Source organism: Pan troglodytes, chromosome 2 (assembly GCF_028858775.2).
Source record: "Pan troglodytes isolate AG18354 chromosome 2, NHGRI_mPanTro3-v2.0_pri, whole genome shotgun sequence".
NCBI lineage: Eukaryota > Metazoa > Chordata > Mammalia > Primates > Hominidae > Pan > Pan troglodytes.
Window position 1 is genome coordinate 115010732 of NC_086015.1, and position 57265 is coordinate 115067996.

The following is a 57265-nucleotide window of genomic DNA, read 5'->3' on the forward strand; positions in this document are numbered from 1 at the left end:
ATACAAATATGTTTCATTATTGCCTCCTCTGTAAAATGGGAATAACTGCACAGAACTGCTGCGTAGTGATGTGTAGGTGAAGCTTAATTATGTAATGCCTGAAACACAAACCATCCTAGATGTTGTCATCCAAATATGAGATACAGCACCTTTCTGGGCCTCTTACCTATCATATTTCTGCTGCTTCTGTGGTTTACGGAAATTGTAACCCTTTCCGTGTGTGTATGGGTGTGTGTGTGCGCGCGTGTCTGAAAGAAGGAAGGAAGGAAACATTTGCGGCCGCGGTGAACATCTGAGTGCTGACTGTGTGAGGGGCTGGAGGAAAGAGGACCTATCTGAGGACCGACTGGCCGAAGCCTGCAAGTTTCCACAAATGCAGTCGCTGCCGCGGCGTCTGTCTACACATACACACAGGAAGGCAAGAGTAACGGAGGGAGGAGACTGGGGAGCAGGGAAGGCGTGGGAGCGGGACAGAGGGGCAGCCCGGAGGGCGCTGGCCAATCGGAGCGCGCTCCGCCAGCGGCCAATCACGGGCCGCCTAGCCCGGCAAATCTGCCCGGCAGTGCGGGGAGGGGCTGCTGGGAGTCCGGGTGCCGCCGGCTGCACTTCTGTGTGTCTTTCAGGAAGCCACAGGGCAGGGGGCGTCTGTGCAGAGAAGTGGGGGAGTGAGTAGCAGGCAGGCCCAGCTTGTGTACCAGCCCAGTGACATATATAGAAACATAAATCAGGCTAGAGCCGGCGCGCCCGGGCGCGCACCTGTGTATGGACCCGCAGGCATGTCTGTACACTGGGTGGGCACCTGTCTTGTGAGTGGCTCCGGGTGTGGCTGCTCCTCGGACTTTCAGTTTATGTAAGATTTATCTCTGGGGGCCTACCTTCCCCCATCTCCAGAGGGGAACGTAAGAAGTTTAACGGAGCTGGGACTGAGCAGATTAAGGGAGTGGAGCGGAGGCTGGGCCGGAGAGAGTGGGGACTGCGAGTGCTAGTGGGTAAGGATCCATCTGTTTGCCCCGTCCCCCAGCCAGAAAGGCATTTTGGAAAGACTGGCGTGGCAAGCGTCGCCCTGAAACGTCCACAGAGCCCAAGGAGTGATGATCACTGAGTGAGTGGCACTGGGCTGAGACTGGCCAGTTTGTTAACAACAGGGATGCTAGCAGTTAGGAAGGCCAGGAGGAAACTCAGGATGGGGACCATCTGCTCCCCCAACCCCAGCGGGACAAAGACATCATCGGAGGTCTGCAATGCCGACTGGATGGCCTCGCTCCCCCCTCACCTCCACAACCTCCCCCTTTCCAATCTGGCAATCCCAGGTATTCGTCTATTCCTACTTGTTCCCACTGTGTTTAATTCTGCCATTTTAGTGTTGTTAAGGGGTTGGGTTGCTTTTCTATTGTGCTGAGAAATTAATTGTCAGTGACCCCTTTTTATTTCCAAACCAAAAACTTAACACTGAAGCAGCTGCTTTAAAGAGATTGCAGTACACTGCATCATTGGTAAAAGGACTCATGAAAACAGAAGCATCATTGTTTTTGTTTGTGGTTTTTTTTGTTTGTTTGTTTGCTTATATTTGCTAGCCCCATTCTAAGAATATTAGCCTTCTTACTGTTGTTATGTGTATGTGAGGGGTGCATTGATTTAAATCACTTGAAGGGGAAATCAAAGGCAATGAATTAAAAGTCACAAACAATTTAGATCTGGATCAAAATTAAAACTGAAAAATATTTTATTTCTCATTTATCTGACCTTGTGTATTGGAAAAACAAAAAATGGATAAGCATTAGAGAATAGGTTCAGAATCAGAACTGAGTATAAAGACACATTTTTGTTGTTAGAAAGCCAGAATAGAGAATGCAGACTCTCATCACAGGCAGTCATTAGGTGTGATGAGGTGGTGGTGTTCGAAGCTTTGTCTCTGTATGTATGTATGTATACAGGTGTCTGCCTGCCTGATTTAGAACTGCAGCCTTGAAAAGCACTTCTGCTCCAGCCACTGTCTCTCTGCCGGGGGTTTTATGCCTTGACATCATTTGTTAAATGTGTCTGTCCTCTTCCTTCCACTCAGAAGGTGGTTATTGTATGGTTTCTAGGGAAGGATATTTGTACAGTGAGTTTGGCCTGGTGTGCTGAGCAAGTCCTACAAATGCCGATACTGGAAAGCACTCCTAGAAGCAGGGGATGGACTACTGCCAATCCTTTCTTTCACTCAGAGACATAACAATTGAAGTTCACCCACAGACTACCAGACAAACTCCCAAGTATTCCCTAGACCCGTCTGGGTTTTTTTTGAGGTTTGGTTGGTTTTTTTGTTTGTTTGTTTTTGGTGGCTGAAAATCTGACCTCATGCAACTCCCGATCTTTGCTTTCTGTGCATGAGGAAGAGCAGTGCTGGCTTCAAATGCAGGCTTTTCTTTACTCACCTCCTCTTTTGGGTGTCTTCCAGGTTCATTGTCCTCATAGGCCCCGGTTGCTTTTGAGCAAGGAGAGGGCTGCGAAATTTCTTTATAGTTATGATCATGTATGTTTTATCAGCCATTGACTACAGTTCCTTGGGAAATGCCAGATGGGCATGCTTCAAAACAGGTCTTTTCCATGTTTAATTGGCGCCCGTGGAGTTGTCACTGAAATGATGCACGGGCCACTTTTAACATTAGTCATTTGCCTTCAGGCCTTCTGATGGAATTATTTTGTTGAGTGATATGGCAGGTAATATGTGTTTGCAAACAGAATGGCATCTTAGGCAGGCCCTAAATGGCTGTGTCATTCAGGGCATGTCCGGGGTAGGTTGGGGCTTCCTCCTTCCTTGTACTTTGGCTCAAACCATAACTCCAGCTCTGCTAGTAGGTTGGCTGTGTACTCTGACCCCGTGACTGTAGAAAGGAGTTGGGCATTTGTTCTGTGAGCCATAGGATATCTCACAGTTACTAGAATTGCTTGGGTAGCGGGGGAGCAAATAGCTGGTGCCAGCTGCTGAAACTGGAAATTATATGATTAGCCACCATGGAGATCACGCGAATTCTTTCACCCTGCTTTGTGAAGTCCGGTCCTGCTAAGGAAAAAGAAAAAAAAAATGGCTTTGACTCCTCAAAAGATGCTGAATTCACTGCTGTGAAATGCCGTTTCCTCAGCAGTGGAAGGGACATTAAGTGTATGTATGTGTAGGCTCAAGACAGGAAAATTACATATTAAATGCTAGCCATTCATGGACTTCCCCTACTAGTTCTCTTTCCTCTACCTCGAGCTTCATACTCACCAGATAAAGGCTAGCAGTCAAGTCAAATTCTACCAATCCTTGCTGAGAAATCCTGAAATATAGTAGGCATTTGGGAACTGGGGGCCATCATCGTCCCCCTACTTCCTCTTTAACTCTTCCCTCTTATCATCATCTGCATCATAATAGCTATTATGTACTGAGCACTACCACGCAGGACCCACTGGCATACATTACCTCCAGTCCTCATAACTCCATGAAGCAGGTATTAACATCCTCACTTTAGAGTTAAGAAAATTATTGTTCAAAGAGGTTAAGTAATTTTCTCAAGATCACACAAATAGTAAGTGGTAGATGTTGTATTTAAGCCCCTGTGTAGCTGCAAAACCCAGGCACTGTCTCTGTGCCCCTGAGGGGTCCTTGGGAATGGCAGAGCAGTGGGTGTAATCCTTAACTGAAAGCCAGTTTCTTCAAACCATCCTCTGCAGTGAATGAAAGAATTTTTAAAAGCGAGTGGTATTTGTCTAAGTGATTATCACTTTGAATATATAGGTAGATACATACATATTATATGCACATACACTTGTGTACATATATACATATTATATATACATATGCCTGTTTAGAATTGAAACCCAGTAAGTTTTAAATTCAATTTTAGTGCTTCAACCTGTTGTGTGCGTGCGCGCCCACATGCCCAATCTGGGGCATCTATAGGACTGGGTCAGATCTATCAGGATGGCGATGAGGCGGGGGACATGGGAAAGGGCAGGGAAAAGTCAAGCCTTCTGGCAACAATAGCAGAAATGGGATGGAGTAAACTATGCCACGTTTGAGTGCACCTGCTGCCTTTGCCTAAGTCATGATGGGAGAGAACATGTGTGAATGTGCACCTCTCAACAGAGCCTTGATGTATTATTTTACTTCCGCAACTGTTAAGAACACCTGTTAATGGCCAATACCACCAAACGTATTAAAATATCTTGGAGAAGAACCTCAAAATAATTCTCATTGCTAACTGTATAGAATCATTTGATGTCTGAAGGATAAAGGATCCAGACATCATAAAAGACAGATTTTTAAATTAAAGCTTTAAACTCTACAAACATTTTCACTGATTTTTGTAAAAGCATGATATTCTCTGTGGACAAATGGACTAATGGGAAGACATTTCTCTATAATGTATACTGCTTTTCAATGAATTTTTTCTCTGTACATTTTAATGCTATTTCATTTTTTAAAAAACACTTTCTTTCTTATTAAAGGTAAACTACTTGGTTTACATTTTGGGAAGGTTCTATTGGGAAGAGCGTTGAACTTAAGGGTTGCAAAATTTATTGTTGATTCTTGCTGTGTAATATTGAAGAAGTATCTAAATTTCTCAGGACATAGTTTCTTTATTTGTAATTAAGATATTGGGTTAAATGAAATATAGAGTCCTTTCCAGATTAAAAATTATGTGATTAATTTGAGGGTTTTTTTTTGTTTGTTTTATTTTGTTGCCTGTTCTTTGTCCAATGTAGAAAGAGCTGGAAGGAATGATTGGGTCATTTTAGGTCTAAAGCCTATTTCTTTTATGCCTCTTCAAAACAAGAAAATGTATAAACAAGGTTTCACAATTGCCAGAATGAAGCAGGTCTATTCACTTTAGCCTCTTAAAAGGGGCTGTAGATTACTTGATGTAAATGAACTTTTACCTCACCAGACCCTAAGTGCACTTTAAGAAACCTCCATAGAGATATTTATATATATATGTATATATGTACCTTCATCGTACATAGTTTTTTAAAAAAGAACTAATTAGAATAAATTTTAAACCAGAGATATAAATACCATGTTACAGAAGCACACAGAATGGAAAGATTAATTCCACCTTCTGAGAATTAGTAACTACCTTGTTGAGAAAATAGCATTTGATCTAGAATTTGAGGAATGGTCAAGACTTCAAGGGATATGGGTTGAGGGTCAGGGTTGGGAAGGAGGCTTTCCAGGTGGAATGGGGGTATATGGGAGTAAATGGGGGTATATGAGGGAAATGGCTAGAGGACACCCTCTCTGGTCCCTCCATATCCCTGTTATAGTTTCTTTGTCGTAGTACTTCTCAACACATTGTTATTTTTAAGTGTATGTTTTTCCCATGTGAACAACTTGCTGACAGAAAATATCTTATTTTCCTTTATAATCCTGAATCGCAGTAGAAGGTAGCAGTGCAGTCATTGGTGACAGTTGAGTGAATAATTGAAAGTATGGAAAGTATGGAGTAAGAATGCTAGAAACATGGTTTGCAGCCACCGTCGTTTTTCATTGTGATCAGAGCTGAATAGATTGGTTAAGTTCAGCTTTCACAAATAGCCACATGAAACCATATGAAGATTTTCCAATCCATTTCTTGTTATTGCACATAATATTCCTGAAGATTAGGCTTGATAAGGCTCATCACTAAGCCCCATTAGAAATGAAAATTTTGAGGCTGAAAATGGTCACAAGAGTCAGAAGCAGAGCCCTGGTGTAACTTCTTTTCTAGGAGCGATTCTTTCACCCAACATCCCTCCTGCCTTCCTTCTTCCCTTGTCAAATTAGAGCTTTTCATCTTTGCTGCCTGGCTGCTGCCTCTCCAAGATCTCATTTCTTGTTCCCCTCTTTGCTTTCTTTCCACTGACCTGACCTGGTCCCCAGCCTTCCCTTGGCAGGGTCAACCCTTCCACAGGTGCTCCTCACTGCTCTCCGATTCCCAGACGATTCTCTGTTCTCATGTTGTTAGTGATCATTCCCTTCTTTTCTACCTTTCTGGAATCCTATCCTTTTCCTAGCAGTTTTGCCCTTGAGTACTTAGTGATTTCTATAGGTCTTCCTCCTGTGGCCCCACACCCTCTTCCCACATGTGTGACATGGAGACAAAATCCCTTAGTGGAGCAGGATGGAGTCATTACTCAGATCTTGCTTCTGAAAGTTGAACCAGATTTGGCATATCTAAAAGAGATTTGGAGACCACCCCAAAAGAGCACAAAATAAATTGTGTAACAAGAAGTTTTGGTTGGCTCTACTTTGAGGATAGTATGAACCGTGAGTTGGCCCTAAAACAAATCCATTTTCCTACAGGATTTGAGGTTGTGGGAAACCAAGGACCAAGCTGAATCTACCAAGGCTGACTCAATCATGAAAAAAAAAATCATACAAGACCAAAATTGTCTCTTAAATGAGGATCGTTTATTTTTGTTTTGTTTCACTTTTTCCCCCCTCTGGGTGGCCATGGTGAAAAATAAAAAGACGCTATGACTGTGGTGGTTCCATTAGTAGGTTTCACTCTTAAAAAGGCTCATCATTTCTCTAGCCATCTCTCCTCTTGCAAATCACAAAAGCCACAAAGAATTCCAGAATCACACATGTCTATAAAAAGAAAGATCATGGATTGGTTAAGAGTATGAATACAACAGCCAGACTATCTGGATTTAAATACTGACTCTGCCCTTTACAAGCAGTGTGACTTTGGAGAAATTACTTAACCTCTCTGTGCCTCAGTGTCCTTCTCTGTAACACAGGTAATCTATGCACCACCTCATTTTCTTAGTGTGAGAAATAAATTAATTCATATAGTATGCTTTCTATCACAAAATAAGCACTATATAATAATAACAATTGTTATTATGTATCATTTAAAAAAAATCAACCGGAACATTCATTTATTGAAAGCCTGTGCCTGGAATGGACAACAAAAAAGAGGTGTAAAATGCAGTTTATACCCTCAGGTAATTTACAATCTAGTTAAGGAGCTGACTGTCCAATTAAACTGTCTGACTCAGTGTTCTCTGTCTGATCAGATTAGGGTAACTTGAATGGTTACCCTGCAAAGGAGGCTTTAAAGTTAAGGGAAGGATACACGGAGGGTTGCCCAGGATGTGAGTGCCAAGGGTGTCTTAGATGCAATAGGGGGTGGCTGATCAAGACAGCCAGAAAACTTTCTTTAGTTATTTACTCTGTCCTGTCCCATCCCAAATTCAGCTGTCAGACTTTGTCATCCCCAGACATCCAGAGCCTTTGGGAAAAACTCAGCCCTCTGTGACAGAAACATGTTGTTAACTTTTTTCTGCTCTCCTCATTTCCTCATCACTTGCCCTCCTAATCCAGTCATTTTGTTCCTAGCTCGAGAGTGGGAATGTTACAAAATGCTTTCCTTTGAACAAATCCTTAAACATGTTTTATAATTCCTTCCCCCAGCTATTGGAATAATAGCTTCATCATCCCTCCAAACACATACATCACCCACACATGCAACACACATGCACCATCCATTACCCAACACACACACATGCACAGATACTTAGCTATGACGTTAGCCTCAGCCTCAACCTCCACTGGGCCCAAATCTCAATACCTGCTATCGTTCACCCATCATAAATGTCTTGCAAAACATGCCCACTGACACTTCAGACCCTTGGAGTGTGCTGCTTCCACCTGCAAGCTCCTCTCTCAGACATGTTTCTGAAGCTGAGGGGTTGGTTTCTAACACGTGATCTGACCTGACCTCCACTAGATTGACAGGTAGCTTCTACATCTCTCTCCTGCCTCTAGGAACTTAGGAGCACAGGCACACTAAAGGTAATGCTAGTGAAGTGCTTTAGCGTCCTGCAACTTTGCCTCTGGGAAAATCGCAAACCACTTTGCCAATGCTGACTAGCCCCAGTTAGAGTTTCAAACCAGGCCTGCAGAGGAGGGATTATTTGTAGACATTGTAATAGGTGGGTGTGTTTGTGTGTGTGAAAAGAATTTGAACACGCATCAAGAACCAAATTTAGGTGGAGGAGATCTGTGACTAAATTTATTTTAGTATTTACATTTGTGGTTAAGCAGGAGTCCTTCCACCTTCTCTCTTGTGTTGTTAAACATCGATAGGAATTTGGATTATATTACTGAACACTGTGAGGATCAAAGTACATGGGAGGATTATATTAGTAGGTCTCTAGGTAACTTCAAGATAAAACAGGTTGAGCTACAGAGGTCTGCATTGCTCTAAGGGGCATGCCTAGGTTATATAATCTATGAAACACAGGCAGTCTTTTGTGGATTCATTGTCTACTAAGCAGCTAAAATTTTCTAAGAAAATAACAGGTTGGGGTTTTTTTGTTAATGTCCAATTACTCTAGCACTGTCAGCTGTAAAGTATCATTTCTTCTTAGAGAATGTTCTATCAGTATTTTTATTTCTGTTCAGACCTGACAAGATGAAAATAAGGGAAAAAATAGTACACATTTTTGTGCTATAATGCAAATGTCTTGGAGTGTGGCAGCAGTCTGCAGTAGTGGTGGAACTGAAAAATGCCTAGGCCCTGTCAGACTGAGATGAATATTTTATGAACATGTATGATTTGGAGGCTTATATATGAAAAGCATTATTTTTAAAGTGTGATTGAAACCAGATACACCCCTCCCCAAATAAATGCCAAACAGAGAAAGGTGAAAACAGCATTCTCGTCCACCCTCCCCAGGTTCGAGTTTAGGTGATCATCTTGGCAGTAGGTGTCCATATGGATCCTCACAAGAATTATATGAGTGTGTTGTGTTAATTTGGCTAAAAATATATGTCAGTGCCTGCATACTCCTTTTGCTTCTTTTGGTTCTCATTGCCTATATTTAAAAAATTGTATTCATTTAAAGGAAAATCATTAACTCAAAAGGTAGTTACTGAATGCCCTTTTGTGCCAGGTACTGTGTTAAATCGGGTGATCACACAGATTTGTAAGGTTCTTCTCCCTGCTCTTCCTGAAAATATGACCTTAGAAGAAAGCCAAAATTCAAACATGATAGAGAAAATGTATGGGGTCTGTAACACTCAGAAAACCAATACCCAATTCTGTTACTGGCAGTAGGAGGAAAGCTTGGTAGGTTGGACTTCCAAGAGCACCCTTGGGTTGAAATATAAATAGCGAGGAGTAGAAAGCCAGGTGTCCCAGTGCAGAGGGACTGAGGAGTCAGACAGCATGGTGACCTTGGGCAAAGCCAAGCAGTCTGGTGTGGTTAGAGCATGGATTTTATTTAAAGAAAGGAATAGATATGAGGCTGGGAAAGTAGGCAAGAACTAGATCCTAATGAGCCTTATATGCCCATGCCAAGATTGAATGTCATCCTGATGGCAAAAAGCAGCCATTGAAAGAGTTGGTCAGAAATGGGTGGAAAGTCCCCCCTAAAATAACTGCATAAGAGTGAAGTGAAACAAAATGACCCAGCAGTTATTAGGGATACTGTGGGTTAAGATGAGAAACTCATTGTTTCTTTCACTCTATTCAACACTTGTATAATTTTCTTCCATATACTGGGCTCTCTCCTAGGCACTGGTGATTCAGTGATGATCAATACAGACATGGTCCTTGCCTTCAAAGAGCTGACAGTATAGTTGGAAAAATGGACATTTAATCAAGCAGTTATAACACAATATGCTATATAGGATGACTGGAGAGGTATACATTACTGCTGGAAGAAGCATATAGCAAGGGCATCTTAACAAGACTAGGGAGGCCTCCTGGAGGAAGTTATGAATAAACTAAACCCTGAAAAATACACAGAAATTAGCCCTCAGGATAAGATAAACACAGTAAGGATGCTCTAGAAGGGGAAATAAAATGAGTGAGGATCTTGAAGAGAGGGAATGGCCCATTTAACAAACCAAAATAGTTTATTATGGTTGTACTGTGGGTTGCAAGGAGGAGACTGTCAGGGAGTAAAGTGGCAACATACTTAGAGGTCTTAAAAGCCATGTTAGGCCGGGCGTGGTGGCTCATGCCTGTAATCCCAGCAATTTGGGAGGCCAAGGCAGGCAGATCACAAGGTCAAGAGATCGAGACCAGCCTGGCCAACATGGTGAAACTCCATCTCTACTAAAAATACAAAAATTAGCTGGGCATGGTGGCATGCACCTGTAGTCCCAGCTACTCGGGAGGCTGAGACAGGAGAATCGCTTGAACCTGGGAGGCAGAGGTTGCAATCAGCTGAGATTGCGCCATTGCACTCCAGACTGGTGACAGAGTGAGACTCCATCTAAAAAAAAAAAAAAAAGAAAAGGCATGTTAAAGTTATCTTACTTCGGGCTGGGCACAGTGGCTCATGCCTGTAATACCAGCACTTTGGAAAGCCGAGGCTGGTGGATCACTTGAGGTCAGGAGTTTGAGACTAGCCTGGCCAACATGGTGAAACCCCATCTCTACTAAAAATACAAAAATTAGCCAGGCATGGTGGCGGGCGTCTGTAATCCCAGCTACCTGGGAGACTGAGGCAGGAGAATCACTTGAACCCAGGAGGCGGAGGTTGCAGAGAGCCAAGACCATGCCACTGCACTCCAGCCTGGGCGACGGAACAAAACTCCGTCTTAAAAAAAAAAAAAAAAAGTTAACTAACTTTACCTGAACAGGAGTGGGAAGGGTTTTAAGCATGCAAATCACAAGGTCAACTTTGTGTTTTGGAAAGATCACTCTCGCTGCAGCACAAAGTATATGGGAACTAGGAAGTACTGTAACCAAGGGGACCAATTAGGTTGCTGATGAGGTCATCCAAGTGGGAGGCGACCCTGACCTGAGGAGGAGGGTGACAGCATGGACAAAGAAAAAGAGAAAGTGTCAGCAGGACTTGGCGATTAATTGGGGGGCAAAAGAGAAGGTGCAAGGGGCTTGGGTGAGAGAGAGGAAGTTAGTGGCATTCTCAGGAATATGGATAAAGGAGAAGGAGCAGGTTTAGAGGTGGTGGAAGGAAGCAGGTGCTTAGTCTGGGGCATGCTGAATTTGAGGCACCTGTGGGACATTTCAGAATTGGGAGAAGGGCACAGGTGGGACACAGTGGAGATGGTTTCAGAGCTAAATCTTCACATTTCACAATTTGCCCAACCTTCTACCCTCACTCACAGCTACTATTATATCCAATATCAGATGGTTTGAATTTAAAGCTGATATCCTCATTTTTTAGATTATATATTTTAGATTTGAACTAAGATTGTACTTCTTTTAGAAAATTTGTTGAGTTTCTATTCCCAGAGAGGTGCCCCCTCGTGTTTGTCTAGTGTCCAGTGTTCTGCCTGTTCTGTATGAATTCTCTCTTGGCAGCTTGGGCATGAGTGTAGGAGTTAGCTTGTGTATACTACACCATAAACCAGCTGTGAAATGGAAACTTTTAGTTGCTTTACCACAATCATCAAACACAATTTATTTCATACATGGACATCTCAGGTTGCACCAATAAGCTCAAAAAAAGCAGGAGAATTTTGCAGTAGAATAGTTCATTTAATGTAACTTTTTCTCCTACCCTAAACATTTTTCTGGTTTCTCCTAAAGCTTATTATTGTTCTTTCTTGTGTGTTTACAAAAAGGTTGTTAAAGCAAATATGGTTATCTCAGAGCTGAGAAGGCTTATTGGGGAATGACCAAGTGCCCCTTGCAAGGGGTTACTTCACAAAAAGATGATGCCATCTATTTGGAGACAGAGCAGGATGCATGGTAGCAGAATAGAAGAAGAATTTCTTGTGAATGAATTATCTACAGTATCTTATTTGGAGTAGGGATTGGGGTCTATTGGACAATTGAAGAAGAGAAAATCTTTCAAAAGAGAATAGGTACCCCTCCCCATGTAGAGGGCTTTAAAATGCTCCCCCCTGCAACATGGGATTGAAAACCCTTTGGCTCACATAAATCATAGGACGTTGGAGCTAACTTGGGGAATACCTTGGGCAATGGAATGCTCATTGTGCCTTGCAGAGCAGGGAAGGTTTAGTACCCTTTGGTGCCCCTCTGGCAATCTCAGGTTAAGGGGTGGAGACTGTTGGGGAGAAACTTCAACTAGAGAAGGTCTGGTTGCATTTGTTTCACACATAGATACTTCATTTGAAAGTATTGCAGGTCTAAAAAGTACCCTGTAAACCTCTGATTTACTTCAATTATCTCTGAGCTCATCCAGCCAGTTGCAGGGGTAGACCAAGACAGACTTTTTTAATTCCCAGGCTGTCTCTCCTCAGACAGTGAGATGCATCTTGGCTTCTCAGCACATAAAAAAGAATAAGTTGATCAACATCCTCTGCTTCCAAGTATTCTGCCTTAAACAGTTGCTTTATTGCATTGTGGATAATTATGAATTTAATAGGCGACTGATTAAAAATTAAATTGGCCACATGGCTCTCTCAGATTTTGCAGGCAGTTTGATGGTTATTATGAATACTCTCCCACATGCCTCATGGAAAATAAACAAGTATGATGTGTTGAGAAGAAGGTTTAAAGATGTTATCTTTGGTTCAAGGGACTACTAAGTGGCCCCCCTCATTTGGAATCTTGGACTCATAATGACTAATTTTGTATACCCTAAAGATGCCTCAGCCTTTCTCTACTTGTTAATATGGAGTCAAGCTCTCTACAGATGTCGCATTTTTCTCAAGGACCTAATTCAGAAGTGTGAGATTGGTGGCTCCAAAGAGATATTATTAGAATATAATTTATGCAGGCATAAGTTGCAGGAAATCTCTCTGGTACCTTTCTTTTAAAATTGTTCAATGTAATATTTTATTATAGTTGTTCCTTTAGTCATCCTTTCTGGTTAATTTTGTCCTCTATGTTTTCTGACACATTCCTCTTCATTGACCCAGATAACTCAAGCTAGAAGGAAAAAGGGAGATAAATGGAGCTAGGAAACAGGTGCAAGGGGTGAAAAGGAGCAGAGAGTGAACCCTACCTGTTTAATGTTGGATGGACCAAATAGAAGTTTGGGAAAGGATCAGGAGAGCTAGGCCTACCAGCCTTAGGCAACTCTCTAAGCATCTGTTCATTCAAGTATCCATGCTTGTATTTATTCTGTATAGATGCATTTAGTACCTACTAAATTCCAGAAACTAATTTTGGAGATATAAGCATGAAGTTGACATGATCCTGCCCTGAAAGACTTTCACTTAGGTGGCAGAGACAGATGTGGAGATAAATAGCACTCAATGTCCTAAGTTCATCAAATATCAACTCACTGCCATGGAATCACAGAGGAAAGAACAGGTCAGTCTCCTTGGTAGAGTCAGGTGAGCTCACAGACTAATGATGGTAATTAAAATGGAAAGGCAAGGGACAATAAGATTGTCCCCAAGGACTCTAAGGGTTTTTTGTTTTCTTAGACAAGTCTTTTGCTATATTCAATGACCATAAGGCGTACTTATATGTATTAATAACTTTGTAAATTAATATATTCTTAACTCAGGCCTCAAATATTTTAACATGCACAATTATTATCTGTTCATATTAAATTTATTGTAATATTTGTATAGATTAAATACCTGAATTGGAATACAAGATGTTTTTCTATGAAAGCCACCCTAAATATCTTCAGCATTTAAGAACACATGTTCATCCCTCTGTTCTTTATGGGTTTTTTTCTTTCTTTCTTTCTTTCTTTTTTTTTTTTTTTTGAGACAGGGTCTTGCTCTGTCACCCAAGCTGGAGTACAGTGACATGACCATGGCTCACTGAAGCCTCAACCTCCTGGCTCAAGCAGTTCTCCATCTCAGCCTCCTGAGTAGATGAGACTACAGGCACATGCCATCACACCTGGCTAATTTTTTTTTATTTCTAATAGAGACCAGGTCAGGCTGGTCTCAAACTCCTGAGCTCAAGCGATCCTCTCGCAATGACCTCCCAAAGTGCTGGGATTACAGGCATGAGCCACTGTGCCCAGCCTTTTCTTATATCTTTTATCCTCTCTCTTTGTTATTCACACAGGAGGCACTATGAAAAAGTAGTTCAGAGTGTAGGTTGTAGGCTCAAATCCTAGCTACTATTAATAGTTGCATGACCTTGAGTAAAAAGCTTTACCCCTCTGTCTCTTAGTTTTTTCATCTGTAAAATTGAGATAATTATAATATCCACTTCAAAAGTGCAAAGTTAGAGGAAGCACAAGCTGGAAGACCACCCTCACTCTGATACCAGTTACAGGTTTGGGAGCCTTAAGATCACCCTTGTTTGATAATTTGCTAGGAAGATTGACAGAACTCATTGAAAGTTGTTATACTCATAGTTACTGTTTATTGCTCTGAAAGGCTGCAGATCAAAATCAGCTAAAGGAAGAGGTGCATGGAGCAAAGTTCAGGAAATTTCCAAATGTGGAGCTTCCAGTTGTCCTCTTCTCATGGACAGTGTTTCTTTCCTCGTATTGATGTGTGACAGTACCACACAAAGTACTGCTAACCAGGGAAGCTCACCTGAGCTTTGGTATCCAGAATCTTTTCTGGTCTTCCACATGGCTGACCTAAGTATCCAGCCCCTTCAGAGGTTAAGCCCATACCCATGTGACTCAAATCCTGCACCATAAATCACATCCTTAGACTTTCCCTTATGGCCCAAAGCTGTCAGGTAAATAAAGATACTTTGATCAGGCAGGACATTCCAAGGGCTTAAGCAATTGCCTCCCAAGGACTGAGGGCGAAGACCATACCTCCTTTTGGGTAAGGTTTAAATTTTTTACTACACAACAAAGTTACTTAAGAATTAAATTTCAAAAAAGAATTAAATAAGATAAATGTAAATTAACTTTAAAAAAAGAAAATAAGATATACAATGTGATTAGAATATTGCCAATTATGAAATAAATATGTTATATATATAGCTATTATTATTAAACATCCTTTTGATTACTTAATATATACCTAATATCATAATAGCTACTGTGGGACATTTTTTAAAAATGAACAAGATGTAGTTTGTAGATCTTATAAGAGATATACAAGAGTTCAAATAAAGTCAATAAAAGCAGAATGAGGTGAGTACCATGATAAAGAAACAAGCAAACTGTGCTGGGACCTGGAAAGGGAAAGGTTACTTCTAGATGGTAGGTAAGGAACTGCTTCAGGAGAAGAGCACCTGTGAGCTGGACTGTGAGAGACAGGGAGGATTTCAACATGAAGAGGGAAGGACATTCCAGAGACAGGGAAGCAAATGCCCAAAATTAGAGATGAGAAAACAAGGGCACCTTCAGGAAACAGAGAAGGGCTGCCATGGTCACCTGTAGAAGTGACAGGAGAAGGAAATGGGAAAGTTAGGGAAAGACAGACAAGCCAGTTGGAGAGAGATTTTCAGCACTGTACTAAGCACTTTATGCTTTGTGTTGTAGACCATAGGGAGCCAGTGACAATTTTGGGCTTGAAGAAAACTGTGAAAGAAAGTGTTCTATCCCTGTTATAATTCCAGTCTTTGAACACCCTCTCTTCCAATAACCCACCTTCGCTTTGCCTTGCCAATTACAGTTCAGTTCAGGTATGACCTCTGTGCACATTTCCATTATAGGACATGATATACCCCATTGGGACTGTTTCTCTCTGCTGTATACAACTGTTTTGTCATTTCCGTATACTTGCTGTCTTGTTCAGAATAAGCACCTTATGATAAAAGTGGAGGGAAAGAAGGAGGAGGGGAAAGATGGAATCTTGAAATATATCTACAAAGAATTTAAGCATAAAAAACAGATATTTAAAAATCTATATTTCTAGTTAAGGAGAAACTAGGACAGGCAGGAAGCAAGTAGTAACGCCTAAGGTAAGACAAAATCTTATAACTGCATTGCAGTCTTCTCAAGATGCCTCAAGGCTTTAAGAGTAAGAACAAGTATAATAATAATAAAAGAAGCAGAAGAAAGATAGCTTGCTCATTTAATATTTATATAGCACTTCCTAGGAGACCGATATTGCTGTTTGATTTATATAAAGCCAATTAATTATTATAATAAATTAATGATGTAGATACTCCTACTATCCCCATTTTACAGATGAAGAAATTCAGTCACAGAGAGGTTAAGCAGATGGCCCCCCAAAATCCTGATAACAATACTAGAATTGTAAAAAATTAGGTCATGCCAAATTCATTTAATTGCATTTGAATAAAAGTCATTGATAGAGTTGGACATTGACCCAGTGTTGGGTTGTAACTTTAGTTTCTTTTGTTGGTTGTAATAAAGGGTAATTTTCTTTTCATCTGAGGCCATTTGCTCCCATGTCGGGACTCTAATGCATGAGCACCCATGAGGATGGTGATGTTTGAAGGACTACATGCTGACCTGTTCTGGCTGAACAAGTTACATTTTTTTTTTCAAGACCAGACATCTAGGAGGCTTTTTATTGACTCAGAACAAAAGCAGCCCAGTGGTTTAAGTGGTCTATGTAGTAATCACCCAGCAAGGCTCCGGCACAGAAAATCTATCTGGCCTCTATTCTGCCTCTACACAGAAAGACCAGCATGAGGCTTTAGCAGGTGTGTAAGCTCTCAGAACACTGGTCTTCAAGGGTGGGGTGTGTTTTCATTCACTTTCCCCGTTGGGTGTAATGTACAAATTCCCTTTAAGCCCACCATTTCATGTAATTTAAACTGCTACTTACTGGATTTTCTCTCCTCCCTTTTCCCTTTCCTCTGTCAGAACACCTAGCTTAGGCCTTTATTTACAGGAAAGAGAAAAAACCTCTTCTTATCCTGGAGGGGAACTAGCTAAGAAGCTTCTCTGTATCTCATTCTCCAATTTATCAAATGAATCTTAAAATAACTCTGCCCTGTGAAAAATTCCAGCCAAACTAGGTAACTATAAATATGTTTTTTCAAAGTCCCAATGATAAATTCCATTAAAATGACCCACAAAATAATGAAACACCAGCCTTTAAAGTGAAGGGCACTGTCACATAAATGCTAAACAATAAGTGAACTATTAGCCAATGCATTTAATCACTGTAGGACACACCTAAGACCCAACAGGAATATGGGTCCTAGGAATCTGTGTGAGCAGAAAGAAGGTCTCCAGCAATTTGACGAAATTCTCAGCCAAAAAGCAATAAATACCACTTTAGGCTTGGAATGATTTGCTTTTTGCAAATATGATGAGTTAAATTTACAGGCATATTTTCTGTTTAAGTATGGTAAGTGTGAAAGAAAAATGTTATTTCTTTGCAATGATGAATAGTCCTTCATAAATATGGTCACAAATGCCTTTAGTAAGCTGTTAATAAGTGGAATTATCCAATTCTTAAGATAGAAGAGACCCTAAGTCGCATTTCGCTCACTTTCCTAAGTTTGCAAATGAAGAAACAGAATTCCAAGTACAAGTTTGGAAGCCCAGGTTCACAGAAGTAATCATAGCAGAACCAGCACTGGGATTCAGGCTCAGCTGTGGAATTACAGACTGTTTCTTCAACTGAGAGAAGGTTAGAGTGCCCTCCTGTGTCCCTATGTAGAAATTCTTCAGGTCTTTACAAAATTTAAAATAGCTTTAATTTCTTCATCAATTTTTCTGCACTGGCAGGGACCAGGCATTTAGGTCCAAAGACAAACTCTGCAATCACCATGTTATTGAAAGTAAATGAACAATGCACTTGACTTGTTTAATCAATAAGGACATAGAACCAATACTATCATCCCCAGAGTATCTTTGTGTGCACTGAGGTCTGACAGACCTGGGTCTATGTCCCGGGCAGCCACATGCAATCTTTGCAACCCTGAACTAGTTGCAAAACCAGTCTGAGCCTCAGTTTCCTCATCTGTAAAATGCAGGTAATCACTGCCCTGCAGGATTGTAGCACAGGTCAAATGAGATCATGTAAGTAAAATGCCCAGCCTGGCATTAGGTACATAATAAGCACTCAATAGATTGAAGTTATTTCAGTTATTTTCAGGCAAGAGCCCCCACCAGAGTTATAAAAAAGTTAATGTTAAAAGAGCTGAGGTAAAAACACTGGGGAGATAAACTGAATGTCTTCAGGTTCCTTTTTTATTTTTTTGAGACGGAGTCTGGCTCTGTCGCCCATGCTGGAGTGCAGTGGCGCGATCTCGGCTCACTGCAAGCTCCGCCTCCCGGGTTCATGCCATTCTCCAGCTTCAGCCTCCCGAGTAGCTGGGACTACAGGCGCCCGCCACCACGCCCGGCTAATTTCTTTTTGTATTTTTGTAGAGACGGGGTTTCACCGTGTTAGCCAGGATGGTCTCGATCTCCTGACCTTGTGATCCGCCCGCCTCGGCCTCCCAAAGTGCTGGGATTACAGGCGTGAGCCACCGCCCGGCCAGGATGCTTTTAGTTATTGGGTGAAAAGGTTTCCATGAGTTCCAGGGGCAGAGGAAAGGGAGAGAGAATTTTTAAAGAGATATGTACTGAATATGTGATTCCTGAAAAATGAATTTCTTCTTCAGATGGGGAAATTTAAGTGAACCTAAGCCACATGGCTTGACCACAGATAGAAGCTCTCTCTCAAAGGTAACACCTGGCACTAAGGGTCCAGCAATATTTCTTTTAAAAGCCTCTATATGAAAGAAAATATTTGAAAACCAGATTCTATTTATGTCATTGACCCAGTTTTAGAAGTCTTTATTTATTGAGAGGGTAACCAAATTAAAATCAATTAAGAACAGAGGTGAAAAACAATAGCTGGATGAATTCATCCTTTGATTTTAATTTCCTTCAACTCTTCATGAAACGAGCTATCTCAGCTAAAGTGTTCAGCAAAATTGCAGTAAATCAAGTCCTTTTGCCAGGTGAACTTTCAAAGGTTCCCTCCCCCTCTGACCTTAGGTAATTTTCAGTTATCCTTTCCCTACGTGTGGAAGGGAGATACCATTATTTATGATACAAGGAGACTTGACCTTTAAATGTCAGTGGAAGTGTAGAGTCTGGCCATTCTGTCTGTATCTTCCACCAGCTTATAGGAAAATTAAGGGAAATAGTTCAATAACGTGCAAATGGGGAAGAGGGAGGGGTAGAAGGAACACATCATCTATGCCACCATTTTTTGTTATATAACCAGGGAAAAGCAAAGGGAGAATTGGGCTGGCCTCTGTTATCTAAATACTTATTCTAGATAAGACAATCACCAGGAGGTTTATATAGATTATTGTACTGTAAAAGCTCATAAAAGGCTGCTCAGAGTTTGTGAGGCTTACCCCTGAGCCCCAGGGGCTTGCTTACCCTTTCCAGTAATCTGTTACCTTTAAATAAGGCAAATGCAGCACAAGGCTGAGGCATTTATTATTTATAGAAAGTTCCTCATCAGACTCATCTGTGGCTATGGAGGAGCAGAGTCGGAACCTCTGAGCCTCCGCAGTGACGACCTGCTGCATTCTACACTAGTGCAGTGCTATTCTGAGCAACGTGAAGCTTAAGCTAGACTCTTTGTGGTTGTACATTTTTAGTCAACTAATGAAAAGATTTCCCTGCCTCATCCTTGAAAGTCACCTATTTGTGTGGATTATCTGAACACTACATTTTCTGGCTATTGTAGTTACTTCAATAGTATCTGTGAAATGCTGTATTCCTGGTGTTCATCTCATTTTCTACTTCATGCTTTTGTGACTTTATACATCATTCTCCTTCGAATGCCCCCAGATCGATATATCTTGCTTCTCGATGCTTATGTTGCTAGCGCTTTGGGTAGGGTTTTAATTCCAGTATACCAAGAAAAACATTTGTTCATAAAGGGGTCTTTTTTAAGGTGTTCATCTCAATCAGAGAGAAAGCTTTCTCTTGTACTTTCCCACCTCCTTCACCCCTTTGTGTGGTATTACCCCACTCCCCAGCTAGGTCTACATCTGCTTGGGGCCTGTGATCCAGGCACCAGGTGAGATGAAGCCAGGAGGCAAGGTCCACAGAGCAGAGCCCCTTGAGGGATGGGGCCTCAAAATGGCTAGACTGAGACACGTGTGCTTCAGACAGCTTAATAATAGGCTACCCCTTCAAGCTGTCGCTTTAAAAATATTTACACCTCATTTGGTAAAAGTTGTAGAAGTGAAAGTATACTGCAGCTTTGAAAATTTTCTATTAGGTTTGCCTCCTTTCCTGAGTCTTTCTTCTGAGCCCTGCAGCCCCCTCTGATCCCTCTCCTTTTCCCCTTTGATTCTCAGCCTCCTCAGCCTTCGCTCCCAGCTTCTCAACCTCTCTCTGTTTCCTCAGCAGATCCACTGAGGTCTTTCCAAGAGTCTATCTCTAAATTGGCATACCCCTACCCACTGCTTAATACTGCTTCAAGTATGTCAAAAGCTATTAATGCCAGATATGAATATTGCAGTTGGTGCTCAGCAAACAGAAGATACTCCAGCCACCAGTATTCACTGTGCTTACAGGAGAGTGGTGATTAAAAATGACTTTTTCTCTTATCGCATGTTCATTTTCAAGATAAAGAGTTTACTATGTGCATTGAAGAGAGCTTTTTTTTTTTTTTTAACATCTTGCCCATTTCATAAGGAGTCGCTGGTGAAAACCTGCAGCAACTGGCACCAAATTTGCAGTTTTTCCAAGCAATATCTTAACATCCTTTGTAGACTAGTCCCTTTAGTCACTGCTCTGTGGCCGTGCCCCTCAACATGGCTGTACCTGGAAGCTCATAGTCCCGGCACAGCTGGCTGCTGTTGTGAGTCAGGAAGATGTTGCACAGGGAAGTGAGCTGGTGACGGCCTCCATGGGAAGTCAGAGCTGGACCCTAAGGGATCCGGAGTCCAGCTAGGCCGGTGCTCTCTGAAGGGCCAGAGAGGTGTTCTGGCATATCCTCATCACTGTCGAAGTCTGAGAGTGGACATTCATGCTGAAGGAGGAGCAGCTCCTAAATGGCTCTTCTTCCAGAAACTTGGCCTGCTGATTTTGCCTGTATTGCCTGTATGCATATTGAGACATATGTTGTTGTCAGCCATTTGTAAAATGAAGTAGTGGTTTCTCTAAACCTCAGGAATATATTCAGAGTTTTTAATCAGGTGAACTTGAGTGGGAATGTTTTGACTGCCTTCGTTTTAGTACATTTGAAAAAAATGTTGAATTTCTTAAAAATCATAAGTCATTAAAATCCAAGCACTTTTAGTGAGATAATGTGTTTGAGGGCCTAAATCTCATTTTTTTAGCCCATTTTCTAAAAAAAAAAAAATCTTGTTGAAACATTTTTAATATAAATTCTATGAAGATAGGGTCTTCTGGCTCTCCATAAATCAAATCATAAAATCTTCTTACAGTAGTCTCTTTTTATCTGCAAGTGGTATGTTCCAAGGCTCCCAATGGCTGCTGAAACCATGGATAGAGCCAAACCCTATACATCCTGTAATTTTTCCTGTACATACATGCCTATGATAAAGTTTAATTTATCAATTGGGCACAGTAAGAGATTAACAACAATAACTAGTAATACAATAGAACAATTATAACAATATGCCAGCATCACTGCTGTCGCACTTTGGGGTCATTCTCAAGTAGAGTTAGGGTTCCTGGAACACCAACACTGTGAAACTGCAACAGGCGTGCTTGGCCATGCTTACGTCTCTAAGAACTCATCATTAGTATTTTCAGTTTGTAGAAAACATACAGAAAAACTTCTGAAAATATTACTGGTTCTGCTGTTTACATTAGGGAAAGATTATCTGTTGATGGTTATATTGGTGTTTGAGTGTTTTAATGATAACTGAGATGGCTAAGTGACTAATGGTTGGGGAACCTCTACCAAGTAGATATGCTAGACAAAGGGATGATTCACATCCTGGGCTGGAAGGCCTGTGGGATGGCAAAACACTTCATCACGCTCCTCAGAATGGGGCACAATTTAAAACTTATGAATTGTTTATTTTTTAAATTTTCCATTTAATAGTTTTGGACCACAGTTGACTGTGGCTAACTGAAACTGTGGAAATTGAAACTGCAAATAAGAAGGGACTACTATTTTTTCTCAGAAAAATTCAACTCTTTAAAATTGGTTAACAACTCATGAGGTTGACATCTCTGAAACCCTCAAAGATGGCAGTGATGAGGGAGGAGGAGCTATTGTTTAGCTGGACATCTCTGATTCAATTCCATTGGAGGGGGGCATCTGTTCTCATTTTCCTCCTTCGGAGATGGGAAAAAATTACTCTTTTTCTTGGCTTGAACACTTATATCTTCTATCTTTTTATAAGCATGATACTGCTTTCTCTTCTGCTGTTTGCACAGATTGTCTTCTGACCTAGTTGAGCCTTTACTGCTGCCCAGACACCTTCTGGTAGCTAGCATCATATGAATTACTTAGCTTTATTAAGATAAAGTGTGAGCAAAGGGTTTTTTTTGGTCTTTTGTGTTTGGGCACCTTTAATATCTTTTTGCTGTTGCTGGGCAGGGAAGAGTCTTTGCAGCTGAGATCTTATTAATTTGCCTAGAATATTTTTTTAGTTTATATATTTTATATTAATTAGGAAAACTAAATTTGACATTCAATGCAATTTTATGCAGCATCAGCTATAGTGGGTAACTGGAAAGATAGCCGCACCTGGTTTTTTTGCAAGCTGCCTGCATTACTCTGACCTCACTTGACAAAGTATAGGCTAATAGAGAAAGAATATGCAAATTACAGACATGTGACCTAAAATTCAGACTAGATAAAATAGACAAGCTTTAATTGAACACTCTGACTATTCGTTATAGAAAATACATGCATATCCAATATATGTTTTTAGCCCAAGCTTACGGTGGACCGACCAGATGATCTTAGTTTTGATAGAAATAATATGATTTAGGTCTTGATAAAAATTTGGAGCTTACATGGCATTTAGATGACTCTCAAAAATGAGCTCAAAATAATATTTGTCTTTAAAAGAATTTTTAGAGAATAATTATTATCTATTAGAAGTTTTCTATTGATATTAGTAAACATATTTCCAAATAAATGAAAGGTGGGCTTTTTTCCCACTGAATAAGAGAATTTTCTGGATTTCATTTCAGATGGGCCAGTTTTAGTGCCAACATGTACACATAGACATGCACATAAATACTTTGGTAACCGAGAGGACCTTAGCTCCAAACACGTCTGTAGATATTCCATCCAAACTCTTGCTATCCAAACATTTGCTATAACTTATAAGATTTATTTTATCCAGAATTCACTACTTAAATAAAAAAAATCCCATCATGTGAGCTAGCAAACACATTTAAGTTGCAGGTACACCTTGTCAAAAAGATGGAGAATGTGTTACATCCATAGTTCAGCTACCCTCCCAGCAGGCTCGAGCTGTGCATTAGTGCTCTCAACTTACCACATTATTGAGTGAGAATGTCTTCTAAGAAAGCAAAAAGCCTCTGAATAAAACAAGCACACTCGAGAGGCCTAAAAAGAAAAATTGGGTGATAAAGCATATTGAGAGAGATGAACTAACATAAACTTGGCCATATTTACATCTCTAAGAACTATGCATTAATATTTTTAATTTGTAGAAAAAAATACAGAAAAACTTCTGAAAATATTACTGGTTCTGCTGTTTATATTAGGGAAAGATTATCTGTGGTTGATTACATTGGTGTTTGAGTGTTTTAATGATATTTGGTATTTGAGAAAACTGATAGGGTTTTTTTGATGGGTTGGGAAGACATTACTGTTTTTTCCATTTCAAATAATGGATTATATAGGCTTCTACTCTCAAAAAATCTGTCATTCAACATCTTTTTGGCAACAGGTTGGATTTGTTTTTCCATAAAAATCACTTGATGACATCTAATTTTATGTTGTTAAAAATAAAAAGTTTAAGAACATCCTCAGAATTTTCTCTCTTATACTTGCAAATTTTGTAGTCACTGTATTTATTTATTTCCAAGTACTGACATAGGAGCAGACTAGAGATATTAATAATTTATAATTTTAGTTTTAGTGCCAATTTGAATTTCAACTGTAGAATACTATGATCCGAACTTACTCCTTTTGATGTCGATTTTGAGTGTAACCTAAAATAAATGACTTAAACTACAGACTTCATTTTTCCTAGCCCTAAATGTTAATTGCCATGACAGATCCTCAAATATAAATATTTACTGAGGTTTCATGGCTTTATTTAAAAACCAGAATTATTTGTTTCTCAGATAGTATCATCCAAATAAAAGATGACACAAATTTCTCAATAATTAATAATAATAACATGTTTGAGCTCATTCTATTAGCCAAGGACTCTTCTGGGTGTTTGCCTGAGTTAACTCATTTAGTCTTCACAACAGACCAATGAAGTTAGTACTGCCGTTGTCCACATTGTGCAGATGAGGAAACTGAGGCCCAGCATTTTATTCACATAACTAGTAGGCAGTAGAGCCAGGATTATGAACTCAGGCAGCCTGACAACAGACTCTGTGCCCCTATCCACTGCGGGGACACTCCATTTAGCTTATTCAGAGCTATGGTAATTCACTAAGTTAGGTGTTAGGACTCACCATTTGTGAAGTTCTTTCTTAACTAGTATCTTACAAAGTGCAAGTCTGAGTCCTTTGGGACTGTGTAGACAGAAAAATGATTTGTTGGTAGTCCTGGAAATTGCAAGTGAGAATACTTAAAAAGATTACTGGAAAAGAAGAAATTCAGTGGTTCCCAACCCATTAGTGTTCTAGGGACAGGGGATGGGAATAGAACCTTCCAGTACTGGGTCACCTTATGGATGGGAGGGAAACATTGCTGGAGGCATTGAGAGGCAGGCCAATTAAGGATAAAAAGAGACAGTGTCAGAGGTTCAGCCCAGACAAGCCAGGAACCTCAGTCTAGGGTGGTGGTCTGTCTCAGCCTTTTGTTCATAATCACTCCCTGAAGGAGTCTTATTAGGCATTTCTATTCCTTATTTACCCACCTCCTCCCCTGTGAAATTATAACACTCAGATGTATCTGTACTTTGTACATAGAAGAATAAGATTTTTCACTCCCTAAGAACAAATTTTTGCAATGTCAGTGCCTAAAGGCACAGATACACCGAATGGTGTCAATACACATGGGGTGGGGAGAGTGGGATCAGTGAAGCACCTGCAGGAACTAATGGGCTTCAAAGTTAGAAGGACTTAGAGACAGGAGGACCTAAGGGAGGTGAAGACAGGAGGTTTTCTTAAATATGTGAAGTCAGGAGTTCTTTGACTTAGGGTCACCATCCTCACCTACCCAGATGGGGAGTTTCTCTCTCTCTTCTTATAAGCTTCACTTAACTCTTGTCTCAATCTTCCCTCCATGGCTACAAGTGTGGTCATCATGTAATCTGAAATGCCATTGTACTGTAATGAAATGTGTCATTTCATAGTGTGTGTTTTGAATTCTTTTTGTTTTATTTAGAAACCAGGTTCCCAAGAAGCCTGCTTTAAATTCTTTTTATTTGAGCTCAGAAAATGGCAACTACTCCAATTTGCAAGAAATGGGTAATGAAAGTGCTTTAAAAACTAGAATGCACTCATTTGAGATCTCTAATCCCCAAATGGCAACCCTCAGGAAGAATCAAGCAGTAATTTGTGTTCCAGATAAAGAGCAAACTGATTGTGCCTGGTCTTCACAAGGCCAGCTAGCTCATTTTCTCATACCTTACCTCTCAAATAATCTAACACTACCTAGGAGGCAATAACTATAACACTGAGTAAAAATCTTGCTAACCTTTTCGCATTCAAATCTCTCTCTTCCCGTGTGACTTTGCTGCCACAGGGACTTGATTCTGAGCTCTGTAACCTAGCGCACATCCCAAGGATCCTAGTAAACCTTAAGTAACCTAATCTAATCACATACTAGGAGGCATGATAAGGAAACCAAGGCCTCCCAATATTTTTCTTCTTCACAAACAAGCTGTGGTTATTTAATTGGTTAAAGGGCAGGGTGTATCTTAGAACAATAGGAGTGATGAAGAAAGCATCTACCAATACATGGGAAAGGCACTTCACCAGATTATTATTTGAAGGTTTGAAAGTACTAGAAGACCAGCCAGAGAAGACCATGCCCAGAAATCAGAGAACTTTTGGGAAACTATAATCTTACATTTGTGGCTGTAAGTATCAAGCCTGGGTATACATTAGAATCAGCAAGAAGCTTGTCAGCTTCCGTCCCAGAGAGATTTTGACTTAGAAGGTTTGGGGTGAGCTCATGGGCACTGGTGTTTTTTAAAAGCGCCCCCTGCTCTGCCACCTCTCAATGATTCTGATGTGCATCTAAGGTTGAGGATCACCGCTTTACATTATAAAGTGCTTTCACATACATGATTCAGGATTTTTGTATGCACACAGAAAGGAAAAAGAAACACCATTAATGACTGTTGACTGTATAAGAAAATAGGAAGAAACAGGGGTAGTAATTGTGAAAATGAAAGGATTAGAGAAAAGTCAATTTCTAGAAACTGGAGGAAAAAAACTTCACCTTTCTAAGGGCTAAAATTAGTCCTATGCCTATAGAACATTAAGGAGGGACTTGTATGTCCATATTTACTGCTATATATGGAATAGTTTTTAGATGACCATAAAATTCTCGGCCCAGAGAAGTCTGAAAACAGTCATTTAGTATTTGATGCCAATTTCTTCCTAAGATCATATTGCTTCTCCTCTATAAATGAAATATATTGGAGAAGAGGAAAAAAAAAATTTGTTGTTAGTAAAAAGGTGTGTTAGAAAATGTCATATTAATATTCGTATGTGTATTTCAGGACTGTATAGACAGACAATATACCTCAGCAGGCTCTTAACAGCTTTCAGATAGTTATAATTAATAATTCTGCAGGTGAAAACTGGCAAGTGGATGATCTTGGATATAACTGAAGGATGAAGTAAAGCCAATGCTGTGGGCTCTCAGACTGTGTAGGGTGGGGCGGGGGGTCAGGGGCAGAATATAAAAGTCAGGTTGCAGCGTGGCAGAAGTAAAGAAACTTGTGATCAAAAAGTCAGAAATTAAATTTTAAGATTTTCAATGTGGGTGATGACAAACTTAGACTGTGACCAAAACAGTGGTGGTGGCTATAGTCAACAGAGTGGAGGCTAAGTTTTCATCTCCATGTCAGCTAGTAAGATAGAGAGGAACAATGAATCAGGTACAGAAAATAAAATCTTCTAGACCATCAGTATTTAAGGCAAGAAGCTTCAGTTAATCAGCCCTTCACACTCTGATTTCTGACTAATTAAAAATGGCTAATAATAGCAATAATTACAGTTCAGCACTTACTAAGTGTCAGTATTGTTCAAAGCACTTTGCTTACATTTCAATATTCACAATAATTTTGTGACAATAGGTACTATTGGCCCATTTGACAGATGAGGAAACTGAGACATGGAAAAAGCAACTTACTCAATATGGGTTACAAATGCTGGGGAGAAAATATAGACATATTTGGGGTGAGAAAATATTTTACAGAGTATCAGCAAAAGTGAACAGAGTCCAGAACGGGGCCTGCCTATCTGTGTATGTTGCATACCAACAGTTTCCAGGCTATAAGTAGGGGCCTGGTAAGAGATGAGTCTGATATAATGCATTGGTACCATATTGAAGACAATTCTAAACCCCCAGTGTTGAGTTTGAGCTTTATTTGGAAGGCGGGAAGTGGGAGGAATGTGTCATAATCAAAGCTGTATCTTAAGAAAACTACCTTTTAAGTATGAACAAATTAGAGTGAAAGGACCCAAATTAGGGTTTCTGTTTGTTTGGGTGGTTTTTGGTACTATTTGACAGGCAATGAGTCTATCAATGAGAACAGTGGCAGTTGAAGGTTAATGAAAGAGACAGGTTTGATATATGTTACAAAGGTCAAATGTAAAGTTTTGGTAACTGGTTAAATGAAGACGGTGAGAGAGAGGGAAGAGTTTAAATAGAATCCAAGATTTCAAGTCTGAGTGACTGGGTGACTACTGGCAGAAATTCAGGAGAGGCACTTTGTGGGGATGAGAGGGCCAGCAGGAGAAGCTAGACGTTGAAAATACGTACTTTGTTGTGTGAGCAGGCCATTGGAGGCAGGCCATAGCAGGAAGGTGGGAATGTAAGTTGCAACTTACAAGAGTCTGGGCTAGAAAGGAAGCTTTTGGTGTCATCTGCATAATGATACTGTGGTAAACTGGGGAGTGGGACTGAAGTCTCTGAAGGTGGACAGAGGAAGTGAATACAGAACAGATCCTTGGAAAACATTTAAATTTAGGGACAATAAAGAAGAGTCAAAAAAGCAGACAGAAGGTAAAGGAAGGATGGGAACACCCAGAAATGTGCAGAAATATACACTGAGCACAAGGGAATGGAAGGTTCCACAAACAAACTGACTTGGCAAACCCACATAGAAACCAAGAAGAATATGGCCATTTGAATTAGAGTAGCAACAGAAGGAGAGAAAGTGGACTCAGATGGAAAGAAGTGAGTATGTCATAGCAGACAAAGGCAGCAGGACTGGCCTACACTTTCAAGAATTTGACAGCAAGGAGGAAAGAGAAGACAATCGTGTGTGGAGTAAGGCATGTAAGGAAAAGTGTTTTGTTTTAAGACAAAGGGGTACCACTTAAATATATTTTAGACAGAGATAAAGAAGCCATAGAGAGAGGTGAGTGAAGATGCGTAGGTAATACCAGGTAGTAGCAGCAAAGATGATTTTAGCAGCAGAAATTACAGTGGGATGAGGTCCTAAGCTGTTTGCTGACCTTATCATAAAACAAACTAGAATGCATGGAACTGCTATCCCTACCAATTCCCAAGCAGCAGTTCTCTTAGAGAATAAGGCAAGGATCAGTGGTGCAGGGTATTTTCCTCCTCTTCTGAAGAAATGCTCGAATTTTATTCATACATTCCAGGACAGAAGGGAAGAATCACTGTCTTTAAAGAATAAAATAATTTCCATGAGTTGTAGGGGAGTAATAAGGGAACAAACTTTGATAGTGAATTTGAATTATAAAATATTAGGATTTTCTATTTGTAAGTACTATTTGCAGATTACATGGTTTATAAATATTGTATGTGCAGGAAAGGGGGGACATTGTTAGCCTGTTTTTCCAAAAAGAAATAATTTAATGCACTTAGGCAGTTAAATGTTATTTCACCCACTCCATATGACGCAAAAGCTTTCTGGAAAAGAAATAAGTAGAACAGGAAAAATATTGATAGTGGTTAATAAGTGAGAGTTGGCTTTGACTGCTATAGGCCTATATAGGGCAAGTGCTATAAAACATTCAGCAATCTGCTTCATTGTTCTGTCCTGTCCTGTCCTGTAAATGGGGTTGGAGGGATGCAGGGATGGTGCTGGGCACAGGACGTCAGAAAGCCTAAGGTGGGGCTGGGGAAATGAAAAGAGAACAAAGAGGTAAAAAGAGACTCTGTTCCTAAGAAATATACACGCTCTCCCTCTTATGTGGGATGGGCTGGGTACCATGTATGTCCCTCTATATTCAAAATGATCCCTGGGGTCCCATTGCTGTCACATTTCTGCACAGTCCTCAGACACAGAGGAAAGTGTTGGAGGTTGTTAGCACATCTCCCTCTGGAGATGAAACTGGGCTCAACACCAACAAGAGAACACCAGAGGGGATTCGTCTCTCCTCCACGCTTGGATAATGGCTATTCCCTAATGCCCAGGGAAGAATTAAGTTCAGTATGTGCCTTGCACTATATTACACACTCAATCCTGAACAGCTGGGCTGTTAATGCAATTTAAAAAGAAGAGAGAACTCACTATTCACCATCTATATCTAATGTATTCATAATAAATCTCTCAATGAGGAGGTATAAAAATTTCCTGTTGCTATACAGCCAAAGGAAGCAGAGCAGTAGGCAGGTATCCAGGGAGCCTCGTTAACAGAGATAACCAATGTGGAAAATCCAGGGGGACTTGTTCCACATTTCTATTAGTAATAGCAATTTTTCTTACCTGAAATATGCTGGTAATTTTCTCACTTGCAAAATTCAATTTGCCTAAGGATGAATAAATAGGTCTTTTCTTAATACTTACTGGATAGCCTCTATGTTCCAGGTGCTACATAAAAGTAAAGCATTATTTGATGGGTTTTTTTTTCCTTTTTCACTTTATTTCTTAGGAAACAAAACACTGAGTCATCACAGAATAATTTGTTTTCAAGAAAATTGAAATAATATAAAATGGTAGTGTGGTAAAATTTTGTATTATATGTGAAATACCTACGCTAAAATTTATAAAAATGGAAAATGAATGCCAGTGAACTAGTGTGAATACAGGAATTCTGATGGTAATATGGGGGGGGGGGGGTAGTGGTTAAGAACAAGGTTAGTAGTGCCAAAGCAAAGGCATTTTCCTTCTAGATTTTACTTGCAAAGTGAAGCCACCTGTGTGGAGTCCCTCACCTCAGAGCCAGTCACAGCAGTAACCAAATTAGCTTCCACATGAGTTAGTGGATAATAGACATAAGAATGGTTGACCCTGGATAGAACCAATAACCAAAATGAAAGATATTTGCTAAAGATGATTTTCATCTAGAAATAGCTACTATTGAAATATTTTCTCACTGTAATTAGGAATATGCCTATGGTAGTCACTCATACTTCATAAAAAGATAATCTCTGTCTAGGGGGATTCATGCTTTCTTCCTCACACCCCCTGCCCTTTTATTTTTAGTTGACAGTAATAATTGTACATATTTATGGGATACAGAGTGATATTTCAATACATGTATACAATGTATAATGATCAAATCAGTGTAATTGGTATAACCATCACCTCAAACATTTATCATTTCCTTGTGTTGTGAATAGTCAAAATCCTCTCTTCTAGCTCTTTGAAAGTATACAATAAATTATAGTCAATCATATTCATCCTACAGTGCTGCAAAACACCAGACTTCATTCCTCCTATCTAGCATAATTTTTTTTTTTTTTTGAGACAGAGTCTAGCCATCACCCAGGCTGGAGTGCAGTGGCACCATCTCAGCTCACTGCAACCTCTGCCTCCTGGGTTCAAGTAATGCTCACGCCTCAGCCTCCCAAGTAGCTGGGACCACAGGCATGCACCACCACACCTGGCTAATTTTTGTATTTTTTTAAGGTAGAGACAGGGTTTCATCATATTGGCCAGGCTGGTCTCGAACTCCTGACCTGAAGTGATCTGCCCGCCTCGGCCTCCCAAAGTACTGGGATTACAGGCATGAGCCACCACGCCTGGTCCTAGCATAATTTTGTATCTGCTAACCAGCCTCTCTATCCTACCTGCTCTGCCACCCTTCTAGTCTCTAATACCCACAGTTCTACTCTCTATTTCTGTGAACTCCAAAAGTTTTTTGAGTTCCCACATATGAGTGACAATATGTAATATTTATCTTTCTGTGCCTGACTTATTTTGCTGAACATAACGTCCCCAGGCTTATTCGTGTTGCTGTGAATGGCAGGATATCATTCTTTTTTATGGATGAATAGTATTCCAGTGTGTGTTTATACCGTATTTTTTATCCATTCGTTGGTTGATGAATATTTAGGTTGATTTCATATCTTCACTATTGTGAATAGTGCTGCAGTAAACATGGGGGTGCAGGTATCCTTTTGATATATAGATTTTCTTTCCTTTGGTTAAATACCTATTAATGGGGTTGCTGGATTGTGTAGTAGTTCTACATTTAGTTTTTTCAGCACCCCCCATACTGTCTTCTATAATGACTGTACTACTTGACATTTCCAACAACAGTTACATACATCTCCACCACTTCACCAGCATTTGTTATTTTTTGTCTTTTTTTTTTTTTTTATAATTGCTGTTGTAACTGGGCAGGGATGATACCTCATTGTGGTTTTGATTTGCATTTCCTTGATGATTAGCGACATGGAGCATTGCTTCCTGTTTGTTTACTATTTATATGGTTTTGTTGTTGTTCGTTTGTTTGTTTTTTAAGACAGGGTCTTACTCTGACCCAGGCTGGAGTGCCGTGGTACGATGTTTGTCATTCACTTCAGCCTCAACCTCCTGGTCTCAAGCAATCCTCCCACCTCAGCCTCCTGAGTAGCTGGGACTGCAGGTGTGCACCACCACTCCTGGCTACTTTTTTTGTATTTTTTGTAGAGATAGGGTTTCACACATGTTGCCTAGGCTGGTCTCAAACTTCTGGACTCAAGCGATCCACCGGTCTCAGCCTCCTGAAGTATTGGGATCACACTCATGAGCTACCATGCCCATCTGTGTGTCTTCTTTTTGAGAAATGTCTATTTAATTCTTTTGTCCTCTTTTTAATTTGATTATTTAGTTTTTTTGCTGTTGAGTTGTTTGAATTCCTTGTATATTCTGGATATTAGTCCTTTGTAAGATGAATAGTTTGTAAATATTTTCTCCCATTCTACAGGTTGTCTTTTCACTCTTGATTGTTTCCTTTGCTAGGGTGGAGACTTCAGTTTAATATAGTCCCATTTGTCTATTTTTGTTTTTGTTGCCTATGTGTTTGAAGTCTTAGCTGTGAAACCTTTGCCTAGACCAATGTCTTGAAGCATTTCTTCTATGTTTGCTTATAGTAAAGTTAAACAATAAAAGAAGAAGGTACAAAGAATATACAAAGTAATTAGAAAATAATTAACAAAATGACAAGGAGTAAGTCCTCATCTATCAATAATAGCCTTAAATGTAAATGTTAAATCCCCCAATTAAAAGATATGGACTGGCTGAATGGATTAAAAAAAAAAAAGACACAACTATATACTGCCCACAGAAAACTCACTTCACCTGTAAAGGCACACGTAGGCTGAAAGTGAGGGATGGAAAAAAATATTCCACACAAACGGAAACCAAAAGTGTGCAAATTAGCTATACTTATATCAGACAAAATAGACTTTAAGGCAAAAAAAAAAAAAAACCACAAAAGGAGACAAAGAAGGTCATTATATAAAGATAAAGTGATCAGTTCAGCAAGAGGATATAACAATTGTAAATATATTTATACACCTAACACCAGAGCACCTAGATTTATGAGGCAAATATTATTAGAGCTAAATAGGTAGACTCCAATAGAATAATAGTTGCAGACTTCTTCAGCATTGGACAGATGGATTATCTAGAAAGAAAATCAACAAAGAAACATCAGACTTAATCTGCACTATAGACCAAACAGGCATAACAGACATTTACAAAACATTTCATACTATCCCTTTGTTAAGACAGAGGAACAGAATGTGCGTTTGGATCATTTAATAGCAGTTTTGGCTCATTGAGGTACGAATTCAAAAAGAGGGATATATTAACTAAACTGTGTTGAGCCCATCTAAATGGTTAGCTGATCTGTCAATAAATCATTCCTACTGACTCAGACTTTTACAATAGTAAAATAATATATACAATTTTTTATGTATTTTAAAAACATAAAAAGAAAGCAAGTTCGGTTTCTTGAAATCCTGCCTTTCCTAGAATTTAAATCCCTTTCTCGGCATTGTTGAGATAGACACAGTGTTTTCATACCCTCTGTTTCAATGATGGCATGAATAAAGTGGATATACCACAACAAAGCATTCTTCTATAAGAGACACTTAAGCATTATCTCCAGTTTGTCTCTATTATGAATATTCTTTGGCAGACATCTTTGTTTTCCTGAATGTTAGAGTTTATTTCCTCAGAATAGCTTTCCTGAAATGAAATTACTGGAGCAAATTGTATGAATATTTTAAAGCCCCTATTTTCAGCATATTTCTAAATAGCTTTGCAAAAGGATATTTATTAATTTGCCTTATGCCAGCAAAATTATGAAAACTATAGTATTACCCCAGGCTTAACAAGCTGCTACATTACTTTTCTTTGTGTTTATTTTATTCCTAGCAAGCTTGGCAAATTTTGCTACTATTCATTTGCAGTTTTAGTGTGTTATTTGGTTCTTAATTTTTGTTTTGTTTTGTTTTCTCATCAATTGGCTTATTTTTCCCAGCTCCCGTCTCATCTGCTTTCCTCACCTTTATTCCTTTGTACAGGCTCACATGATTCATTCAGCTACTGGGTGGATGAAAAGTCCCCAGTGGGGCCTGACCAAACCCAAGCTATCAAACGCCTCGCCAGGATCTCCTTGGTGAAGAAGCTAATGAAGAAGTGGTCTGTGACTCAGAACCTGACATTTCGAGAACAGCTGGAAGCTGGGATCCGCTACTTTGACCTGCGTGTGTCTTCCAAACCAGGGGATGCCGACCAGGAGATCTACTTCATCCATGGGCTTTTTGGCATCAAGGTCTGGGATGGGCTGATGGAAATTGATTCGTTTCTTACACAGCACCCCCAGGAGATTATCTTCCTGGATTTCAACCACTTCTATGCCATGGATGAGACCCATCACAAATGCCTGGTTCTGTGGATCCAGGAGGCCTTTGGAAACAAGCTGTGCCCAGCCTGCAGTGTGGAAAGTTTGACGCTGCGAACTCTGTGGGAGAAGAACTGCCAGGTAGGAGGGAAGGAGAGATAAGCTTCCAAGAGCAAGAATTTAACTCTTCCTGCTTTTCCTGTATTGCCGTCTGTAAAATCACTCAATCCAGGGCTCTTAGGCTAAAGAGTGGATTGTTTGGAATATTAAACATATGCAAACTAGTTCCTGGGCTCTAGAATAGGTTCAAGGGCTAGGGCTAACACCTGCCAAATACTTAAAGCTTGTCCAGCAAACTGTTTGACATCTAATTGACTTTTAGTGGCCTGGCCAGAACCAACCAAGGCAAAGTTGTAAAATTGGGCCAGTAGGTCATTACTATTCTCTGTTTCCCGAGGTCCATTTTTACCCTTCTGGTTCCCCTCAGGGATAGTCTGTTCCATCTTGCCTTCAACTCAATGTCAGATAATCCTGGCCAAGGTATCGACTGATTAGGAAAAGTATTAGCTGACTGAAACATAGTGATTCATCTCAGGAGTGTTAATATTATAAAAGTATTTGGGTCTTAGAGGGAGAGAGAGTTAAGGAAGGAAGAGCCTGTTGAAGGGGCTGCAGCCTGGAAGAGCATTCCATAGTCTGCTTAAGTTGAGAAGAGCCTGCCAGCCTAGGACCATGAGGGACACGCTCAGGAAGAGGAATGTGGGCCTCAGATATATTCCACTCTGATCCTAAAGGATGACAGTAGGAGAAAAGAGCTTCAGGAAAGTGTTTAATTTACACTCTCTGAAAAAAAAAACAAAAACGATGTACCTTTCATTCGAAGTTACTCACTTGCTCAGCAGATGCATTAACCAAAACAACTTTACGAGGCAGATATTTTTTAACTCAAGGAGGAGCTTTTGATTAAAAATAGTTTAAAGGTTATTCACTTGAAAATATTTATTAAACACCAGGTACGTGCCAAGTAACCTCTAAGGACTAGGGATAAATTAGTAAATAAAATAGACAAAGATACCTTGCCCTAATGGAGCTGTCATTCTGGTGGAGGGAGATAGATCATAGATAATAGAGATAATAAACATACATATATGTGTGTGTGTGTGTCTGTGTGTCACATATATACATATATGTATATTCTCTCTCCATATATGTGTGTGTATACACACACACACACACACACACACACATAAAGTGTTAGAAAGTGATAAGAGCTATGGAAAACGAAAAGGTCAAGCATGGTAAGAGGGAACCAGGATTCTGTGGGTTGGAGGATTGGTTAAAATGTTTAAAAGTTGATCAGGAGAGCCTTCATTGAAAAGATGACATTTGAAGGGGTTAATCACATGCTTATTTGGGGGCAGAAGAAGCAGCCAGTGCAGAGACCCAAAAGCAGGAGTGTCCCTGCCATCTTTGAGGAAAAGGAGCATGCAGTATGGCTGTAGAGCAGGTGACGACAGAGTAGTGAGAGGAGGTCAGAGAGGTGACTGGTGATCATGTGAGCCTAGAAGGCCCTGTAAAGACGCTAGCCTTCACTCACTCTAAGCGAAGAGAGTTCTGGCCCAGGATGTTGTGGCCTGACTTAGGTCTTAATAAGATCTCTCCGGTTGCAGTACTAGGAAGAGACCAGGGCAGGGGGATCGGGCAGAAGTAAGGAACCCAGTGAGACTGTTAGTGGCAAGTGGTCAGATTTTGCATCTGTCAGAAGGTAGAGCCGACAGGGTTTCCTAATGGATACGATTTGGGGTATGAAAGAACATGAGGATTCAAGGATGATTCCCAGGCTTGGCCTGAATAACTGGAAATACCAAGTTGTTTTTGCGCACCCTGAGAAGTTCTAAATGTCTTCGACACCACGGAGGCTTCATGAGTTAACTCTTAGTATCTGCTAAAGTCTATCTAAACAAGTTTCTTCACTAAGACTTTTGTAAGTGATATTTTGCTAAATATTTATCACACCTCTATACCGTAAAAGTAAGTTTATATCTGTTCATGTCTAACTTGGAGAGACTTTTTCCCAGTGGCATTTCTCTTTTACAATATGAGATAATAGTAACAACAACTAATGTTTATTGAACCTTTACAATCAGCTAGGTACATGGATTAACTCATTTGATCCTCTCAGTGACACCATGAGATGGGTACTTTGTTATTGTCATCATTTTACAGATGAGGAAACTGAGGTATGGAGACACTAAGCAACTCACCCAAGAGAAACCTGGGCAAATTTTAAAATCCTAGTTAGTGAGAACCAGGATTCAGTCGCAGGCTTTCTGGCTTTCCAGAGTTCCTACAGCTTCTGATGCTCTCTGAGGGGTATTTAGGCACATTGGTGTTTTTCACAACTGGTGTTGTATATTAGGCTAATGAAATACTTTGCTTTTATTAATGAGCCCCTATTATCAGAAGATCTCAGAGAATTAGCAGAATGGGAGAAAGTGATGGAGAGCTTTGGAATTTGGGGATTCGGTTAAATTTGAGTACAGATATAATTTTATACATAGCCAGGATTGAGATGGGTTGACATATTGCATACTAAACTGCTTACAAATCTGCAGGAGTAAGGGGTATCTTCAGGAATAAAGAATAGTGTAGGCAGTGAATTTCTAACAGTAGAGTGATGATCTATCATAGTTTTTTAAGCATGGGCTAATTTAACTGTATTATCCAACTACAAATACTTCTAAAGTTATGAAGGAAAGAGACTGTGATGATATCTCAGAAAAAGGGAGAGCATCATCAGTTTAAATCCTAAGATACCCCTGTGCTCCCTTCTTTCCCATGTTTTTCCTGCCACATTTCTTCTTGAAAGCTAAACAGGCTGGGCGCGGTGGTTCATGCCTGTAATCCCAGCACTTTGGGAGGCCGAGGCTGATCATCTGAGATCAGGAGTTCAAAAGCAGCCTGGCCAACATGGTGAAACCCCATCTCTACTAAAAATACAAAAATTAGCTGGGCATGGTGGCACACGCCTGTAATCCCAGCTACTCGGCAGGCAGAGACAAGAGAATCGCTTGAACCCAGGAGGCAGAGGTTTCAGGGAGCTGCGATCGTGCCATTGCCCTCCAGCCTGGCTGACCAGAGTGAAACTCCGTCTCAAAAAAATAAATAAATAAAATAAAATAAAGCTAAACAAAGAGATTTCAAACAGAGGCACCAGTCATCCCTGCTACTGCCAGGGCAGAGTTAAACTTTAAATATTTTTCATGTAATGAGCTGCCTCACATGTAAGCCCCTGCGTATTTTATTACTACAATTTAGTTGAAAGAAGTATGCTACCATTCAGTCAAATTTCATTTACTTAACATGCAATTACATCATAGCCATAGGTATATATTTATTTGTACATTAGTGGCTATGGGTTTTGAGGGTACAATGAGTTAGAGATTTAATCTACATCTTGGAAGTATTTAGGATCTTAATAAAATGGTAAGAGTACATAACACTAGGGAATACGAAACAACTGATAGACAATTGCATGATAAAAGTGCCTCAAATGTTCTATACTATATGAAGAAGGGGATTTTGTAATAAATCAGTTGAAAAGTAGAACATAGCATTAAGTCTGTATCCCAGAGGCTCCAAGTAAAAGAATGACCAGAATAAGAGGAGGTCCGTCAAGGAATCATTCTTGAAGGAAATGAGACTTTTAATCTGAGTCTCAAGAGAAAAACTGAACATGAACCACTGAGATAGAGAGGAGAGTATTTCAGAGAAAAACACAGCAGACAGAGGTGGGGGGGAGAGGGAGGCAGATGCAAAACACAGGCCCTGAGTGAGAGTTGCTGCACCTAGATCCCTGTACAGTGGGAGTTGGTTTGCAAGGCCAGCCTCCCCCTGTAAACAGAAATTCTCCCTGTAACCTTTAGGGTCAGATTGCTCAAGAAGGCTCTTGAAGAAAGGCATAAAGACCCTTTCGGATAATTTGTACTTAATGCACTTTTTCCAAGGCAGAGTAAAGAATGGCACAGTCCTCTCGTTCCCTGAAATGTGGCCCAGGGGCAGGCCCAAGATGTGTCTGGCAGGTCCTGTCACAGGGCTGCACCGCCTCCCACCTCTCCCACGGTCCACTGCACAGGACGGCTTTCCTCACAGCCCCCAGGCTTACCACCTGGCCAATTACACCTCTACAAGGAAATCCTGCCCTTCCCCCAGGCAATCTGCTTATCATGAGCCTGTGATTAACCTCATTAACACACCCGTTTACCACAGACGTCATTAGCAGTCAGTCAGACGTTACTCAAAACCATTAGAAACAACAAGAACAGCCGTTACCCGGTTCAGTGCAACCAGCCTGGTGCTCCCCAGCTCTGGGCCTTGGGGAGCAGTTAGTCAGGCACCTTAGTCACGAGCTAAATACACACCGGAAATGAGGCTGACATCCAGAGCTCTTGTTCTTGGGTGCCGGGAGGATTACCCTCTGTGGCCAACTATCCGGGGATGGCAGTCCAGGCCTCGTGAGCATGTGCGGGGCATTCCTCCAGGAAAGGATTACTAGTGCCTGGGACAGGGAAAAATATATTCCTTTAGAAACCTTCACAGCAGAGCTCTGAATTGGGACGATCAAAATAGCAGTTTCCTATCCCACAGCTGCCTCCCAGAAACTAATTAATGCTGTGGATGTAGCTTGCTAATTATTTTCAACATCACCACCATCCTGAGCAGTCCCTGTGGAGGCCAGTTGCCTCTGCAAAGTCTCCCCTGACTCAAGTGGCACACTCCCCACTCTCCTGGGAAGGGCAGTTCCAGGCAGAGCCAGCACACACGATTGAAAGTCTATTTACCCACAAATTAGTTCAGTGTTTTTATTTCAACTCCAAAAGCTGTCAGTTTTGTAATTACAGGAGACATAACTTCTAGACAGCGCTTGCTGCTCAGCCTGAGTTCTCAGCCTGAGGTCCAAAGCTTCCCCAGAGGGATATGAGGGTAGAATTTAAGAAGTCTTTAAATTTGGATGGGAAAAAAATTACATATTCATTTTTACTAAAATTGAACTGAAAATTAGTATACCCATAGATTATGAGGGCAGGCGGTGACCCACAATAATCTTAGCCCTGCCTGATTTTTATCTCCCTAGATGTGTCCATCTCACATTTTGGTTATCGCAGATATCTGAGATACCACTTATGCTTATCCCTAACTCACAGTTATGGGACTTATTAGACTTACAACAAAATATTTTTATTGAATGCATTTATCATGCAGCACATACATTAATTTATTACAAACTTATTTAATATATTGATTGCTATATTTCCATATCATAGATTTTCTTTGTAATCCTGTATATTGTATGCATTCATTTAACATGTAATTCTGAGAAGGGGGTCCATGATTTTAATATACTTCCAAAGGTATTTATGCCAACAAAATTAAGAATTTTTGAGTCAGACATATGGCAAGTGCTCTGTAAATCTTTGCTGATTTCCTAAAAATATATATTAATATAAACAGTTCTTGACTTTCCACATATGATTATATTTTCTTGCCTTTTTCCTAGCAGTCCGTATAAAACGGAGGAGTTAACATTCAGCATTTTTATGGATTGCTCTCCTTTTTGTGTTTTGAATATTTCAGGTTCTTATTTTCTACCACTGTCCCTTCTACAAGCAGTACCCCTTCCTGTGGCCAGGAAAGAAGATTCCAGCGCCCTGGGCAAACACCACAAGTGTGCGCAAACTAATCCTCTTCTTGGAGACCACTCTGAGTGAGCGGGCCTCACGGGGCTCCTTCCACGTCTCCCAAGCGATCCTCACCCCCAGAGTGAAGACCATTGCCCGGGGCTTGGTTGGGGGCCTCAAGAACACGCTGGTTCATAGGTAAGAATTTGCTTCCACCCCACAAGGAAAGCTTTTTAAAAAATATTTATCTTGATTCTATTCTGAGTAAATCGCAGTAAAGCCATGTAGTCTGAGGATTTAGAAAAACAACAAAACAAGCAAAAAACTTTGTATTCGAGAAAACCATGCAGTTGAGGTGGATTGTATTAACAAAGGCTCTCTAAACACTTTGTTCATAAGTACACATCATACCATAAATACTGTACTCTCTAAATTTTGCTATAAGGCAAAGCACATTGAGCCAATACCATGTCTGTTCACTCCTGGCACCTGGCCACATGGGGTCCTGCCTGTGCCTCGCAGCTGACCCAGGCACTCATTTAAGAAGCATTCAATATAGGCTGCTGTCCTAGGTGCTAAGGATTCAGAGCTGGCCCTTCAAGAATTTGTTCTCCTTTCCATGGTGACCATGAGTCACTGAAGAAGCAGCTTAGGATGCCACCCACCATGCCCATGCTGTAGCTTCAAATACTTCCTCAGGGCAGAATTGAGCCTGGCTGTACAATTAGATAGCAGAAGCTTCAGTAATTTTGTATCAGATGGTGTTCCTTATCCTGGACACCAATGAATGATAGATGTTCTCAAGAAAAAGGATGGTTTATTTGTATGCGTGTTTGTGTGTGTGCACGCACATATATGTGAGTGTGTGTATGTATGTGTCTATGTACCTGTACATGTGTATGTGTATATGTATATGTATAAAAGGAATGTTATAAATACATTTGGATAACAGGGAATCCCTTGCAATCCAAGCTAAGGAAGCTAATACATTTGGGTAGCAAAAGATATTTACAAGAATCAGTTTGGTCCCTGAGTTTCAGGTTGACGAGCAGAGTTCAGATAATGAAAGATTCATCCAAAAACATGTTTCTATTTATTTGGTCCTGAGTTTAGGTAACATGAGTTCAGATAACAGGAGTTCACCTAGCAGGAGTTTAGATAGCAGGACTAGATTTTTCTTTCTTGGTGAGAGCTCCTGATTATGTCAACCATGGACAAAACCAGAAAGTCTTTTCTGTGTAGCTCTACTAAGTCTTGACTGAATTCATTATGCTGAACTTGGAAAAGTGAATTTTATAAACCAGCACTATATCTCTTTGAAAGATCCCGAATTAGAAGCTTTATTGTTTTAATAATATGTTTGTGTATCCACACTGTTTTCCTCATGCCTCTGGTATATTTGTAGATCAACATTATTTATATATTCATTCAACAAACATTGAGTACCTAGGAAGAGCTAGGTACAAAGATTCAAGGTGAATATTATACTGTCTGCTGTCAAGGAACTCACAGTCTAGCAGCAGAAACTGGCATGAAAATTTCTATAAAGCAATGTGAAATACCACTGTGAAGAAGTCTGTGCAGACAGCCATACTAATAAGGGAGAGGGAGTATTTAAAAAACTAAGGATAAGTTATATCTGTATACCATATTCTGAATATCAAATGGCTTTTTGCAGATGATTTCATTTGATTCTTAAGTCAGCCTCTAGGATGGCACATTGTCTACAGCATATTATCATCCCCTCTTTAGATGGGATTCAGGGAGCTTAAGTGACCCCAATCCATACAGCTAGTAAAAGTCAAGAATACCTCTCAGACTCTGGCCTTCTGATCGTTAGACCACTGCCCTTTTCAGCGTTGGACACTGACTTGGATACTGCATATTTTTGTGCTCATTCTTTTCTGTTCCACAGGCCTGCAGTTGTCTTATTAGTACCTGAATCTGGTAATATCTCACAGGTTATAACTGGTAACCCACAATGTCACAAAGCTTTTCATATCTGTACATTCCTAAAACTTTAATCTGGCTGCAAGTGAAACATTGGCTCTTTCCTTTATGATGAGAGATAATGATGTTGGCATGCGCCCAAAGCCAAGGGATCCTACTATGCCAGAGCCCTTGCACTACTGGTAGCAGCAAGCTGATGTCCCCAAGCTTGGAAAGATACTTTCTTTGGCATCTCGCCCCCTGCCGGCCATAAGAATATTACAAGTATGCATGCATTCCTAGCCCTGCACATCAACTGAAGGAGGAAAATATAGCTCTGGTTGAGTTTGTTCCAAAAGGCCAGTGCAGAGTGTGGCTGTCATTTCCTGTGGGCTGTTGAACAAACACAGGACCTTCCCCTGTGTGCCAACACCTAGAGGGTATGTCCTAACAACCGGTCGCTGGCAGTGGTGGTCAGCTCAAACCAAGAAAAAAAAGACAGGGTATATTTTCTTACAAATGTAGAGGTGGTTTCTCGGCAGGGATTTAACCCCCTAACCCTTCGATAAACTTTGGAGCTAAGATCTTGTTCATTTTGGTTCAACACCGTAGAAGGAAGCCACAAGAAATATAGCCATTTGACTTAATTTCCATGGTGGTTTCTCCCAGACTTATAGAAACCTGAAATTCAGGTTCATGGCACTCTCACTGAAATCAAATGAAAATGCTTTGCCTAAGCTTGAGGACAGAGCATCCATGAACTCTATAAGGGAACATGGACTGAAATCAGAAGGCCTGAGAGTGCAGCCTGACATGTTCCCTGTTCCAGGGTGCATTGTGTTGTGCCCCGTCCCATCCCCGCCATCCCCAAGTTCACATATTGAAGTCCCAACTCTCAGTTACCTCAGAATGTGGGTACATTTGCAGATACGGCCTTTAAAGAGGTAATTAAGTCAAAACGAGGATATTAGGGTGGGCCCTAATCCAATCTAGCTGGTATCCTTAAAAGAAAAGGAAATTTAGACACACAAAGAGACACCACAGATATGTGTTCACAGAGGAAAGGCCATGTGAGAATGCAATAAGAAGGCGGCTGTCTGCAAGCCAAGGACAGAGGCCTCAGGAGACATGAAATCTGATGACACTTTGATCTTGGATGTCCAACTTCTAAAACAAGAGAAAATACATTTCTGTCATTTAAGCCAACCAGTATGTGGTGTTTTGCTATGGTAGCCCTAGCAAACCAATGCAGTCCCTGAGCAACAGGGTGGCCGTGGACAAGTTTTCTGAGGTCTCTGAGCTGTGGTTTTCTCACCAGTTAAACAGGATTAATAATACCTCATCAGATTGTAGCCTTAACATGAAAATGCCAGCCACAGTGGCTGGCAGAAAATAGACATGCCATCCCTATTTGTAAAGACACCCAGAAACACTATGGACCACCCTTGTTCCCAGCTGGGCCCCAAGGTCAAAGGGAAGTTTTTAACCTCCTGCTCTGCCATCCATGGGAACTGTTGCCTCACGGGCCTGTCAGCACTGTCAGGTTCAGCCTTTTGCACAGATCCCTTGTCCTGGTAAATACCAAGAGCTGAGAAAATAAAGTAGCTCCTCTTCACTGTGGGTTCTGCATTTCCCCTTCTTCGTACTTAATCCTAATTATTTGATCCTTGCCTTGGAGAAGGTTGACACATGCTACCCGAAGCTGACACAGAACTCTTTGTCACTGGAAACCACAGGTACATACCTTTCACTGCATTTCTCTGCTCAGGCTCCAGGGATCCTCCAAGGTGGGGAGGCTCTGGCTGCAGTGACTGGAGTTACAAGCCTTTAAGGCTCATTTCCCTCTAATGACCAGCAGAGGGCGCCTGCACCTCATACTTCAACACTGACTCAGGCTTTTAAAATGAAGTCTTCAATCTATCAGGTTCAGTACTACTGTGTCCTTGGTGTGGTTCCTTGTGTATCCTTGGTCTATCTTTAAGGAAATCTGTATTTGCAGCTTCTCACTTCCAAACCACAACATGTTGTCACGTAAGCAGGAGGATGTGACCTCTTTAAGGTGTAGTTTCTTACTCCCAGCCACCAAATATTTCTACCTCATACTCTTCCAGTTATGATTCCTTACCTTTTTTTTTTTTTTTACCAGACTTACCATATCACAGAAACTCTTCTAAACACTTTACATGTATTATTTTGTTTAATTCTCCAAAAATCTGTATGAAGCATTATTATTATCACTCTTCAGGAGTCCCCGTTCAAAATGGAAGTACCCCTGGGAGGGTGATCTATTAAGTCATAATCAGCTATTAATATAAAAATATAGGCCAGGCGCAGTGGCTCACGCCTGTAATCTCAGCACTTTGGGAGGCCGAGGTGGGCGGATCACTAGGTCAGGAGATCGAGACCATCCTGGCTAACACGGTGAAACCCCGTCTCTACTGAAAATACAAAGAAATTAGCTGGGCGTGATGGCGGGCGCCTGTAGTCCCAGCTACTCGGGAGGCTGAGGCAGGAGAATGGCGTGAACCCGGGAGACGGAGCTTGCAGTGAGCCAAGATCGCGCCTCTGCACTCCAGCCTGGGGGACAGAGGAAGACTCCGTCTCAAAAAAAATAAGATGATAGATAGATAGATAGATAGATAGATAGATAGATAGATAGATGATATGTGTTTTAGCCCGTGGCTGATTGTAGAGTCCACTGAGAGAGGGAGGAGACCCAGGACTGATTATAGTTGTTATGGTAAGAGAAAAAGAAAGAGGAGAAGGACAAAATGCTACCAAGGCCTGAACGGGGTTGTCTGGAAAACTGAGAAGTCAAGATATGTGCTGAAAGAAGGGCAGGCAGCATCAAGGGAGAGTTTCTTCTGTCTTCTTTAAAGCATTCTCAGCCTACTGAGTATGTATTGAGCTGTTTTTACTATGATGTAAACTGTGAGTACACTTTATTGCTTTCTTCTCTATGCTGCCTGTGGTAGTTTACACTTACTATTAATGCAGAAATTATCACATTGAATTTTCATTATTCCTTTATGTCACTAAATAACTGGCTGTCACCTAGGAAGCCTTTGATTAATAAAATGAGACTGAAAGACTGTTAGTGAGACAACTGATTAAGTATTGGTCTATTAAGAAGCCACACTTAGTGATCGAATAACTGTATATCCATATGAAAAAAGTAAGCCTTGACCTCCTACTTTATACCATAAACAAAAATCAATTTGAGATGGTTCTTAGAGCTAAACCTAAAAGCTAAAAACCATAAAGCTTTTAGAATAAAACATAGGATATGTTTGTAAATTTGGAGTGGACTGAAGTTGTTCTTAGATCACAGAAGCCATAAAAGAAAAAAAAATGGACAAATTAGAATCCGTAAAAATTAAGGAATTCGGCTCATGAAAATGTGTCACTGAGAAAACTGACAGACAAGCTATAGGCTAGGAGAAAATATTCACAAAATATATCTGACAGAAGACCAGTATCTAGGCTATATAAATAACTTCTACAACTCAACAATTTTTTTAAAAGAAAATGAAAAAATGAGTAAAAGAATTGAACAGATAACAGTTTTACTCATAATATCCAAAAAACTGGCAATAGCCCAAGTGTCCATCCTGCCAGTGAAGGAAAATGGATAAGCAAACTGCAGTATATACATACAATGGAATTCTCTTCATTGATTTTAAAAGGCAACAAACCACTGATACATGCAGCAACGTGGATGAATTTCAGAACAATTATGCCAAGTGAAAGAAAACTCACGTGAAATAATACATTTTTCATGGCTTATATGAAGTTTTAAAACAGGCAAATCTAATCTACAGTGGAAAAAAATCAGTATAGCTATTGCCTCTGGAAGGATGGGGCAGGTGTTGATGAGGAAGGGGCTTGCAGGAACTTTGTGGAGTACCAGTTATGTTCTAGACCTTGATATGAGTTTGAATTATGTGTACGTATTTGTCAAAACTCGGCAAGTGTACCATTAAGATTTGTGAATTTTATTGAGCGTAAACTTTATGTTAAAAGAAGAACAAATTAAAAACAGATATTGAACTCCAGTTAATCATATGCGTGCTGAAGTACTTAGGGAATGTGTATAGATGCTTGCAGTTGGAATATGTCAAAAATACAAGATGGATTGATGGAAGGATAGTGACAGATTGATGGATAGATATGTGGTAAGCAAGTATAGTTAATGGTGGGATCTAGGTGGTGGATATATTTGCTGCAAAATTCTTTCAACGTTGCCATATGCTTGAATATTTTCATGATTTAAAAAAATTAAAGAACCCATTAAAGCTGAGGCTCTTGGTCTTAGTTTTTCTTTTTCTCTTCTCTTTTTTTTTAGACAGAGTCTCACTCTGTCACCCAAACTGGAGTGCAGCTCTTGGCTCACCGCAGCCTCAACCTCCCAGGCTCAGGTGATTACCCCTCCTCACAGACAGGGTTTCACCATGTTTCCCAGGCTGATCTCAAACTCCTGGATTCAAGTGATCCACCCACCTCAGCCTCCCAAAGTGCCGAGATTACAGGCGTGAGCCACCGCACTGGGCCTGATCTTAGTTTTTCAAGTTCCTGTTGACATGGTATCTCTTTGATGCTTGAAGCAAATAATCTCCTCTTCCAGCAGAGAAACCCTGGAAAGTGTAATTTTCTAATGGAATAGAGACTACTTCATCCCTGAAGGAGATATAAAGCTTAAATGGAAATACCTCTGAAAGCTTGTGCTCTTATTAACATACTTTTGTAATATTAAGGGAAATGTTTTATGTCCATGTCTGGAGAAGACCCTCTAAGCTGTACTGTATCCACTCTCTTCCTCCAACACTTTCCTCTGTATAGGAATCTTCCTGCCATCCTGGACTGGGTGAAAACTCAGAAGCCTGGAGCCATGGGTGTCAACATCATCACGTCTGACTTCGTGGACCTGGTGGACTTTGCTGCGACTGTCATCAAGTTGAATGACCTCCTACAGGAGGACACAGCTCTGGCTAAATGCTGATTTAATTTTTAATTTAACCTTAATGTTGAATTTGTTGATCCAGGGTAGAGTTCTAAAGGATGTCCTGTTAGGATGGCCCCTGGGGCAGTGATGATGAAGTAAGAGGAAGATGGCTTTTTTTTCTCCCTTCCTCACAGGGCCATTTAGATAAAATTACAGGGCTATTAATTGCATTTTTCCCAAATGAGACTTTTTTTAAAACTTAAGTCCAAGGGAAGAAAGCATGCTTCATGTGACCAAGGTCAGGACTTCCCCAGTGGCTTATGGTGGTGAATGGAATTTGGAAATAGGATCTCTAGGACCCATTGGGGTATTGAGTGTCCCCCTAATTGGCCCAGCTCCCTATTGTCGTCCGGGGTGTTGTGTTTGAGCCGGTGAGAAAGTTGAACCAGAAACACATTCCTGGTGAAAAAGACTGGCTCTTGTAGCTGTGGACCACCATCTGGGGTGGATCTAACATCAACCAGGGGCTCTGAGGGGGAAAAGAGCCAAGCACCAGGTCTCTCTAGGATTGTTGGATGTCACCACTTTTCTGAGAGAGTAGGACTCATTTATCACTAAGATGTTTCAAACACAGCTGTTCTTTCATAGCGTATACTGGTAACTGGTCACCTCATTCTTCAGATAAACAGTGCATACTACCCTTAGTATCAGAAGTATGCTTCCCAGTTTTAAAACTTGGATTCCTTTCTATTTCTTTTGGCCCCTTCTTAAAAGTGAAAAGAACAATGATCTTTTTAGCGTGGGGCCCAACAAGAGATAGATATGCATGTTTGCTGCATGCCAGATATCTTTTATTTAATTCTACAGCTTTTTCCAGAATGGCTGCCAGGTAGAGCACCTGCATCATTTTGGCAAAGTCCTCTTTGGAGTGGGGTCTTCAAGCCTGATCTTGGAATTGCGTTTTATTATTGTCTGCCTAGGACTCAGGTCTGCGCTGTGGGACACAACGCTAAGTGGAAGGCCCCTTATCCATGGCACCATGGAAGCAGGCGCAGGATGCATGGGAAAGTGCAATGGCATTAAAGGAGGAAGCTCCAAGTGGATTTGGAGGCATTCTATAACTCCTTGAAAACAAGACTACCTCGGGGATATTTAGGATGACTCGTGTGTCACCAAGTGAGAAATACCTAGTGTTGGAACATTTCCAGTCCTTCTCTTGATGGTTCTACTTTCTGCAGGTTGTTTTGAGCCTACCAATCACTACTGCATGAGGGCTTTGAAACTCAAGAGGGGATTTTTTTTTTATTGATAAGAGGTGCTTATCTATAAAGAGCCCTCTTGTGTTTTGATTGACTTATTTATTTATTTATTTATTTATAGATTAAATATCTGCCGTGCTTCTTACATCAAGAGCACTCACACAGGAGCTTACTGAACTTTTCTTACCCAGGATAGATGCTGCTATGGTCTTTCTCTCCTGAACAGGACCACGCATCTCAGGGCTGTGAGTGATTCCTGACTCTGCTGTTCATGTCCTGGCTCCCCCAGTCCTCCTGGGGACAGTATACATGTGTGGATGTGGTCTAGATCTGAGAAGTCACTACCAAGTCATGCCCATGAACGAAGATAAAATGGGTCGTGAAGAGCTATTAGTTCATAAGTAGACCCTCCGGAAGAGTGTTGAAAAGAAAGGCTCTAGAAAGAAAACTAGGCATGGAAATGTGTGCACTTTGTTGCTCCTCAGCACCATCTGAGAATCCCTAAGGAAGTGGCAGCTTCTGGATTCTTAAGAAGGAAATATAAACATGGAGTCCCGAATGGATGTATGCATTTATAAAGATTGTCAGACTCTTCTTCCAGCAGTTTCCTGTTTCTGTCTTTTGATGCCCATAGATGGATTTTGCATGTTGCTTGCAGATAGGGGTGTCCTAGGTGAGGTACTAAAAGCACATGCACACCCCCAACTCTTGGTCTTCCACCCTATACGTTCTGTAAAACAATTTAAGCCCTGGCTTTTAGCTTGCACCCTTGAGGAGGTCATAATAGAAATGCCTCTGGGAAAATCTGGTTGAACTTTCCTTTTTTTGCATTTGAACCCCTCCCCAAAGGGTTTTCTGGGATAATGTCAAATTCTGTAGGGCCTTCTCTGGATAAGAGTAAGTAAGTGTGTTCTCTCGCTTTCTAAACTTTCCTTCAATTCTGATGCTAAATGCTAACGACAAGCTCTGAAATCCCTGGTCTACCCTCAGGGTTTTATTTTTGTTGTTATTTCATTTTGCTTTTGTTTTTAATTTTTGGTCAATTGCTAGGGGCTACATCATTTCCCCACTTTTTACCCTTTGTTACTTGGCAAAGAGATAAGGAGGCAAGAGGAGAATTACTGTTCTCTGTTTTATTTGAGCCTCGGCTTTGTCCAGCTGTTTGGTGCTATGAGGCCAGGTGTGTTGACAAGTATCTACACAGGATGCCAGTAACACCCAAGGGCTGCTGACTGTTCCATGAAATGTTTACATGATTTTGTCCTTTAGTTCTTAAATATATGGTTGCACTTCACTTGGGTTGTAACATTTAAGTGCACCTCAGTGTTTGCATGATAAATGTCATCAAGCATGACACAAAAGCCCAGAAAACTGTACCAAGGTTGCATGCATGGAGTCCTGCCCTGCGTGGTGCGTGCAGGTGCTCACTCCTTCATGCTGCTTGGAGCTGCCAGCCTTGCTTGCAATTTGAAAGTCTGCACAAGAGTTCTGGGAGATAGGAGGATTATTTACAATTTTCCCTTGATAAACACCCTGGCATCAGCAGAATCTCTGCCTCAAGAAAAAGTTGCTTAACATATTGTAAAGGATGTGTGCCTTCTGCTCCTTGACCATGAGACCAGACAGGAGAACTCAGGCATGTGGGACAGAGGGAAAACAGATTTTAGGTTCATGACTCATTCTGCAACTGCCAACAATAAAATAGTGACCCAACCACATCACTTATTCTCACAAGTTCTGGAGACCTTTCAGATCAAAACAAGGCTCTCATACTTGCTCAGAACTAACTTCAAGATCAGCTAAGAAGCTACTTGATTGAGCCAAAGAGGACTTTAGTTTCACAGAATTTTAGGTCATATTTATTCTGAAATATAACTGAGCTATTCATGAGCTCCCTGGACCATTTCCCACACAGCCACATTTCCATGGCTTTGTGGCAAAGGGGACCATCAAAGGTTTTAGTTCGGTTAGAGTAGTGTTTACAGGCTTGAACTTTGAGCCTTTTAGAGATACCACCATGATTTCATGGATACAGAAGGATTGGAGAGAGAGGTCGAGATGGACTTAATGGAAGGGAATAAGTTATTGAAGATTAAATTTTAAATTAGTGGCAGACCTCCAAGAGGGTCATGCCAAAAAAAGTTTTTGTGTTTGCTGTATTAAACTCAATAGTAATTACTTTTAGTCATTTTCCTTAGCACTGAATCTAAACCCTGAATTACTGAGAGCAGTTAAGCCACAGTCCCAGGATTTTATTATAAACTCAAAGAAAAGCACAAAATCTGAGCCCAGGTAATGATCCATCTTAGGAATCCTAGTTCTTTTTACATGATCTCATATTCATCCAAAAAAATTGTTTCTTCTCAATAAGACAACATAGTAGAGTATTCTGGAATTAAATGCAGTTTTATGGTGTGGCGGGACTTTCCATCTCTCGTTTTGAGAATCTTGCCATGAGAAAGTGCTTCCCAATGAGACATTACTACCTCCCAGCTAGGAGGCTTAGCACAATGCTAAAGGTGGAGCAACAGAAGAAATTCAGATGGAAATGAAACTACTTCTTCCTGGGAAGTGAAAGAGCTACATGAAACCAGTCCATCCTGCAGATTTAGTTCATGCCACAGTTGAAGTTTGTGTGGTGTTTCTTAGTAGCTAATTTCAAATTTTTACTGTTAGATTCTAAGAAACAGAGTGGGCTAATGATTGGAGCACAGCCATGAGACTCCGCTCCGTTAGCTGAGCATGTGATCCTGTGCTAAATCTTTCTTGGTTCCTTCATCTTTGAAGATGCTGTCTGCTACTTCAGTGCTGACTGATTTGCAAATCTTGGTTGATTAGCTCCCCAAATCATAAGGTCCCTAATGATTAGATTAAATGCCTTATACTCAGGGGGTGTGCAGATATGCTATTCTTCCTTCTGTGGCTTGGGTGGAAAAGCTGCTTGGGCTTATTTCCCAACAGTGTGATGTAGGATGGCAGAACTTACCTAGGAATGGCACCTTTGATGATCCATATAATGAAATGTGTAGAGCTCAAAGAAATCTGCCAACATGTATGTGGACTCTTGAGAGGTGGGCTTTCCCAATACATGCTAAGTAGACTTGTTATGCCAAGAGGAAGTGAATAGAAATGATAGCATCAAATATCCAAACTGACAGGAAGTTTCTTTTGCATAGCATAGAACATGGTTGTCTTCTGAGTTCCACTAATGTTCCAGGATATCTTGGCCCTCTGCCTCTGGCTGCTCCCTGGTGTTTGGCACCATAGCGTTGTCACTTACAACCATTGCCTTGGGACACACAGAGTGAACTGTTTGAGTGATAAGTAATTTAGCTAGAAACTTTACCCTTAATTTCAAATGATACCAAACAGCTCATTACTACCCCAAGGGACGCTCTCCGTAGCTTCTGGATTCCCCAGTTTCCTTCTAGAAACAAGGACTCCAATAGCACTATAACCCTAAACAGGCCCTAACCCAGAAGAATACACCACAAAATGCGATTGATTTTCTCAAAATATCACAGTCTTAGACACTATACAAATAATTCAAGAAAATTCTTTCTACCCTGCAGTGGATATAGTATTCTATTATATTCTCCAACAAAACTTTTTAGGACTTTTCAAACTCATTTCTAAGCCGAATAGATTAGATAAATATTTACCCTTACATTTGGGGGGAATTCAGGCTCACCATTGGCCGAGGCAAGCCCATCAACAGTCTAGAGGCATATTCTGTGTCATTCCTTCCCGTCTCCTTCATAGAATACTACTTTTTCCTTTTGTCTCCTGGCCATTCTCCATCATCTGCTGATTATTGCTAACCACAGGATGCTGGCAAAGCTTACAGTGATAGGCACATGTGTTCAGTGATGTCCAATACACTCTTATCACAGTGGTTATTGCTTCTTACTCTTTTCAAATGCATTATTCTACCCCTCAACCTACATCCAATCATTAGAACTATACCTGATTGGAGCCCAGAACTTGGGACCAATACTTAATTCAAATAGCAGGGGCTTGCTCACAAACATTAAGCCCAACAAGAAGCACAGCACTTTGAAAAGTCAAATAGGCCTTTGGTAGCTCTGTACATTTGCAATTTTACATTTGTTATTAGTTTATAGCACTAATAACACTTCAGGCGTGAATCTACAGTCTCAATATAAGTCTTAGAACATGTTCTAGAAATAGTGGTACCTTGCTGCTATTATACTTAGTAACTTATACCCCAATATAATAATAAGTATTAAATACAGATTGTGTATGCATTCTTTGTGTGTATATGCCAACTGTACTACTTAACCTCACTGATGAGCAATTAGAAAAATACACAAATTGTCATAGTGAAAATAAGTCTTGGTCAATTCAGATGATACGTGAACCTGATAAATGCTCTAATAGATATGCTATTTTGTCCTGTATTGCTCGTTTTACAGTATGGTGCATGTTGTTTGCTAAGTAAAATGATAATAATAATAAAGTATACCAATTTTAAGGTTAGAATTAAAATTTTGCACATAAGCTTCTCGATATTCTGAAATGTATTCTGTGGCTTAATTATCTTATTCATACACATTTCACTTGGCTTTTTACCCCTAGGAAATAATTGTCCAAGTATATATCTCGTCTTCTTTCTTGTAACTTTGACTAAACTGCTTACTTCAACTTACAACATTGTAAAGCCAGAATACCTCATTTTAACAGTGAAAAAAAAATATGATGACCTGATGTGTTCTCTTGTATTTGATTTGAACTACCTAAATAGGCTTAACCGTAGTAATAAATATACAATTTTGGCAGGCATTTTTCCTTTGTTTGGATGAACATTTTGTTATTGGTCCACTTCTAATTTTGTCTTAAAGAGTTATAAACTCAGTGTCAATAAAACATCTTGTTATATAATATTGGACAAAAACCCTCTCGAGCATGTCTGACACATATTTGGATTAAGTAAATGTGCTTGCAGTCCCCAAGATTGAACAGTGCGTGAAATGTGTACACAACCTTGACCCCATGCTTTTCCAAGCTTCATCCTTAGCGCTTCAGTTATTTCCACTAAGCTTAGAGCAGCTCTTATTGACATCCACATTCACCTGACCACCACCTCTACCCACATTAGTTTGAGTGATTGCTAAAATGCCCAGAAATAAAACAATGCAGAGATAATATATTTGTGTATACAAAGATTAAATAAGGGTGGACCTGCAGTTTCTGCTGCAATGAAGATTCCAGTATCTTCCTCATTTCTAATTATTTTTAATAGAATATCCAAGACCACTTAATTTAAGTGAATTCTGTGTTTCCCTTATCCTCTACAAAAAATAATCAGTTGAGACTTTTTTGTATGAATTTAGCAGAGATCAAATTAATTCTAAGTAACCATTAATTTCATAGAGTCAAAGGTTTAAACAGGTAATTAAGAATAATTATAAGTGTCGAAGTTACCATAGCAATTTAACAACATAGTCATATTCAGAATGTTTAACTTATATTTATAGTTGTTGTTTAGTAAATCTACCATACTGTCCTCTGGTTGGCTTTACCACTTACAGTCATTCCTGTGCAGTTTTTAATAATAAATTGCATGATGTAGATAGGGCTGGGTCCAAACATAAGCAAAGCGTGTGTAACCTGCATGGTGCAATTGCAAAGATACCACTGGCCTGCCTCAATTTCTGAACATATACTTGGGTTTAAACATTGCCTCTATAACAATGGAGCTCTCACATTATGTGTGAATTATTTTATATCTATTCACAGATTAATTGATCATATTACAACAAGGTTATGAACATTCTATTTAGCACAGAAGTTAAGTATAGGCATTTCAGAAGTGCACAGACCTGGGTTTCTATCTCAACTCCATACTCTGGCGGAGTAACCTTAGGCAAATTAACGTCTCTACCTACATAGAAGATAGGGCTAAAAATACCAACCATGAAGGGTAATTGAGAAGACAAAATAAGAAAATGCATAGGAAGCATTTTAGCACAGAGCATGGCACATAGTAAATACTCCATAGTAGCTCTTAGTCTTAGTAATAAGGGACTTTGCACCCTCCTCCTTCAAATGGCACCCAACGATCACTTCAACATGATTGCTAACCTTTGTGTTAATTGGTAGATGATTTAGCAGGAACTAATTAATGAGAGGTAAGTCAATATAAATTTGACAGTGAAAGAAAATGTGAAATCCCTTTGTGTGGCAAATTCTTGAGGCTCTGCAGTGGAAGGTCAAGGCAGCTGGATGGTGCTGAGTGATTAGACTTGGTCATTCATCTCTCTGTCTCTCTTTCTCTCTCTCTCTCTCTCTGGGTGTGTGTGTGTTTGTGTGTGTGTAGGTGAGAGGGGGATGGTTGTAAGGGGCAAAGAGTAGAACAGGGTAGGTGTGAGGAAGGCAGTAGAGACAAAGTCCTGGGCTTTGGCTATTGGTGGTTTCCACCTCTGGAAGCTTCCTAATCTGGAGGTACTCATATTAATATATATTTCTGTACCTGATCCCTGAAGATTGTGATTCTTTATATCTTAGGGCATATCTTAGGAGGAATACTTAGAAACATGTATTTTGGTGTGTAACCAGTTGGAGAGTTATTGAACCAAAAATGCATTACTCAGAGCATAGCATTTATGCCACAGGTGGTATGCAAGATGATGTGAGGTGGAAGATGGCCATATCCTTAAATAGCATTAATGTCATTAATCACTTAATCAGTTCTGATTAGTCAAGAGGGAAGTCTCAGTTTAATAATGAAACCTCTCTATCCCTTGCCTGTCAACTAAAACCAAAAAGGCAATAGTGTCTAGCTAACATTTAATCTCATTTTGTTCGTACTGTGTTTACGTTGTGGTTACCTTCTGTTTGTAGCAGGCGGTCCTAGGTTTTCAATAGTGATATAAAGTCCCCTTCAAAATAAATTTATCTAAGTTTTTTGAAGAGCCCACTACGAAAAAGCTATGAGAATGACCTAAGTTTATGATCCTTTCCAGGTTGAAAAAAAAAAATACAGTTTATTGTACCACTCATTTTTGCTTAGAACTGGGTTTGACTTTGTTCTTCCTAAACATTTCTTAGTAACTAAATACATGAAGAAACTGCTATTTGGAATAGAAAATTATCTGTTTTTTTCATAAGGGAACTTCCTTTATGTTTCCTGTGGAAGTCCATGCTCAGATAATCTATCTCCATGTTGTCCTGTAGAGCAGTTTAAACTAGGGAAAGAAAGGTCATGGAGTCACTGAGTCCCACCTATGGCTGAGCTTGACAAACAAGAAACGCAGAGTAAACTCCATTTCTTCAACTTTGAAACTAATTCCCTCTCTGTTAATCCCTGAAGTCAGGTTGCCTGAATGTCCTGGATTTTTGTTGTGTTTTTTTTCCTAAGGAATTCTTCCTGATCAGCAAGAAGTGATCGTGTTTATCCCTCTGCAAATCTACTCGGTATGACCAAAGGAGTGTTATTATTTTTAAGACTTGAAACCTTTCATTCTCAGAGAGGGTGGGAGGTTGCAAGGGAGGGACAGTGGCCAAAGCCCATGTGCCTCAAACCTCACCCGGGATGGCCTGGACAAGTGCCAGTGAGACAAAAGCACTAGTCAGACCAGGGTGTTTTCACAGCTGGGCAGTCAGTGTTTTTGGACAGCATGGGTGGGGAGGAGGCCACAGCAGTGTCAGCCTCTGTCCAGTAGCATCATGCAATTGAGGGAAGCCTTAGGCAGGCAGATGGCTTTAATCTAAGGAGCTAAGCATCTAAAGAATAGGATTTATCCTGTAGAGAAAGGCCATAAGAAGCAATATTCTTGTAAAAGGAGGCCACTGAATGCTGTTTTTTTGTTTAACCTGAGAACTGAGCTACTTTTTAGCCTGGAGACTTTCCTACCTTGATCCTCACTGGGCATTTGCACAATACAGTTCCAGGAGGTGTTTCTAGGACCTCCATGAAGTATAAGGAGATCTGGAAGAAAATGTTAGGCTGCCTTTTGTAAAAACTTCCCCCACCAACAACTTGTGAGTGTAGAACTAACTTACCACACATCAGAGGGGTAGTGAACTACTTCAGGGGGGCTGAAGTGCCCCAAAATGACACAGACAATTTTAGATGTATGTGCACTTTTTTCTGGTAGAGGACCCATAACTTGCATCAAATTCTCAAAGAATTTATGATCTTAAAATGTGATAAACCACCGCCTTTCAAGGGCCTATGAGAATGCATTATCATTTAAATGTTGTTAAGCAAGCAAGGCTGACTAATTTAGGCTAGCACTGGCAAGTCTTTGTCCTTCCTATAAAAAAAAATCTAAGATTCTTGTGGAATTGTTCACTATAGGTGCTCTGTTTCGAGAGGTAAGGTCAGATCAGACAACTTGAAAAGAAACAGACTAGGCCAAGTTCAAAGGATCCTAAGGAATAGTTAGATGAGACCCAGCAAGAGAGTGTGGTCAGAGGAGCCAGCAGAACCAGGCACACTAGCAGACAAGAAATGGCAGGGGCACTATGTGAAGACTTGGGCACCACATTTCAGAGGGAAATGGCTAAATTGGAGCCTTCATAGAGAAGAGCAGTTTGGAGATGGAAGGGTCCAGAAGTCATGTCACATGGAAAACTGGGGTAGTTGGAACAGGAAACATTTGGAGCAAGGTGACAGGGATATCCTCAAGTATTTTTAAATTGTTACATGACTTGAGTTTAGAATATTATGGCTTCAGATATAGAAGGCATCAAAGAACATTTGTACAAGGCATTAATGTTACAGGAGAGAAAACTGAAAGCCAGAGAGAACTGACTGGCTAAGGCAGAGGTAGGACTAGAATCCAGATTCTGATTCCCTTCCCAGTACTGTTTGCCACCATTTCCAGCTGCCTCCCGGAGTGCCTTATGTGCGGGGAAGAGCTAGGACCAATGAATGGCCATTTTAAGAAGGTCGAGCTTAGCTTGATAAAGAGTATTCCTTTATAGAATAGGAAACTAAGTGAGACAGTGATCTCACCATCATAAAGAGTATTTCTGAGGAAATGTGTATTCATTTTCTATAGTTCCTATAAAAAATTACCACAAACTTGGTAGATTACAACAGTACAAATGTATTACCTTGCAGGTCTAGAGTCAGAAGTTTAAAATGGTCAGTGGGGCCATGCTCCTTCTAGAGGCCCTAGAGTAGAATCCACTTCCTTGCCTTTTCAGCTTCTAGAAGCGGCCTGCATTCCTTGGTTTGTGGCCCCTTCCTCTACCTTCAAAGCCAGCAGCATATCAATCGCTTACCCTGCTTCTGTCATCACATCTCTTTCTCTTTTTTTTTTTTTTTTTTGAGACGGAGTCTCACTCTGTTGCCCAGG

General features: G+C 40.4%; 1 protein-coding gene and 1 long non-coding RNA gene across 3 annotated transcripts; both read left to right on the forward strand.

Annotated features, from left to right (window-relative positions):
• Positions 1 to 365: 365 nt before the first annotated feature.
• Positions 366 to 52760, forward strand: PLCXD2 (phosphatidylinositol specific phospholipase C X domain containing 2). 2 transcript variants are annotated; one of them, XM_001146704.7, is made up of 4 exons: positions 366 to 1310; positions 33809 to 34269; positions 39763 to 40004; positions 46575 to 52760. In XM_001146704.7, the coding sequence occupies exons 1-4, from the start codon at positions 1148 to 1150 to the stop codon at positions 46732 to 46734; spliced, it is 1026 nt and encodes a 341-aa protein (XP_001146704.2). In that variant the 5' UTR covers positions 366 to 1147; the 3' UTR covers positions 46735 to 52760. The 2 variants fall into 2 exon arrangements, with proteins under 2 accessions (XP_001146704.2, XP_054536861.1); XM_054680886.2 differs by having other exon boundaries at positions 562 to 1310; positions 46081 to 48536.
• On the forward strand, positions 3414 to 6489 carry LOC107970722 (uncharacterized). The gene is made up of 2 exons (XR_001713529.4): positions 3414 to 3473; positions 6308 to 6489. It is a non-coding gene; the product is annotated as an uncharacterized LOC107970722 (long non-coding RNA).
• Positions 52761 to 57265: the final 4505 nt, after the last annotated feature.

What these genes read in the sequence shown, in the direction of transcription:
- PLCXD2 (XM_054680886.2), top strand. Translation starts at nt 1,148, where the DNA reads ATGCTAGCAGTTAGGAAGGCCAGGAGGAAACTCAGGATGGGGACCATC. An exon ending in TGTGGGAGAAGAACTGCCAG is followed by an intron (nt 34,270 to 39,762) that starts GTAGGAGGGAAG and finishes TGAATATTTCAG; the next exon opens with GTTCTTATTTTCTACCACTG. An exon ending in AAGAACACGCTGGTTCATAG is followed by an intron (nt 40,005 to 46,080) that starts GTAAGAATTTGC and finishes CTTTTTTTTTAG; the next exon opens with ACAGAGTCTCACTCTGTCAC.